This window comes from Sturnira hondurensis, unplaced genomic scaffold (genome assembly GCF_014824575.4).
Source record: "Sturnira hondurensis isolate 20B ecotype Veracruz unplaced genomic scaffold, ASM1482457v3 Scaffold0024805, whole genome shotgun sequence".
Classification (NCBI taxonomy): Eukaryota; Metazoa; Chordata; class Mammalia; order Chiroptera; family Phyllostomidae; genus Sturnira; species Sturnira hondurensis.
In genome coordinates, this window is record NW_028097436.1 from 6,487,849 (window position 1) to 6,559,937 (window position 72,089).

A 72,089-nucleotide genomic window follows, 5' to 3' on the forward strand; every position below is an offset into this window, starting at 1 on the left:
CCATTTCTGTCACATGGGCATCAGATTTTCCATAAGTATGTCAGTCCTATTTCTATCCTGGCTCAAGTGGAAGCCAGATCTCCCAGCTGGACACTTGCCACCGCTGATACATCTTCCTCTGTGTGCAGAGTGTATGTGTGTGTACTTTCTAGATAACATTCTCTTTCAATCCAGTCTGAAGACCTACTGAGAAAAATTATGTTACAGATTGCATCAGTCTTTCACAGAGCACAGGCTACTTTCTATGTTGCTGTAATACTGAACAAGCATAGATTTCCTCCAGAATACAAGGAAACACAAAGCACATCCCTACAAAAATATGCTGCTAAGATGTTCATGGCAACCACATCTCTGGAGAGTCAGACACACCGCCTTCCATTGAAATAGATTTAAATTTACAAGCAGGATACACTGTGAGTTCTGCCATCCATGTGAGTAAAGAGGACATTGTGCTTATAAATGGACTATCTAAGGAGATAGTCCTACAAATGGTTTGCATATTTTTATTGAATTTTATTTTATTATTGTTTCAGCCTCACTACAGAACATTTTGTTTTCATTGTTTTTAGAGAGAGAAAGGAAGAGAGAAAAATCATCGAAGAGAGAAAAAAGAAGGATCATATTGATTTGATTGGTTGCCTCCTGTAGGCCCCCAGATCGTACAGGGTGTGTAGGTGCCCAAACTGGGGTTCTGGGACTGAACCCACAATTTAGGGCAATTGAACTGCAACCTTCTGTTAACAGGACCAAGTGCCAACCAGCTGAGCCACACCAGCCAGGGTTACTTTATTTTAATAGACACTTTTATAGCATATATTTTGTGTAAGGCATTTCTTCCTCTTGTAGTCATGCACTATTCATCCTGAGAACAAATCTAGAAAGAAGTTTTTACTTGTACTCTATTTTACAGATGAAGTATGTATAGTCAATTTTAAACATGGTTACAGCGGTCATGGTTATGCACTTACTACTACAGAAAGTGTAATTGAACAAGGATTCCTAGGTGCTGTGCTGTGATATCCATCACCACGTTTGTACCTCACACAAGCTGCTCTAGGACAGAGACTTAGTTGGTGGTTTATTAAGACGGACCAGTGTTTGGGAGACCCGTGACTCCTAGATGGTAAACTTGCATTCCTTAGAATGTTCCCTCAACAGTAGTATGAGATGCATTCACTCAATCCTACCTAACTCTTCCAAAGCATAAAATGCATGGAATGTTTCATTTTATAATTTTAGCATGTCTTTGAAATTGTGAGAAATTTAAGAGAAACAAATACAGAAAAAGAAAACAAAACCCTTCAAAAATATGAAGGAAGAAATTGCTCTGCATTGTGTATGATCTCACTTATGAGTGTAAGTGCAGAATCCTAATCAATACACCCAGAAATAATTCAATATCATATTTAAGAAAAAAATTTAAATTAGTATCAATAGATTTTTTAAAAATATGGTACCGAAGCATTGCTAATATTTAAAACCCATTCTTAAAAATGGCAGTTAAATTAGAAATGTAACTTTCTTAAAAGGATAAAAGAAAGCTATCTTATACTATAGTAGATTTATTGTCTTCCTTCCAAGTTTGTAACCCATTACTTTGCAAAGATCCATTAGAAATAGCTGTTAAAATTCCCAGATTTATAAGATTTATAAAATTAATGTAAAAACTGAAGGAAAAAAGTTTTTAAAGTTTTAATGTAAAAGTATTATGCACTAGTTTAGCTTTATAATTGAAGAAAACATTTCTGGATAATATTTTAGTGCAAAAAATTCACCCTTGAGTCACCTAAATTTTAAAAGGCCATTCCATCAAGACAGCTAACTTTCTCTGATGAGTTTCTATGAATTCTAAGTGCTTTTCTTTTAAGAAGAAAAACTGAAAATCTTCTGAATTGAAATCAAAATATAGATTTTTAAAAATTTAATTATTCAAGTACAGTTTTCTGTCTTAATAGATTTTTTAAATAAAAAAGATAAAAAGATCATAATTCAATTGATAATTCAACATACAAAAATGTTTTTTTAAAAAAATATTTTATTTATTTATCTTTAGAGGGGAAGGGAAAGAGAGAGGAAGAGAAACATCAATGTGTGGTTGCTTCTTGTGCATGCCCTGCTGGGAACTGGCCCCTGCCGGGAACTGGCCTGCAACCCAGGAATGTGCCCTGACTGGGAATCGAACCGCGATCGTCTGGTTCGCAGGCCCGTGCTCAATCCACTGAGCTACACCAGCCAGGGCAACATACAAAAATGTTATTAAATTTTATTGTGTCATTTTAGTCTATATCAAAGTTTATAATGTAAAAGGTAAAAATAAAAATATTTTGTCATTACATGTTAACTTTTAAAAAGTAAAATTTCAGAAACTTTTAGTAAAATATACCACTAATAATAAGAAATTACACTTAAGGCACAAAGTATTGCATTTGTTGTAAATAAGATTTTAATGCAGTCAAGTTCTTGTGAAAGAGTCAGTTAACTCTAACTTACAGCTGCATTCAAAACCACATATTGCTTTTTGCAAACACATTCTGTTCATTTGTGCCATTATACTAGATTATGGATGGTTTGAGTACAAGAGTCAAGGTTTATTCACTTTTTCATTTCAATAAAAAAGGCACCAGGTATGAAACTGTCATTTCTCTGGTGGAAATTTGGATAATACATATTGTATTCTCCTGACACTTGGATGTCACTGATTATAATATGCAGCTCTAAGGCAGTGAAAACAATGTGGATTGCAGGTGTAAAATCCATCTCTTTTTCAGGGATGGTACATGTGCAATTTTGCACCTTAGAATTCATGAAATATGATACTATCACCTCTATAATCAACCCCTGGATCCTCCATGAAGCTTTAAAATTAAATACCTATGGTTTTGATCCTTTTCCCTCTTCCTTAAGCTTTTTAAAAATTTGATTATTGTTCAAGTATAGTTTTTTTGTCTTTTACTCTCATTCCAGCCCACCCCCCCAGTGCTCCCCACCTCCCTCCCATTTCCACCCACCTTAGTTTTTGTTCATGTGTCCTTTATACTTGTTCCTGTGAATCCTTCCCCTTTTCCCCTGAAATCCCCTCCCCTCTCCCCTCTGGTTACTGTCTGCCTGTTCTGTATTTCAGTGTCTTTGGTTATATTTTGCTTGCTTGTTTGTTTTGTTATTTAGGTTCCTGTTAAAGGTGAGATCATATGGTATTTGTCTTTCAACACCTGGCTTACTTCACTCAGCATAATGCTTTCCAGTTCCATCCATGATGTTGCAAAGAGTAGGAACTCCTTGTTTCTTTTTGCTGCATAGAATTCCATTGTGTATATGTACCATAGTTTTTGTATCCATTCATTTACCGATGGGCACCTAGGTTGCTTCCAGCACTTGGCTATTTTAAATTGTGCTGCTATGAACATTGGGGTACATAGGTTCTTTTGGATTGGTGTTCTAGGGCTCTTAGGATATAATCCCAGCACTCGAATTGCTGGGTCAAAAGGCAGGTCCATTTTTAGTTTTCTGAGAAAATTCCATACTGTTTTCCATAGTGGTTGTACCAGTCTGCAATCCCACCAACAGTGAACTATGGTCCCCTTTTCCTCACAACCTCTCCAACATTTGTTGTTTGTTGCTTTGTTTATGATGGCTATTCTGACTGCTGTGAAGTGGTATTTCATTGTGATTTTAATTTGCATCTCTCTGATAGCTAGCGATATGGAGCATCTTTTCATGTGTCTCTGGACCCTCTGTATGTCCTCCCTGGAGAAGTATCTTTTTAAGTTCTTCACCCACTTTTTAATTGGGTTACTTGTCTTCTTAGAGTGGAGTTGTGTAAGTTCTTTGTATATTTTGGAGATTAAACTCTTGTCTNCCCAACAACAAAAACTCCTTCCTTGTTGGTTTCAAACTGTCCAATCCAGTTTTTCTGGTTTCGGTGGGACCCCTCTGTGGGCTGGGTTGTAGGCCCAGGCGCACACCCGCCCACCAGCCAGGCTACCAGACTGGGGTGCAGGCGCCCGCCCACCTGACAGGCTGCCTTGGTCCCACGGGATCTGGTACTGTCCTGTGGCTGGGTGAGAAGCAAGTCAAGCTGCCTTCACAGAACACCTCAGTCCACTTTCCAGTAAAAACTTCTCCAGAAAGCGTGCCTCTCAGCCCAGCCCAATCCCCAACCTGACTGGTTAGGACAATGCTCCTCTCAAATTTCCTGGGCTGGCAGGCTGGTGGGCTGGCGACCACAGAGATTGCAACTGAACACGGCCCCCTGACCTTGCCACCCTCCCTGCACCCCTAGGCAGACAGGTCTCTGTCACCCAGCCCTGCCTAGATGGTGAGGGAGGGAGCCAGCTCTTCCAGGGACCCCGCAGCCGGCCCAATGCTCCACTGGGTGCTGGGCTCCCTATGAGTCCTCCGTGGCACTGGCCACAGACAGAAGCCTCTACACCCCTAACACAGCAGCAGTGGCGGCTCTGAGGCGTTTTGGGCTGGCCCAGGGCAGCCGGTCCTGCCACTGCCACTTTTGTCTTTACTCACAGTTGCTGGGCTCCCGCTGAGTCCTCTGTGGCAGACGCCCCGACGCTGGCCATAGACAGAAGCCTCTGGGCCCTGGAAGCTGCGGAAGCAGCAGCTCCGAGGTCTTTACGCGCCGGCCAATGACTGCTGGTCCCGCTGCTGCTGCTTTTGACTTTACTCTGGGGTGCCTGGCTCCCGAGGGCAGTCGGCCCTGCCGCTGCCGCTTTTGTCTTTACTCACAGGTGCTGGGGTCCCGATGAGTCCTCTGTGTCAGACGTCCCTGTCGCTGGGCCCAGGGGGAAGCCTCTGGGCCCCAACCTCTGAGGCAGCCAAGGCTCCAAGGTCTTTATGTGCTGGCCAACGGCTGCCGGCTGCCGTCCTGCTGTCGCTGCCCTTGACTTTTCTCAGGGTTGCCGGGCTCCCGATGAGTTCTCCGTGGCAGACGCCCTTGTCGCTGGGCACAGACGGAAGGAAGCCTCTGGGCTCCAACCGCTGCAGCAGCCACGGCTCCGAGGTCTTTATGCGCCGGCTAATGGCTGCCACCGGTCTGGCTGCCTCCATCCTTACTCGCGTCCCTGAGACCCCAAGGACCTCTAGCTGTCTGGTTCATCACTATCTCTGGTCTCTTATTTTCATAAATGCTGGGGAATTGTTGGTTGGGGAATTGATTGCGTTGTTCTTCTGTAAATCTGCCTGGATTTTCCCCCAAGTGTAGGAGAACTGCGGTCGCTCCGTCCTACTCCGCCGCCATTTTCCTATCCACCTCTTATAAAGATTTTATTTTTGATTTGGATATTTATTCAAACTGATACTTTTGAGAAGGACAGGCAACTAGAAATTTCTATATTACCATTTTTCTCACTTTTATTAAGCTAATAATTTCAATATATTTGAAATCATGAACTATTTCCTTTGTAGTTTATTCTTTATTTATTTATTTCTTATTCAGAAATAAATAAAGAGTCCTGGCTGGTGTAGCTCAGTGGCCTGAGCGCGGGCCTGCGAACCACATGATCACGGTTCGATTCCAAGTCAGGGCACATGCCTGGGTTGCAGGCCAGTTCCCCTCAGGGGACTCATAAGAAGCAACCATACATTGATATTTCTCTCCTTCTCTCCTTCCCTTCCCCTCTAAAGATAAATAAATAAAATATTAAAAAAGAAATAAATAAGGAATATTTTACACTTAAAATAGTCATAAAAATATTTTACATTTACTTTTGTAGGAAGAAAGGAGAGGTCTGAAAGAGCAGACAAAAGAATGAAGCTAAAGAAAATAATTACTATATTCAATTCATAAAAATTTGGAAGTGTTTCTTTACTTATAAGAAAAAAAGACTTTACATTTTTCTCAATTTGAGAATAAGTTTATTAAATGTTTCAGACTATTAATTTATGTTTCAGTGTGTGTTTGATTATGTGGTGTTTTAGTTGATAGTTTATCATATGTGAAATATATATGATTTATATGTTTTTTCTTGAGAGCTGAAACACATTGCTGAATTACTAAGAAAAAAACTGAGGTGTGTACTTATGCTTCAAGTTCAAACTATGGTATTTATCAATGCTTTGGCATAAGAAATATAAATCCTAAGTAATTTATTATTATTTGAAACCTATAAACTCTCCTTGAAATAATTTTTAAAGAATTCTGTTAATATAAATATTACAAAGATCTATCTTTTCATGTTGTCTAGGTTTATTCTCTTTGTCGACTAAATACATATATATATTTGTATATATAAATATATATATATATTTATTTATTTTTAGAGAGAGGGGAAGGGAGGGAGAAAGACAGGAAGAGAAACATCAATGTGAGAGAGAAAAGTCTATTGTTTCCTCCTGTATGCATTCCAACTAAGGAGTAAAATCCATAATCCAAGAATGTGCCCTGACCTGGAATTGAACCTATGACTTTTCTGTTTTCAGTAAGACAGCCAACCAACTCAGCACTATGGCCAGGGCCCACTAAATAAGTATTTCTTTCATGTTGTCCTTAACTACTCTAAAGGAACTAAATCTACATAGTGGAAATTCCTTATGAAATGTTTTTGTCAAAATGGCCTTTTATTAAAACCATGGCCCTCATTATAATATGAACACTATGAAGATTTTGAAATAAACATGCAGAAAGGTTCAAATTTTTTTTCTATTTTTATTGCTATGTTTATAAATTCATGTTACCTTTTTCTTTCTTTGTAGCTCTCAAATCTACAGGGTCTTCTAATTATAGCATGATATGAGGAAAAGAAAAATATATATTTATTTAAGCAATAAGACTGATCTTCCTGGGCAAGGACAATGGTGGGGATTGAATTTGGGAGAAGGGGATGGACAGGGCAGGGGAAAGTAATGGGGGGAAAAATGGGGACAACTGCAATTGATCAACAATCATAATTTTTAAAAAGGAAGACTGATTCTCAAACTCTTTTACCAAATTAGTTTTGTTGTTTACATTAAAAAAATATCATGAACTATTGTGGCAGACATTGTTTTGAGAGTACCTTATAGGAACATTTCTAATGAAATTGTTGTGTCTTGTCCTGGCTGGTGCGGCTCAGAGGACTGAGCTGTAGCCTGTAAACCAAAGGGTTGCCATGTTTGATTCCCAGTCAGGGCACATACCTGGGTTGCGGGCCAGGTCCCTTGTGGGGGGCACATGAGAGGCAACCACACATTGATGTTTCTCTCCCTCTCTTTCTCCCTCCCTTCCCCTCTCTCTAAAAATAAATAAATAAATTTTTAAAAAGTCGTTATGTTACACAAACAAGAACTGTTTTGGTTGAATTCTCATATATAGACATCATACAAAACAGTTTAGGTTCAAGGTAGATTAACAGATAATAAATAGAGAAAATCAATACAGAGAGAACTGGAAGTTTTTAAAGCCAGAGGGAAGAACAAAAGAAAGAAAATATTAGAGTTATAGATTATCTAAGTAAAAATGTAGACCAGCAGCCTTGTTTTACTGTGCCGGCAATAGCTGATCCCTGGAGAAGTATCTTTTTAAGTTCTTCACCCACTTTTTAATTGGGTTACTCGTCTTCTTAGAGTGTAGTTGTGTAAGTTCTTTGTATATTTTGGAGATTAAACTCTTGTCTGAGGTATCATTGGCAAATATGGTTTCCCATACAGTTGGTTCTTTTTTTATTTCAATACTGTTTTCTTTAGCCATGCAGAAGCTTTTAATTTTGATGAGATCCCATTTGTTTATTCTTTCCTTCATGTCCCTTGCTAATCAAAGGCATTTTTATATATTAACAATGAAACAGCAGAAGCAGAAATAAAGAAAAAATCCCATTCAATATAGCAAAAACAAAAATAAAATATCTGGGAATAAATCTAACCAAGGAGGTAAAAGACCTGTATACAGAAAACTACACAACACTGAAGAAAGAAATCAAGGAAGACACAAACAAATGGAAATATATACTGTGTTCATGGATTGGAAGAATTAACATCAAATAATCAAATATAATCAAAATGTCCATACTACACAAAGCAATTTACAGATTCTATGCAATACCTATTAAAGTACTATGGCATATTTAACAGACATAGAACAAACACTTCAAAATTTTATATAGAACCATAAATGACCCTGAATAGCAGCTGCAGTTTTGAGAAAGAAGAACAAAGTAGGAGGGATCACAATACCTGATACCAAACTATATTACAAGGCCACTGTAATCAAAACAGCCTGGTAATGGCATAAAAACAGGCACATAGACTAATGGACCAAAACAGAGAGCCCAGAAATAAACCCAAGTCCCTATGGGCAATTAATATTCGGCAAAGGGGTCAGTAACATAAAATGGAGTAAAAATAGCCTCTTCAACAAATGATGTTGGGAGAACTGGACAGCTATGTGCAAAAAAAATGAAACTTGAATACCAACTTACACCATACACCAAAATAAATTCAAGGTGGATAAAAGACTTAAATATAAGCCGTGACACTATTAAAGTCCCAGAGGAGAACATAAGCAGGAAAATCTCAGATATCTCACACAGTGGCATTTTTCCTTAAGCTTTCGAGTGAAGCAAAGCATAATTACTGCCTTGCAGAGGGATGAGTAAAAATATGCACAGAGTGTAGTCTTCTCTGCAGCTTATTTCACCTACAAGTGGATGGTAACTGTCTTGAGTATCTCCTTCTCCCAACTTCCTAACCTCCCATTCTCTGTGGGATAATCAGGAATTATTTGTTTTTACCTTAAATCCACCACTGCATGTTTTCCTGGTATACATTTAAGATTTATTCCTCTTCACTCATCTATTCAACCCATATTGTCCTGACCTTTGGGCCAGCTTCCCACTTGTCTCACTCCTAGTATTTAACTTGCTTGATCCAAACTTCTGTTTGTAGTAAGCACACATTTTACTGTTTACTCATTTATGCAAACAAATGTAACCTTATTTTTCTATAATTTGACTTGTTATTTTAAACTTCATCTCATTCTGTAATGAAAACTTAATCTTGCCACCTTAAAGTAAATTCAGGAAAATTTGTCATTTCTCTTTAATATGGGCTTACAATTCAATTATGTCAAGATTTAAATGTACTTCTGAGGTTTTCTCCTTGCCCTTCCATAGTGAAGTTAATTAAATTATAGATTCTTCCAGGAACACCTGTTGCTGGAAGGTCATTGTGGAGATAGGGACCTCTAGAGTCTTCAGAATACGAAACATCTGATGTCCTATGTATATGTATAGAGTGGTGAGTGGAGTGAAGTTAGAAGTATGTCATTTCATTGCCATTTTGCCTTCTGGTTCCCAGGACAGTATCACAAGCCTTTGAGTGCCACACATCTCCACCTGACTTCTCTACAGCACCAGCTTTTTGTTTCTGCCTCAGTGAGACTGAGTAACAGAAGTACATGACATGCCTGCTCTTGAACTCCAAACTTGGTGGATTCCAGACTGGGAGGTGGAGGCAGTGAGTTTATATCACCGTTCCGCCTCCACTACCACCCACAACATACACGGACTACTTCTAACACATTAGCTCTTCTTTCCAAAGCTCTGTCTTTCTTAACAAATTCTTAGAGTTTTCTAGTTCAGATATTTTAGGGAAGAGCTTCTTTGGCCAGTACATGGGGACTTTCTACCTCATATCTGAAACCTAGGCTTCTGCACCTAGGAAAGAAAGGTGTGGTGTCTTCTCTACCTGGCTCTATTGCAACTATTTCTATGTACAGTGAATGGTAGTCCTGAAACCTACGCTCTCAATGTCAGTGGTTATGGGCTAGCAGAACAAATATTCTGTGATTAATGTCTTAGATTATTCTTCCACACTCAGCTAACATCCTCACATACTTCTTTGACTCTTGCTTTGATTTCCTGAATTAAGCAGAAAAATGGCACTTTCTGGAGGGCCCAGTTAATTCCCTAATTTTCCACGCCTCATCTAGTTCAAGGTCAAGAGATGCAAGTGTCCATTTTATTATGCTGGGAATGATTGTCATTCCTCCAATCTCCTGAGGAAACTCCTGCTACTTAAAGATTCAGGACACTCACATAATAGAATTTTAAAGTGGTCATTGATGTAATGACATAAAGTTGATACCACTTTTCAAACTGTGATAACAAAGGTGGGAATTTTCAAACAATTTAGATAAAACACTAGTTACATGACTCCTTTAAATTCCCATTCTATTTAAGAGTATAGAAGAGTTGAGACTGAGATTAATGAAAAAGGATTTTGAAACAGTGTTTTGATATTTAGATTTGACAAAAGTTTTTTTTTATTAAAAAATAACTTAAGATTCACCAGGGAAGTTATCAGGACCTGTTTGGTTTTTCATTTGGGGGTAGTGGGTAAATAAATGTTAAGAAAGAGCATGAACTTTTTCAACATTTTATGTTTCCCTACCACAAGTAGTGTTTTATAATGAAACATCTGTCCCCTTATCACCCCCCTCCCCTCTGATCACTCATAGGCATGGACAGTGGGGTGGGGATTGACTATGGGAGCAGGGGGTGAGGGGCAGTGGAGAGCAATGAGGAAAAGGGTGGGAAAACTGTAACCGAACAAAAATAATATCAAAAGGAAACATAGAATTGTACACTTGAAACCTGTATAATTTTATTAACCAATGTTATCACCCCAATAAATTCAATAAATTTAAAACTATATATAAATATAAAGGTTGTACCTCAAGATGGACCACTTGGAGAAATTTTTTGCTATATTAATAGTTTTGATTTTTTTTTAGATTTTTATTTATTTATTTATCTTTAGAGGGGAAGGAGAGAGGGAGAGAAACATCAATGTATGGTTGCCTTTTGTGCATCCCCTGCTGGGAGTTGGCCTGCAGGGAACCCGCCTGCAACCCAGGCATGTGCCCTGACTGGGAATCGAACTGCGATCCTCTGGTTCGCAGGCCCGCGCTCAATCCACTGAGCTACGCCACTGAGCTACACCAGCCAGGGCAATAGTTTTGATTTTTGATGAGAAAAGTTAATCTAGTAGAATTGCATTTTATGTAATAAAAAATAAGAGTGAAACATTTGCATTCTGCTGTACTCTTCTTTGTCACTGTCAACTTCAAAGCTCCTCATACTCGCCACTCATTTACTGAAGAATTGGTATATTCCTCATATTCTTACCTACTTCCTCAAGCCCTCCCACATGCATGGGTTACTTGACCATCTACGTACTTAATCCAGATTGTACTCTAGTATTTCATTCCCTTATGTCCAGTGACCCTGCTCACCTTCCTCCCTTCCACACTTTGAACCAATCAGCCAGCCAGAACTGACGCAGTTCTAAAATAATAAATCAATAGTCTTGTCTGACCATAACCTTCTATTCTACTCATTTAATTCAATAAATCAATGTGTACACCTTAGTATGTCTATATATTTAATTTATGGAATCCCCAAATTTCTTCACAGGAACTCACTCTGTTCATCAAAATTTTTTTGTCTTCCCTAAGTTTCAATGTTTTATTTACTTTAATCATTATCTTTCTGTTGCCTTTATCCCCTTTGTCCTCTTTCCATCACTCCTGTCTGGCAAAATTTCAATCTTGGTTGGGACTCATGTCCCCTTTCTCCATGTCTGAATCTGTGCATATGTGCAGTGATTTAGAAGATTACAAAATCATGCAAATTCATGGTCAAAGCATCCCTTGGTATCCTTACCATAATCAGCTTCTTTCCCTTTTTTGAAAGTACCTATTTTAAACATCTCTACTTTCCACAGATTTATGCCTCTCCCACCTCCCTTTAATTCTCAAAGATGAATTTATACTTCTACTGTGTTTTTTTAGTTCATAGGGAAAATGGGTTATTATTCCCTTAATTTCCTTCTCCCAACTCTACAATTTCACCCATCTATAATTGTACCCATCTTTGGCCACTTATTACAATGAAACATCTTTCACCCTGAGTACAGCCACCACTTCTACCCCTTCTTTGGAATGCATGACCTCCTGATTTATCTTAGATTGAACTATTGATCCTATTCTCTTTTCTCCCTTCAAATCTCCTTCCCTATTGATTCCATTGCATGCAATATTTTTCACAGGAGGCAGGAGGAAAGAAAAACTTCCTCCAACAACATATTCTTCTTCATCTTTGCCCTGTATCTTTTTTCTTTCGCAAAGCCAAATCTTTAAGGGAATTGTCTACCATTATTCAATTCCTATTAACTCCAAATCCTACTCTAATTTTGCTTTCACACCTACCACTCCACTGAAATTTCTCTGGGCAAGGCAACTGTGACCTCTTTGTTGCTAGATCAATCTGACATTTTAGAAAATACAAATCATTTCACCTACCTTCTTTTCTTTCAGTATTATTGAAACCTTATAGTAGTATCCCTATTTTATAGCTATAGGTCGCAAACATTGATTTTGAATCAAAGACTTCTGACTCAGGGTTCTATGTTTTGCTACAGTTTAATAAAGAGGGATAAATTATATCCTCATATTTATTATTTCATGAATATTTACAATTTATTTTACTTAAGGTCATATAGTTCCATGGCCTGCATTGATGGCAGAGGCCATAGCATCTGAAGTTATTAATAATTTAAAATGACACAGAAATTTCTTGGGAAAAGGGAAGCTAATGAGAAAAGTTTTACCTTATGAATTTCTGAGCAAAAATATGGACATTCATCATGTTATAGAGAGACTATTCCCCCTATGGAACGTAAACTGAATCAAGCAGAAGTATAAAGAAGAACACTAAAAAAGTAAAAGCTCTCCCATTGTTAGGGATTGGGCTCATTGACATAAAAAGCCAAATACTGAATAATCTCTAATCTATCTCCCATCTTATTTGGAAAAAATTTCCAACTTTCCCCCCTTTTCTTCACAATACTCTTTCTATTAAGGAGCTTATATTTTGGTGATAAAAATATTCAGAAGAATAATTGTATTTCACAATAATATTCAGTTCATTGCTGTGTGTATAGATACACACAAAATGCTCAGTAAGTAGAAGAAAATGAACTCCTGAGAGCGAGCTTTCCAGAAGAAATGGCAACTGAGCTAATACGTACTGGACTGTAGATGCATTTCAGGTGGATAAGGGAGAAAAGGCATCTAAATGGGGAGACCCGCATGTGCATGATGCAAAGACACAGATACCTTGGTATGTTTAGAGAAATACAACCAGTTGTTCAAGCAAAGCAGTAAGACTTACTCAGAGTAAGGCTTTAAAAAAAAGAATTACAGGCATGACAATTCAAAACAGTTTAAATGAATAAAAACAGTAGAGTGGATTTGTTCACACAATGGAAAATCTCCAGTGTCTAGTTTCAAGCACAGATGGATGGGAGGATTTAAAATACACCACCAGCACTCTGTGTTGTGTTTCTCTTCCTCCCTCCCTCTCTCCCTCTCTCTCCCTTCCTTCCTTCCTTCCTTCCTTCCTTCCTTCCTTCCTTCCTTCCTTCCTTCCTTCCTTCCTTCTCTCTCTCTTTCTTCCTCCCCCTCCCCCTTCCCATTCCCTCCTCCCTTCCTCCTCTCTTCTTTTTCTCCTCCCCTCCCTTTCCCTCTTTCTTTCTGATCCTCAGACAAGTTCTTGCCTCACAGAAGCCAAAATAGCCACCAGCAGTATTAAACTGAACCATCTGCATATTCCATCTGCATATTTTATGACTAATCTTCTGTGGGTGAAAGTAAATGTCTTAATAAATATGCCCCTACTACCCCCACCCACTTTATTTTCTACTTTCTGTGCCTGTTTCACTTCCATACATACCAGGTTAAGAAACCCTGCTGTAAATGAATGGGGAAGCTTTGTCAAGAATGTAATAAATTAATGTATGAGAAAAATGAGGTAACTATAGTAATTACAAGGATAATACAGACAAAAAGTTGCCATGAGAATTGTGATGCTAGACATATTATATAGTCTTTAATATGTTTATGTCATAATTTATTCAACCAATTATATATTAATGTAAATGTAATGTTGTTTTTTATTTTTTACCATTGCTATTAAACTCTGTGGCAAATACACTTGCACCACAAGTTTGATGCCATTTTGGGGGGTTATATTTCTACAAGCAAAAGTGCAAAGGGAAAGGATAATGTATATTTAAAAATGTATACATATCCACAATTTCCAGAAAAAAATTTCCAGTTTTTACTTGCATCAGCAATGACTTGTTTCAATTTTTTTATAGCTTAGACTCCCTGAGAGTATGTATCTTTGTAATTGTCAGTATAATACAATTCTATTGTAGGAGAATTTCTTTGTTGTATAGCTTCACAAAACAGGATCTGTCTATTGTCTTCTGTGTCCATTCATGGTTTTGGTTAGTAAGGGTGGCAGACATGGTTGTCTCAGCACATTTGCTACCTTGTGACATAATTTCTAATCTCACAATATATGAGTGTGTCTACCTCCAGCAGTGTGACAGGTGGGACAGAGCATGAACAAATCCTATACTTTTACAAAAACAATAGGTTAGCAGTGCAGATTAGAAAGAAAGGTGCACAGTGAAGATAGCATGTATTATTGGCATTGTATCGCAGTTGGAAGGGACAGGAAAATAAATGAGAGAACCATTTGGATGTGTTAGGAAGCAGAAGGCAGGGAAAGAAAGAAGAAACCTGTATTCTAAGGAACAGATGATGCCTCTATAGCCCCAACTCCCTAATCTTTCAGCTTGCCTTTCCTGCCTGTTCTGCTGTGACAATCTGTGTGGACACACTGAAATGTACTCAGCCTTGAGATTATTAATAATTTTGAAATTGGTACCAGCTGCATACAAAATAATGTAAACCAAATGCTTGAATTGATTATCTTGGCTTCATTTATCCCCAATTAAGACATTTATCCATTAAATTGCACTTTTATTTTCAGTGTCCTTAACTAAACTCTGAGCTGCAAAGAATATTTCCAATTGCACATTTTAAAAGTATCTCTGTGCCTGCTTCATACTTGATGCTTACCGAGAATTTTTATCAAGTTAATTTATGACTAAATTTTAATACATGTGCATGGGTTTTCCTCCTGCCCCCATTCAAAGGAGCTGGAACCCAAAACAATGCCTACCACCTTTATCTGTTCATTCAACAAATGTTTAGTGCAAGGCCCTGGTGATACAAAAATTGGCCAGGAAAATTTTTATGCCTTAATGTATCATACAAAGGGGACCCCCAAATAACCAGAATTATCTTCTGGAGAGCAGATTCCTTGTAATACAGGCTTCCTCTGCTAGCTGCATGTTCTAGGAATCCATCTATATGAGTGCAGCAGCTGGTGGTGTTAAAAGAGGCTGTGATCAGCTTCAGTGAATTTCTTTTGAAGACTCTTTCAACTTGTTTGCCCATTTCATGATGGGTGATTTATGAGCACACCTGCCACGCCACGCTGACTATTCAGCAGTTTGACTAAAAACAGCATGACCCCTGTGCCCCACCTTCCCTAGTCACCTGATCTCCCCTGAGCAACTTTTCTGTTTGTTTGTTTGTTTCCCTGGATGAAAAAAGCCCCCAAAGGAAAATGTTTTGCCAATCTGGGAGAGGTGAAACAAAAAATGGCAGAAGCATTAAAAGACATCAAAATCAATGAGTTCCAAAACTGTTTTGAGCAGTGGAAAAATGTCTCAATAGGTGTGTTGCATCAAATGGAAAGTACTTTGAAGATGACTGAAACTTAAACACGTTAGAATAAATAAACAATCTTTCATCAATCAATTCCAGTTTTTTGGGTCCTCCCTCACACTTCAAATAATGTGGGGAAGCCAAAAGGGAAATGAAAAGGAAATTAATATTTGGATGATTGGCTACCACGTGCAAAGCATAATGCTACCCACTTTACATGAATTGTATTTAACTCACAGAACAACCCATGGTCATTTCCTTATGTACATCTGGGGCAAGTGTAGCTTACGGGTATTTATGACGTTACCCCAGGGTTTTAACACCAGTAATGGGAAGAGCCAGGTTGTAAACACATACATTTTTTTCCTTGTTGGATGTTGCTAGTCTTTTTTACTTCATCTATCTAGGCAGTATTTTCCTGTTTCTTTTCAGTCATGTGAAACTGGAAGATAAGTAGTAAGATTCTCATCAGCATATCTTGCATTCCTAACATTAAAATTGCTAGCAATTTCTTTTTACTTCAAATTTTCATACTGAGAATATTATTTTCTATATTCTCCTCCTTCAACCTTTTATAATCTTCCTCCTTACGAAACCTCTCTCATATTGGTAGTTGGAACAGGGTTTATAGACCCTGGAGAAAGAAAGCCTCATGAAAAATTATATCTTTGGCCCCAGTGGCCATACATTATACTACTGCTACCACTCCCTCATTTTGCCATCGCGAGCATGTCTTACTCTCTACCAGAGCATGAGGGTATGTAAGCCAATGGGGCAGATCATACCTGTTCCCACTGCAGAGCCTCGACGGAGAACAACTCCTAGGCTCAGTTCCAGCTCCAAATCTCTGCTACCTTGCCCTATAAAGTCAAGATAAAACGGTTTTCTTCTTCTGAAGTACATAACTACTCTAATTTATGTGTAAGGACTCCCTACCATTCATGCATGCATGTATCCATTCACTGTGCAAATAATTTTGTGGAATCTCTGCTATCTACCAGACATTATTCTAGTTCTAGAACTACTACTTAAGAATAAAAAAGACAAAGTTTCTGTGCTCATCAGGCTTATATTCCAGCACCTGTCCTAGACTAAACTTTCCAGAAGGTAAACATGCCAGTATTGTTCTAGTTACTTTGCCTGCTGTTGATGACCAGGGCAGTATTCTCACAATGATGTGCGTGAAAATGATCTAATTGATACGAATTTATGAGTTCAGTCTTTGAGTGGTATTGGAAATAGTATCCTATTTTACAGCAGTTTGGAAGGGGATGCTAATGATAAAGAAAATCCAAATAAAGGTGGGTGTTAGAATACGAAGCTAAAGGAATAATGGAACTCTGAGATGGTGATTCTCAAACTTGGCTGCACATTCAAATCACCTGGAGAACTTCGTAAAAATCCTCACTCCCATCCCATACCCCACATCAATTAAAGTAGGGGAGAAACCCAGGTGTCAGTTTTGCTTGTTTTTGATTCAGCAGGGTCTTTCAACCTACAGAAAGCTTGAGAGGAAATGCTCCAAACACATTCTTGTCGATTTTTAGTTTACAAATAAATCAACTGGGGATATTACTAAATACAGATTTTGGTTCAATAGAGCTGGGGTTGCTCCTAGATTCTTCATATCTAACAAGCAATCAGATGCTGTTGCTGCTGCTACTGTTCTGCCTACCACCCACTGGGTAGCAAGGCTCTAAATGACACCTGTCACCTTACCAGGACTGTAAAGGTGTGTAGCCGGCTGCCAGCCTCTTCTGTGCAGTGGCAAGGCATCATTCCATGCAGCAGGTTCTACCTAAAAACCATTCAGGGAAGAAACTCCGATGTTGTACGTTTTTCTGACAAGTGTGAGAGAACTCCCCATTGCAACCCAAATATGAGAGGGACTGCTTGGACATACAGCTGGAGATGCTGGTCTCCTTCAAGTGCTTCAGGAAGTCCTACCATCAGTACTTGGCTCTTGTTTAACCAGCTATTAAACCTCCCAGAAGAGAAGAAAAAAACAGGCATATCATCCGTATGTGAAATTTCAGTTTTTTTAGCATCTCCACACCCTAAATGTGCTTTATAAGTGAATAACCTGAGTACAAATTATTCTACAACCCAGCGGGGGATTAGACAAATGATGGGAAAAACATGTTCTTTTGTGAAAGTGTAGCTTGGAATTGGGCAACATCTAGAAATGCAATATCTTACTTCATGAATGATCATCCCAATTTCTTTCTAAAATGTACTCTAAATGATCACATGCAATCCCCTATCTCTCCACCCCAATTCTTTCTTTATTAATTGTAAGAAACTTTTTACTCTTGGAATATATTTTTGTTTGGATTTTAAATTTATTTGAATCAGTGTCTCCAATTTTCAATTTTTTCTTAGATTATAATTTAGAACAAAATCTGTACAATCATCAGATATGACTGGCATACAGGAGAACAAAGTAGGAAGAATCACAATACCTGATATCAAACTATAGTACAAGGCCACTGTAATCAAAGCAGTCTGCTATTGGCATAAGAATAGGCACATAGATCAATGGAACAGACTAGAGAGCCCATAAATAAACATATGTCTCCATGGCTAATTAATATTTGACAAAGGGTGCAGAAACATAAAACAGAGTAAAAATAGTCTCTTCAATACATGGTGTTGAGAGATCTGGACAGCTACATGAAAAAAAAAAAAGAAATGATAACCAATTTATACCATATACCAGAATAAACTCAAGATGGACAAAAGACTTAAATATAAGCCAGGATACCACAAAAATCCTAGAGGAGAACATAGGCAATAAAATTTCAGATACCCCTCACAGCAATTTTTTTGCCAATATATCTCTTAGGGCAAGGGAAATGAAAGAATAAACAAATGGGACTACATCAAACTAAAATGCTTCTGCTTGGCTAAAGAAAACATCATCAAAAATATGGGCAAACAAATTTGTCAATGATACATTGGACAATGATTTGATCTCCAAAATATATAAAGAACTCATACAACTCAATACCAGGAAGACAAACAATCCAATTAAAAAATGGGCAAAGGCCCTGCCTGGTGTAGCTCAGTCGATTGAGCACAGGCCTGAGAACCAAAGGATCACTGTTCAGTTCCCAGTCAGGGCACATGCCTGGGTTGCAGGCCAGTCCCCAGCAGGGAATGCACGAGATGCAAACCATACACTGATATTTCTCTCCCTCTCTCTATCCCGTCCCCCTCTAAAGATAAATAAATAAAATCTAAAAATGTTTTTAAAAAATGGGCAAAGGTCCTGAACAAACACTTCTCCAAGAAGGACATACAGAGGGCCCATAGGCATACAAAAGGATGCTCAGCATCACTAGCCATTAGACAGATGCAAATTAAAATCACAATGAGATGCTACTTCAGAATGGCCATCATGAACAAATCAACAAACAATTGCTGGTAAGGTTGTGGAGAAAAGGGAAGCCTAGTGTACTGTTGTTGGGAATGCAGACTGGTGCAGCCACTGTGGAAAACAGTATGGAATTTCCTCAAAAAACTAAAAAATGGAACTGCCTTTTGACCCAGCAATTCCACTGCTGGGATTATACTCTAAGAATCCTGAAACACCAGTCCAAAAGAACCTAGGCAACCTAAAGTTCATAGCAGTGCTATTTACAATAGCCAAGTACTGGAAATAGCCTAAGTGCCCTTAGTGAATAAGTGAATCAAAAAAATGTGGCACATTTACACAGTGGAATACTATGTAGCAGAAAAAAAGAACTCCTACCTTTTGGGACAGCATGGATGGAACTGGAGAGTGTTATGCTAAGTGAAATAAGCCAGGTGACAACAGACAAATACCATATGATCTCACCTATAACAGGAACCTAACAAACAAATAAACAAATGAGCGAAATAGAACCAGAGGCATGGGATTAAAGAACAGACTGACAGTGATCAGAGGGGAGGGGAGGGAGAGAAAAGGGGAGAAAGAAGAGGAAGGGCTTAAAGGACATGTATAGATGAACCATGGACATGGACAACAAGGTGGGAATGGACTGAAGGAGATGGTGGGCAGGGCAGGGGAGAGCAATAGGGGAAATTTTAGGATAATTGTAATAAAACTACAGTAAAAAAAGAGAAATGACTGATATATGTGTCAAAAATGTACCCTTTTAAGAAGAAACCTGTATTTTTGCAAAATGAGGAAAACCATTTTAACCTTTCAGTGATAGAAGTTCTGATATGAGTCCAAAAGATTCTACTGCTTTTGCAAAATATCATCATTTTATCAGTACAAAATGTATTCTCTAATATAGTCCTATGCATTATGTATTGGATATGCCAATAGTAAATGCCCAATAAAAAGTCAATGCATACTAAACCAGTGCTTCTAATGAATTTCATCTTCTAATGTGAATTTATTGTATAGAGTGAAGCAGCTTTTGAATAGGAAGTAGAGCTGTTAAGAAAGTGGAATACAAATGTATTTAAAACAAAAAACAAACAAACGAAAAGACTCCTCAAAGTGCTTCTTTTCACAGAGTTAGAGATTATAGGTCACCTCAAATAATTCATCCACTGCAGACTTATTCATTGGAAAGGCAATTTTGTCAGCAATAACAACAAAAGAGATACATTTTAACATGCATCTTTTTTCATTAGAGCAACCTTTTGTATATGCCATTGCAACATATACATCCTCCACAGTACACCTCCACTACAAATATCAGTTATGCAGTTCATCTCATCCCAAATTGGATCTAAGATGAATTCAACAATTCTGCCCTATTCATTAGAGCTCTAGTCAACTGAGGAAGTCTTTTACAGTTTTCCATTTATTTCTGTGACTTAGCAAAAGAAAAATGAACATAGGGTCTAAATGGCAGATACACACTGCCTGGAAAACAGTAGGCTCACAGTACATGGTTTTCTTTTCCATTATAGTTATATTGATTAATTTGTTTTTTTCTTGACTTAGTAAATTATAATTCGATATGTACTCAGTACCCTTCTTTTGCAAAAAATATTCAAGCATCTGTTATACAAGTTATCCAAAATTAAACAATGTTTTCTTAGAATGTGTCAACTAAACTTGGCCTTTAGCTGATGCATTCTGTATTTTTCAAGATACTAGAGTAGTTTTCTAATACTATTTTAATGAAGTACCTCAAAATTAGCACCTTAAAAGAAAACCACTTAGTAATTCCAGGAGAGATCTGGACAGCTACATGTGAAAAAAAAAGAAATGATAACCAACTTACACCATGTACCAGGATAAACTCAAGGTGAATAAAAGACGTAAATATAAGCCAGGCTACCACACAAATCCTAAAGGAGAACATAGGCAATAAAATTTTAGATATCTGGGTTACAGAGTCAAGAGTCTGGGTACAGAGTGGCTCTGCTGGTCATCTGGTGTTTTGCAATGCAGAAATCAAGGTGTGAAGAGAGCCCTATGGATTTCTAGAAGCTCTGTGGATGGGTTCACTTCCATTCTCATTCAGGTTGTTGGTGAATTCAGTTCCATGTGGTAATAGGACTGAAATCCTCATTAGGAGTCTTTCTAGTTCCTTAAGCCTGGATATATCCCTATTTTAAGGTTCATAATGCCAATGACTTTTGCAAGAAAGATCTTGCCATGTAACATAATGAATTCATGGGTTCCTTGCATTAAGGCATGAACATCTTTGGAGGAGCTGCTGTTCCTACCACAGACAGACTCACTTATGAAAGACAAACAGGATGATTGAGTGTGATTAAGGAAGCTTGAAAGGGAAGAAAAATTAGTATCTGAAGATTCCTCCCAGTTCAGTGAGACAGATATTTTGTAAGTTTTGCTTTTCTTTTCTTATATGTACATTCAATATTTAGGTCTTTTGGAAAATCATCTTCACTTGGGCTGATTGACATTCCCCACCAAATACTTCGATTGGTAATGCTGGTATGGTCACAGAACATCAAACAACGTGTCCTGGGTCAAGAATAAAGTACAAAAAGGAATTACTTTTAATCACTTAAGTTCTACTAAATCTCTTTGTTTGAAAAATCTTATAGACCAACTTAGACCCAATTATTCTTCCATAAAATCTGTATATATATTTGCTAAATATATTTGTAAATGTGATGGGAAATGATTCGTCCTGGAGTGTTTTTTGTAGGAAAAAAAAATTTTTCAGGTCTAGATCAAGGTGTCAAATATATGCAGGATAGTTGGCTTTGCTAAATTTGAATGCTTAGATGATTCAGTGTAAGAATGGAGCCCTGGCTGGTGTTGCTCAGTGGATTGAGTGCGGGCCTGCGAACCAGAGGATTGCGGTTCGATTCCCAGTCAGGGCACATGCCTGGGTTGCAGGCCAGTTCCCAGGGTGGGACTCACAAGAGGCAACCACACATTGATATTTCTCTCCTTCTCTCCTTCCCCTCTAAAGATAAATAAATAAATTTAAAAAATAAAAATAAAAAAAAAGAATGGAGATTTACTCTTATAAGCAAGACATGGTGCTAAGCACAAGGGTAAGTTTTCTTCCATTCTTCAAAAGATTATTCTCTAGTTTTGGAAGACTAATGTATACAACATAATCAGTATATTTAGAAAGTAAATAGTTGATGATAATACTGTTTAGTTTTGTTAAAGCTTCAGGATACTGTACCAAAAACTGTAAGAAAGAAAAAAATTCAGAGTTCCTTTAAGGTTGTAAAATTTGTGATTTAGTGTATTCCTAACATTTACCTTCATTGGTTTACCTTCATTTATCTTACTATGTGTGATCCTGGTCACCTTTATTTTCAAATCAATTATGTCCCTTGTATCCATACTTGAACTTGCCTTTTTTATATCTAATAAATATGTGAATTTCCATAAGTAAATATTTATCCCCATATTATAAATCAAGTTTATTCCTTTCATTTTTCTGTAGAGCTCATAAAATTTTTTTTGGTTATTTTCATTTGTTTGCTGATCTCCTAAAGTTTCATTTTTTCTATTTTCTTGCAGTTATATTATTTATCAAATATACAATTTTATATTTTATAACTTTTTATTTTCTTCTTTATTAGGGATAATTAACTTTATTTTTTAATTATATATATTTTTCTCCAAGTGCATGAAGGTAAGATATATAATTCTTAATTCATTTTCATTAGTTTTGATCTACCTCATTTTTAGATGACATTTTTCTTTAATACTTTGGTACATTGTCTTTGTAAGTAGACAAAGTATAACCACTTTGGTTAACTTTCCAGTGAAAGTAGTATTAAAGGATGTGTTCCAAGGAAAGTAACTCTGCTGTTGTAGGACTTATTTTTACATACATGAATGCTATTTTCTCTTCTAATCACTCTCAGATATCAAATCTTTTCTTGATATTCTGTCTTTGTCATTTCAACTCTGGAATGAGGAAGTTGGACTTAAGTTCCATGGCCTGACAATTTAAATCATAGTCCCAGTCCTTATGAGATTTCCTAATGAAAAGGGATGTGTGAAATCACCATGAGAAAAATAGAGAAAAAAATCAAAGGGCCTAAGAAATGGATAATGAGGATAAATATATTATAATGTGTTGAGCAAATAGGCCCTTAAGCTAAAACACTTCCAATTTTATGAATTTTTCTTGTGTAATAAAAATATTGGTTGAATGAATCTGACAGAAGGAGTGAAACAACTGCTAAGACAGCCTCATAACACACCATTTAATTCCAATAGCAATGATAATAGCTAATATTTGAGAACTTTATTTGTATGAAATATTTTGCATCAATTAACTTATTTGATCTTTAAAATTATACCAGGAGACATAGTAAGTTCATTATTTCCATACAGATGACTCTTAGGAGGGTAATTTTTGGAAGATAGAATGAGTGACTGTTCTTGAAACCAGGGCTACGTACAATATTGTTTCTATGTCTACTATGTGTTTACTCAGTCTGGGTTTGATACTTCCACTGGGTACTGATACTATTAAATTCACTTACACAAGATAACCTGAGGCATAAGATATGCTAAGTGCCTTTTTTAAAATCCAAAAATGATTTAATCTCAAGGCTTATGTCCTGTTTGGCTCTAACTACCCGTTTCACCTATTTATATTTCCTGGATCTTGTTCAGAATTGCCTGAAACAGATATTGTATTTTTGGACTATAAGATGCACTTTCCCCCCAATTTGGGAGGAAATGGGGGTGCATCTGATGGTCCAAATGTAGCTTACCTGGCTCGCTGGCGGGGGTGGTGGTGGTGGAGTAGTGTCACGGGAGGCAGGAGCAGGGATGTACCCCCATTTTCTCCCATATTTGGGGGGGGAAGTGCATGTTATAGTCCAAAAAATATGCTACATCATTCTTTCTTGATAGTTAACACAGCATGTGAAATTATATTTATATATTTCACACGACATTTTATTGTCTTTTTTCAGTTTTCAATATGACTCTTCTGCATGTGGAATTTTTAGTGCAACTATAAGCAAAATATCGCAAATGCCTCGGATAAAACATTCTCGATATGGTCAACCTCATGTTGCAATATCTACCACATGCACACACAGTAGTGTTTATTAAATTGAATAGGATTGACAGTCCTAAGTGTAAAATGAACTGGGTAAATTAATGTCTTTACAATTCCATCTGTATCGTAAAATCCAACATTAAAAATGGAGTTATGGTTTCTGTGCTTTTGTTGCTGATGTAATGTTTAGTAAATTAGTTCCCTGTTCTTTTCAAATTTGTAAAATAGGCTCGAAAGGAAATTATGAACATTGTAAATATTCTCATTTACCACCTGTGGATTATTCTATTAGTATAGCAAGTTTCTTTATCAGCAATAAATTACTTACCTACTGTATTCTATACTATAACATGTCTCTTTCATATTCTCTGGTTTAAGGCTCCACCTTTCACTTAAATTGTCATGGCTACCTTCTATCCATTCTCCAGAAACTTCTTCAACACAAATTCCACACATGTCCAAAGAGATTTTTTTAAGATAAAAATTCCCTGACCAAAATCCTCAAAATTTCCATCACCTTTGGGATAAAATTGCAACCTCTAAGTATGACGTATAAGTCCCTTTATTATTTGCAAATACACTTACATCTCCAAGCTTAGTGCCAACAGTATCTTTTATTTTGTTCATCCTGTCAGCCAAGAATAATAATATTTGTGGTTCTCCAATCATGACATGCTCACTTTTACATGTGTGCCTTGCACACTGTTTCCTCTTCTCTGATTCTCCATTTAAATACCACCTCCTCTGAGAGGGCCCCCACTGAGGAATCACCTCCTTTGGGAAGGTTTCTCCAAGAATTCCCACTACTGGCATATGTCCTGCTCACACAACATCCTGGCAATAGGTGTTTATCCCATACAATGTTTTAAGATGGAAGGTTTTCTCATTGGCCTTTTGTACACCATCATCTAAATTCATCAAGGGACCCTGTTGTCTCAGCCACATCCCTGGTGATTAGGGACCCTAAAACAAATATACATACAATGAATCACTAAATTATTTCTTTTTTAGTCTTTAATATTTCTTGACATTAGTGGGTTAAGTCTTAAAGTTCAACCCAATTTTGTTTTATACCCATTAAAGAATGCATTCGAGGTTTAGGAATTTATTAGAGAAAAGCATGCTACTATTTTTAAAGCAATTATATACAATGACTGACATTTAAAAATTATTGTATAATGTATGCATTTATGTATCTAGCCTCTGAAAAAATATACATATTTTTATCAGAAATAGAAATAACTAGAAAAAACATGGTGCGTCTTTTTGCTCGGGAATCACCAGTTTTTTTTAATTGACTGATTTTTTTCTGCGTTAAGTCCACTTACATAACTAAATGAAAGACTGTTAAAGCTCTTTCCATAAATAATCATTGATGACCCACGCTGTAAAGGCATATTGCTAGGGAGGAATTACACAAGTCAGCTAAATAACATTTTGAGCAATTGACTGCTTTCCTGCAGTGAGCAAATCTACCTTACAAGAAAGAAAATGCCTGGGCACCTGTGTCTCTGGCCTCCAAGAGCAAGGCTGCCCAGTGGCGCTGAAGAGCACCATATGCTCAGGCTGTCCTTTCATTCATTGCCTTCCCCATTGTCTGCTAGAGGTCAGGACCCCACGAGTCCTCACCTCACTGGGGAGAGACTGGAACCTGAGTCTCCAGAGGGAAGGCTGTTTACTTTCTCCTTTAACAGTTGTCAACTGAGACGTTTTCTGGGAGCACAAATTAGAATCTTCTAGGGAGATTTTACTGCCATCAGGTCAACTTTATACATCATCCCTAATATTTCTTCAATGATGTCATGTCATAGCGAGATCACCCCTGTCATAAAACACTTTTATGCAGAGTTCCCAAAACACAAAAAAAATATGGGTTTTTAAAAAATACACTGGCATGATAAAAATGTTTCCAAAGAAGCATTTTCTTTTCCTTTTAAGCCACCAATGTTAGGAGCATAAATGCCAAGAAAACTCTTTTTAAAAAAATAGGATCGTGGAATCTACCCTAAAGAGTCAAATGCTGTAAACTGCTTCTTCTGTAGCTAAAATTGCTCTGTTGGTTTTACATTTCCCAATCCAAATTAATGAACAACTTTTTCTGTGGTAGGAGAATGGACTTGGCAGTACAGAGATCAGAGCAATCTCTTCTTAGTTAAATTGGGCAACGAGGACTCCTGGCTCTCAAACTGTTAAATGGATATTAGGGGTTTTAATGAATGGAACGTTTATTTTTGTGCCAGCTCAACAAACAACACTGACATAATTAGCATACATTTTGGCAACTGTTCTAGCACAAGGTGTTAGTAAAAAGAGGTTATTATCTTTGAATTTAATTTACTTTAATTCCCTTGTTATGAATTTTTTTAAATGTGAATGAAACGTTTTTGTAAAGGAAATCCTGGCACAGTAAGTTATTAAAAAATATGTCTTTTTATTAATGTTACAGGTGTTTCTCATGCCATAGATGAAGTCCATACTCCCAAACACGTGAGCCTTCTCCAAATTTAGAAATGAATAAAATATTTTGTTATTTTTATCGATGGTTACGTTATAGCACTTATGGAGAATTTTTTATTAATGGTGCTACTTGTTTCATGTGTAGTTCCTTCCTTTAAAAAATGAGAAATAAGATACATAAAAACATACATACATACACAGTCTGGTAAAGAATGGCTCCCTCCATGGCCTTACATCAATTAGAAATGAAAAGTTTTAAGGATTAAATGATCTTAATTTCTTAGCTCGGGTGCTTCTCCTACAAAATAAATTTTCAGTAAAAAATACATTTCCTTTTTGTAACAAATACTATTGTTGCATATGCTTACATTTTATTCATATTGTCGAATTGATGAAAACAAGAAAAATAAGGTTGATACAAATCCTAAAGGTCTTAGGTGTTTGCATTGAAAAAGAATTTTGTAGTATATTCTTATCTTAAAATTTATTGGAAGCTGTTGTAAAACAGCTAACAGAATTGCTATAATTATTTAGTATGTGATTGTTTATAATTGATATTAAATCAATAAATTATTATTCATGTGTACATGCATGAGTATAAATTATTGTGTGAACTTCTAGCAAACATATAGGCATACTCTCATATATATGTGTCTGTAATCACACACATATTTAATCATTTACCCAATATTTGAGTAATGAATTAGTTTAATATAAACTTTAGCATAACAGAATATTTACAGTTCACCCACATTTACCTTTAGAAGCAAACAGATGCCAATAACAGGCACTTCAGTGAAAGAACAAGCCAGGTTAAAATAGAAAATGGTAAAAATGAGAAAGAAGTTATGAAAATATATACTTTTAATTTGCAGACATATAAACACTTTTGGTACAGTACAGACACAAGATGCCAAAAGAAGTAGAATCATCCAATTTAAGCTAATACATTACTTGCTTACAGAGATAATTTTGCTTTAGCTCTCATAGACAATAAAATTTCCAGCTTATACAATGAAGTGAAAGTGATCAATCACTGATGAACCAGTTTGCATCACTGCAATAGATTCAGCAAAAGCTGAATTATCAAAGAAATCTGCTGCTGGGCATACAAATACTCTTGGACTTAATCCAATGCCAAATAAAGGAAGCCAGAAATGGTAGCCAACAAACCTAAACAACAACAAAAAGATAAGTATAATTTTTATATAAAAGGCCTAACTAAAACAACCAGCTTCTAGATTATTTCTGCTTTAATATGGTTTCTAAAAATTTCTTATGTGATGGATGCATTTAAGCACATAAGAAATGGTAATATAACCCAAATATGAAGCACTGCTTACACGTTTCGAAAGGACCAAAATGTCATGGACACCTAGGAAGCAACTAAGAATCAAAACATCTCTTGCTTCTGGCTGTTTTTCTTGGATACAATTTCTAGTTACATTTTCTGTGAAGAAGAATATATATATTTCCCCCTGTAATAATAGCAAGTGCAGTGGTAAGGCAAACAGAAAGCAGCTGGGGAACACAGAAAGTAAAATAGTCTTCAGCAGGTCAAATCTTTACACATGGCAATGTTTTTATCCTTACTAATAAAAAAAGTGCACTTCTTTGTAATGCCTTCTCTTTCAAACTATGAATGATGTCCTTATGAGGTAAACATTCTGTTTACAAATGTCTTTTTTATCATACATTTGAGTGGGGTGAAACTCAATTCACTTTAATTTGCTATCTGTTCAATGTTAAAAACAATATATTTAAAATATACTCTTTCATTAATTTGATGTACAACTGCTATCCTGTACAATACCTCAAAACAGTTCCCTGCAAAGGAGCAGCTGATGCCCTCTTGTGGTTAAAAGACTTTTGAGACAAAAAAATGCAATGTGCCATTTTCTTACCTTACTCCAGGGTTTTATCAATCATCTGCTTGGTGTATGAACCCTGCAAATCGCATCCAAGGTTTTTTATAACAGTTTTATAGCTGTTAGTCCTACTTTTCATTAAAAAATGCTGTACACATTTTATAACCTCTCATTTCGAATTTAAAAACCTGTAAACAGCTATTTACAATATAGTACAAATTATAAATTAGTTGTCCTTCATTGGAACTGCCGTCCACACCATCTTGATTAGGTGGTGAAGACTACCAAAGTCAGTTAAAATATCTCTGTTTTACTCCTCAATCAAGTATCAAATATTAGAAATATCCATTGGTTTCCTCTCTCTCATGTGTAAGTCAATTTTTCCTTTCAGTGGAATTTGTACTTCCAAATTTTCATCTTCCTTGGAATGCTTTTTCCCTCTCCTTAAGCAGATGTATATGCCCATCCCTGTGACCAGTGTGATAGAAGCCAAGCTTATTACAGACAGAGCTACTAAGGTGGGCATACAGGTCACAGATTCGACTTTCCTGTGAGTCGGTTCTATTGAGATCTGCGGTTCTTTCTCCTCTATATTAATTTCTGGTTCTTTTCTTAAAAGACTCTCAATGTAGCTCTCGTTACTGACAGTGTCATTAACAAATAGGTTCACCATGACGGTGGAATAGAGAGGTTCGGGGTAACCGTGGTCACTCACTTTCACCAGCAAACGGTGGAGTCCGTAATCTGTCTGCAGCAGTGCTTCTTCCAAAGTAATGTTGCCAGTTTTAGGGTCAATCCTAAAGGACTCGGGCCTAGGACCTCTTCGTCCGATGATGCTGTAAGCTATGACAGCATTCATGCCTGTGTCTTTGTCAACAGCATAGACCTCTGTCACTGGGGAGCCCGGGAGAGTGGAAGGTAGTACCAACAGATAAGACATATTAGACTGAGGAAACAAAACAAGAGGAGGGTTGTCATTGATATCCAGAAGAAGAATTGTGATTTTTGCAGTAGAGGAGAGGGCAGGCTCACCCCCATCAACAGCTTCAACCCACAAAGTATAGGAGCTTTGCTGCTCTCTGTCCAAAGAGACTTTGGCTCTGAGCATGCCCTTTCCTGTGTCGATGACAAAAATATCACTCTGGTTCAGCACAGAGAGAGCGACCCATCCATTCCGCCCAGCATCGGCATCTGTTACACTAATTACTCCAATTTCACCATATCCTGGAAAGTTTTCTGGCACAAAAAAGCTGAAGTCCTTGTTGATGAACCTAGGGCTGTTGTCATTTTTATCCAACACTGTAAGAGCCACAGTAGCTACTGATTCTCTGGGTGGCTTCCCAGAGTCAACGGCTCTGACCGTGTACCTGTACTTTTCTTTCTCTTCTCGGTCCAGCTGAGTAGAAACTGTCAGAATTCCTGTGACACTGTCTAAAGAAAAATATGATGGAGCATCAGGTCCCAGAAAATATGAAATTTGGCCTCTCTCTCCACTGTCAGCATCTGTAGCATACAGCTTGGTCAAGAAGGCATTGGGTGTGTTGTTTTCTTCAATGGTTAGTTCTATTAAGTGTTGAAGGAAAATGGGGGCATTATCATTGTCATCTAAAAGTTGCACTTTAATAACTTTTCTGACATGAAATCCTTCAGAGTTCCAGGCCACCACAGCTATTTCATAGAACTGCTGTAGCTCATAATCCATAGGTTTTGTGGTTTCTAGCAAGTATTCATTATTGTATGGTTTGTAGGGTGATAACCTAAATGGGCCATCACCATCCAGATAGCAGTTCACCTTATATTTACCTTCAGGGTCTCTTATGGCAAAGAAAGCAACTGGAGTGTTAACAGGTTCCAGTTCTTTCAGGTAAACGATACCATCTCTCTCATTTGCTATATAACGAGGGACAATTTCAGGGGGTCTGAAAGTGACTTTGATAATGGACACCAGGGCAGTGATCACAGCAGGGATGCAGCCTGGTCCATTAGCAAGGATGGTGAGGTGTGTTTGCAGAACGTTCCCCCCAATTGTCCTGGAAAGTTTAATGACTCCAGTGGTTTCCTCCAGATGGAATAAGTCCTTGGATGCCTGGGGGACTTTCTGGCTGTAGGAGTAGGTGATCTGAGCATTGATCCCCAAGTCTCTATCCACAGCCTGGACAGCTGCGACTGGTGTGCCCACTGTAGCATTCCCATACACAGTGACATTGACCTGCGAGTCTGTGAAAAGGGGGCAATTGTCATTAATGTCACTTATGCCAATGGTGAGGGTGGCACTGCCCAGCAGTGGCGGAGACCCACCATCCTCCGCTATAATGATGCTCACATACTGGTCTTGGGTCTCCCGGTCCAACAGCCCCATGACAATTAGGTAGGGAGTGCGTTCCCCATTCTCATTCTCCTCCACGTCCAGGGTGAACATACGATGGTAGTCCAGTAAGCGGTATGTCTGTACCCCGTTAGTGCCTACATCTGGGTCCATGGCGGCATGATCTATGACCAGCCGGGTGTTTACAGGTGCATTTTCTGGGAGCCAAACTGAGATTTGGGAAACAGGGAACTGCGGGGCATTGTCATTGATGTCCTGGATAGCTATTTTCACCTTCACAAACCTGAAGTATTCCTGAGGCAGGACCAGTACATCCAGAAGCAAAAGACAAGAGTCAGAAGAAGGGGAGGAGGAAATGGAAATGCTGCCGCCCCAGGCAGCTCCTCCTTCAAGACACAGGGCCTCTCGGTCGATCTCCTGGGTAGAAGTGTGCAGCTCCCCGGAACGGTTGTCTAGGGTCACGTACTGGCCACTCAGTCCCCGGGAGGCCAGGCTGAAGGAGAGAGGAGGGCTCGGCTCAGCGCCTGAGCGCTCCGGCGGCTGCGACGGCTGATCCTGCCTGCCCGCCGCCCCGGGCACCAGCCGCAGGTCCTCGGCCAGACTGCCGATGAACACCCCCGCGGGCAGTCCCTCGTTCAGGCTGTACAGAAGCTCCGTGGCCTGGTTGTAACTCGCGCGGCAGTTGAAGGGTCCCACGAAGAGGAAAAACAGAAACAGATGCTGAAAGTTGGGGGGGGGGGAGGGGAGAAACCTCATTACATACTGGCGGCAGCACAGAGGTTGGAGTCAGAAACCAGAGCCCCGGGTTATGGCCGCTCTCATTACCATTCCCAGAGGAAAACCTCCTCCAGTCAGAGCGAGGTGAAGAGGAAACTTACTGCAAAGAGACCCACGGAGCAATGTTGCCTCCAAAACTTATTTTTTTTCTGTTCACTTTTTACCCCCCTCCCTCCACGCCCCTCACCATCCTCATCCAGTTAACATTCAGCATCCCTAACCGTAGCGCACCCCTGGAAGCACCACTGGAGTGGAGAGGACTCGGACTCGGGACTGCGCAACGCGACAGGGGAACACCCGGCGGGTAGAGAAAGGGAAGGGGGTGGGGGCAGAGAGGGCTGAGAGGTGGGCAATTTATCAATTTCTTTCCCATTGAAATGCTTCCACCACTAAGATCCCGGGGACGCGAAATATAGTACACCCCTTACTATGAAGCCAATAGCAACAAGAACAATGTTGGTAATAATAATATGAACACACAATCACGCTTTCTGCTGATCAATTCCCCCCCGCCCCCCCCCCACGTAAATAAACGCAGTAGGTCAGAAGAAGCGGTTTTCATTTTAGCATGGATCTAAATTCAGAAAGATCTGGATCTCCTTATGAAGCCCTCACTAATCCCCCTCCCCCAGAGGAAAAGAAGTAAACGCGGAAAATGAATATCCAAAAACAATGTGTCAGTTGCAGTGGATAGTCACAGCCAGATGCCGGCGGCGGGAAACGATGTCTGAACCCCAGTATCTACAGCATATTGAGCCTGCACCCCCATCCCCTCCACTTCATCTGCCTACATTTCTGCTTCAGAAACTTCCTCTCACCACCCAAGGGCTTGCCTATTCCTTGCTAAAATGAAAATACCTTAGCCCAAACTCCTTTCCCCCCCTCTCAATCTTCCCGCGAAGTTTGGCTTGAGGTTAAAGGTTTGAAAACCCTCAAGAATTGTGAACTGCCCACAGCACTGCAACTTGCCGCGGGGCTCTGCTCGCCCACCCTTACCGGCAGGTTCCTGTGGCTGGTGCTGCTGCTGGGACGACTTAGCCGCCCCATATCCAGGCGCGGGTGCCGGGTCGCTGGGCGCCAGCTCACTGCCAGGGTCCGCGAGCTGCGTGCATGCCCTCGGCGGCGCATTCCCAGCGAGGCTGCAGTCCGCGCGCTCCTGATGGGAGGGCGGCAGAAGACACTCCCTCTCTGTTCATGCAAATCGCTGGGGAACTTCAGCCAATAGTCATCAGCTGTCAATTAGCACGGGAGCTAAGCGGGGCAGAAGGGTACGGCCATGGTTTCCTGCCAACTTGGGTAAGTCCAGGTCTCACAGGAGCAGCCAGAATGAGGGACTTGACTCTGAAGACTGCGACGAGGCGTCACCTGGTCCGGCACCAGAGTGCCTGCGGAGAGCCCACCTCCTCGCCGCACCAGTCAGAACCTCAGTCCACAGTTTGCGAGCGGGGGAGGGAGAATTAGAATAAATAAGCCTGCAAGTATATCTGAATTTATAGAAAGAGGGATTCGGCGCTACAGAGCAGTCGCAGGTGCAATTTCTAAACGGCTGCTTTGCCACCAGTTATCACAAGAAAGATTTGGAGCCAGCAGTGTTTGTACAGAGGGAAGAAAAATCCGCACTTTTCTTTGCGGGGAGTAAGAATTTCAAACTCTTTGGAAAGCGACCTGAACCAGAAAAGCAGATAGATGAATTCGGTGATGATTCAACACGCTCTACTTTAGAATCTTTGCTGTTGGTGGTGGCAGAGCTTCTGCTAGTTTCCTCATTTTAGGCACAAGTGTCTTCTCTGGGTGTCTGCCTTGTGGTCTTACTTCAGAGGCAGCTGCGGCTTCTGGCCAAGGGAAGGAATCAAGGGGAAAAGTGGACACAATTGTGGGGGAACACAGTGTACTGCCTTGCAGGCAATTTTAACAAATTCCTCTAAGGGCTGCATTTAGAGAGGGGTTGTTCACTGAAGCCTGGGTTTAAAAAACTGGTTACTTTTCAAGTTATTATGGTTTTCTCCTTATAATGCTCAATGGAAAAGTGCTCTTTTAGAAAGGAATCCTGAGGGGAGGGATGTGGTGCAAAATACTTGGATAACCTCTCTGGCTTTGACACTAATGTGACCTGTTTCCTCATTTATAAAATTGGGGCTGGAGGGAGTTCAGTGCATGAAGTCAATGAGACACTTTTTGATCTGCAGGGCGTCATATTAGTAATGAAAAGGACCACTGGCCTTTCCCTGAGTAGACATCCCTCTTCATCACTAGGTTTCCAGATATCCTCTGCTCTACCCTGAACATAAAACCCTCCAGGCTGAATGCCTAGTGACTGAGCCTGGAATAGAAAAAGCCTTCCTCTCCTAGAAAGATCTGACATTCCTGTGCTTTCCATAGGAACTACTTTTCATTTTCTTTTTAATGCAACAGTATGCTAACTAGAATATAAATTACTGGGCAGAGCTAATTGTGTTTTTTTGTTTCTTCCTATTTTCTCTCATGCACTAATCCTAAAGACATAGAGTCCTTAATATTGACACTGCACATCAAAAGACCTGGTGTGTGTAACAGCTTCACATTGACCAAGTGGAAGTATACGTGGAGTTCACAAACAAAACTCCCTATAAGACAATCTGGCAAATAATCTAATTGGCATATAAAATGGGCTTCCTTAAACTCTTTAGAGTGAAATTAGAGTGCTGATGGAGAAAGCACACACACAAGGACATGCTCACAAGTGTGAGGCCATGATACAACTGGTAAAGAAAGCGCAGTCAGGAAATGCGATTTGCCTTCCCTTGCTTCTTCAGCTGCAAGTTCTGGATGGTAAATATTTACTCTGGGGTTTGTAGTTGAAACATACAGGACTCCAAAAATCAGTATCAAATTGCTTCTGCTTCATCAAGACATAAATTCACCTGTGTTGAATTTATGTCTTCACACAATACCCACAGCTTCTGGAATTTTGGGGCACACGGCCAAGATTAGGCAATCCATCAGTGTATGTGCAGGCCCCACAATCTGAATTAATTCTACAGTTACACAGGTAACAACAGCAGTAGGCTGTATGTCCCCTCATAGCTCACACCTGCTCCAACAAGTTAGGATCACTTGCTTTTTTGGAGGGGGAAATATAGGAATCTCTTTCTTTAGTTTTTCCTTTGTTTATGAGGACACTATACAGGAAATTTTATTTATGAAGATAATCTAACTGAAGTGACATCACTCCTTTGTAATTATTTTCTCCATTGCCTTTAATTTTCCCTGAAATCTTAGGTCATTTGCTTTGCAGTGGATGCTTTGAGCATGGATGCAATTTATTCAAGCGTCCCCATGCCCATTCCCAGCAAAATTTTGGTCTTCTGGCCACATCCTTCAGCTGCTCTCCATAGAAAAAGTTACTCTTCCTTTTCCCCTTTGCTAAATTGGCAAGAAATTAAATCTACATATTCAATAATAAGTTTATATAGTGTTTCTAAAAAGCACAATCAGGAACTCTAATGTACATTGAAACTGGGGAATTAAACACGTTCTGGAAATAATGTTTGAAATGACAATAAAAACCACCCTTGCTTTAAGTTACTGTGGTGATTGCAAAGTTTCCGGATGAAAGTTTGTCATCAAGACTGGGAGACCTTGGCAGAATTTTGGGTAATACCTTGCAGTCACATGCTACACTATTAACTGAGCTTCTTGTTACTGTCTTTTCTCTTTGAAGAGGTGTACCCTGTAATTGCTCCTTCTCACCTGTCCCCCCCACAAAAGACCAGAGGCCCTTCTTCTTTATCCTGTACCGCTTCCCTTGAATCTGTAAAAACATTCCCAATTCCTGTTCCATGTGATATCAGCCCTGTGACCTACCATCTGGTATCACATATTTCTTTCTAAAGATGGCTTAGAGAGCTTCAATGCTACAAATATTCCCTTGAAAACAATATTTACAAACTTATCAGATGTCTCAGTTTCTCTGGGCCTGATTCCCAGGTGTTTTATAAAAATTGATCCAGAAGAATAGTTAGATTATGTGCCTCCCAAGTCTATTTTTTTTTATATACAAGGAAAACAGCTTGATGCAAAAGGTGATACCCTGAGCCCAGCCGGGGGAATTGGATTCTGTTCTAGTGATGGTTGCTAAGTTACTGTGTGACTTTAGATAAGTCATCACACCTTTTTGTCAATTTCCTATAACTGCCTTCCCCATACCCCATAGACATATGAATCGGATGACCTAATATTTGTCATTAACAGACACCCAATGTTAGTAAGCAGTTAATTTGATCATTATGTATCATATTATATCACTGAAGGATAATATTTTTTATGTACTGCAAGCCTTTTGTCTGGATAGTTTCTCTCTTTATAAAGCCGTGAGGATTCTTATAAATGTCTGTGAGGATACAGTCTGCAAACTTTATACATTTAGGAAAATACCCTAAAAACTTTAAAAAATTTTGATATTTTCTGGGTAGCTTTTATTTGTACTTTTCAATTAATTCTAATACTGGTATTTAAAGTATTTTAATAACACTGTGGTATCTACAAAGTATACACAGATATTTATACCTATTTTGAATTACAGTTTTATAAGTGTTCTAATCAATTCAAGATTGCATATAAATATAAATTTAGAATATAACTTCTTTTAGGACTATGTCATTTTTTGCTTGCAAATATAATATGTAATTAGGAGTTCCTTTAGCTTACTCAGAATGTGTGCATACATATATATGCATATATGTACATATTTATTTACAAGGGGAGACTCAAGAAACCCAGAATTTATTTATAAAAATTTAGTATTTATTCTTACATGTTTAAATTTCAGTTACCTTCAAATACTCTCCATTTGATGTAGTACGCCTATTGAAACACTTTCCCCACTGATCAAATGTTTTTGAACTCATCAATTTTGATGCCTTTAAGTGCTTCTGCCATTTTTTTGTTTCACCTCTTCCACATCAGGAAAACATTTCCCATTGAAGACTTTTTTCATCTGGCAGACAAAAAAAGTGGTTCAGGGCAAGATCAGGTGAATAGGAAGGGTGGGACACAGGCCTCATGCTGTTTTTGGTCAGAACTGTTGAACACTCAGCATGCTGTGAGCAGGCCCATGCAGTGTGAGCAGGCCCACGCTGAGTGAGCGGGCATGCCTATGAATCACCCATCAAGAAATGGGCAAACACGTTGAAAGGCTTTAGAAAAACTTCACTGAAGCCAAAAACAGCCTCTCAAAAAAAAAAAAAAATGCCAGCTACTTCCCTGATATAGATGAGATCTTGAAACACTTGCCTGCCGGGGGAAGCCTACACTACAAGGCTCCTGCCCTCCAGAAGATAATTCCATTTTGGGGGTCCCCCTTGGTATGTACACATGTAAATATAAACAGCACAAAAATATGGTGTGTCATATAAATATAATATGCAATAATTATAAATACACAAACATATTGGTATAACAATTTTTAAAAGAATATATTTTTTGACAGGGACCAGAGGGGAGAGGGGAGAGAATCACAGGGGAAAAGGAGAAGGACTCACATGAACAAGTATAAAGGACACATGGACAATAACTGAGGTGGGGGGTGGAGATGGGAGGGAGGTGGGGAGCACTGGGGGGGGGCAGGGCTGGGAATATAAGACAGAAAACTGTACTTGAACAAGAATTAAAAAATATATTTTTAAAATACAGAATTTATAAAATTTATATTAATAAATATAAAAATATTCTTTTCTGAGACAATAGTTAAGAGAAGGGATAATCTTATTTGTAAAACGAATGCAATATTTGAGGAATGATAATATCAACAATTAATTGTCAATTATGTTTTGAGCATGCTACTGGATGCTTTACATGTTTAATGGCTTAAAACTCATGACAGTGTTATAATACAGATACTATTCATTAATTTTATAACCACAAATTGCATGTTTGTTGGTGTCTACAGCAACAGGACTACGATCTGCGGCCTCTGAGGCAGGTGAACTGTCCAGTCTGGCCCACCCTTCCCACTTCAGTGGGTGGATCAAGGACCTATATATGTTTAACTGTACTTCAAACTAACAAACATTTATTACTCACCTACAGTAAAAAAATGTAGGAATAGATTTGCTGCATGATGCCTTTTTGGAGTGAAAACTTCTTTAGTTAATTACTGTTTCTTAAACAGATACATACACATAGACGCAAACTTATGTGTTATCTATCTTGGCTCTCCCAACTTGTAGACTTAAAAATATATGATATATGTATAGTTGTATATATACATGAAAATTTTGTAAACTTTTAAGTAATTTTATGGACCACTTAGTTAGCTGTCATTTTCCATATTAGTTGAGAACAAGAGAGATTACCCATAGCTAATTCAAATTCTCAAAATAAGGATTCCAAGATGGCTGCTCAAATCTAAGGGTCACAGAAGGCAGTCCTGAGAGGAAATTCAAAGTATTGCAGGCATACATTAAGAAGCAAGAATAATCTCAAAGAAACAAATTAATCCTACACCTAAAAGAACTAGAAAAAAAAAACAACAAACAAAGCCCAGGGTAAGTAGGAAGAATGAAATAATAAAGATTAGAGTGAAAATAAACCACATAGAGAAAAAATTACAAAAGGTGGATGAAACCAAGAACTGATTATTTGCAAAGACAAACAGGCTGACAAACCTTCAATCAGTCTCATGAAGAAAAAATGAGAGAGGACCCAAATAAATAAAATCAGAAATGAAAGAGGAGAAGTAACAACTGACATCATAGAAATACAGAGGATTGTAAGAAAACACTATGAACAACTATATACCAACAAATTGGATACATTGGGTGAAAGAGATAAATCCCTAGAAATATAAAATATTTCAAAGCTGAATCTGGAAAATTCAGGAAACCTCAATAGATGGATTACAACACTGAAATTGAAGCAATAATCAAACATCCTGGAGGAGATGGCTTCACAGGCAGACTTTGCCAAACATTCAAATAAGAACTAACACATATCCTCCTTAAGCTATTCCAAAAATTTTAAGAGGAAAAAGACGTTCAAGCTTTTTATACAAGGCCAGCATTATCCTACTTCCAAAACCGGATAAGCACATTATAAAGAAGGAAAACTTTTGGCCAATATACCTGATGAAGATTCATGCTAAAATACTCAAGAAAACATTAGCAAGCCAGATCCAGCAATGCGTTAAAGAGATCATAGACCATGATCAAGTAGGATTTATTCTGGGCCTGCCAGGTTGGTATAATATTCACAAATCAATAAATGTGATACACCACATGAATAAAATGAAGGATAAAAGTCACATGATCATTCTAATAGATATCAAGAAAGCATTTAAAAATCTAGCACCCATTTATGATTTAGAAAAAGGTTCAGGAAATTGGAACTAGAGGGCTAATACCTCAATATAAAAAAAAGCCATATATGACACGCCACAGCCAACATATTGAAAGAGCAAACCTAACCTAAAAGAATTTCCCTTAAGATTGAGAACGATACAAGGGTGTCTGCTTTCACCACCCTTATTCAACACTTTACTGGAAGTTCTATCCACAGCAATCAAAGAAGGAGAATAAATAAAAGGTGCTCAACTGGAATGGAAGAAGTAAACTGTCATTATTCGCAGATGACATGATATTGTACATAGAAAATTCTAAAAACTACACCCAAAATTACTAGATATAATAAATGAATTCCACAAAGCAGCCAGAAACAAATTAATATTCAGATATCCATTGTATCAGAAAGAGAAATTAAGAAAACAATCTCCTGGCTGATGTAGCTCAGAGGATTGAGCCCGGGCTTGAGAACCACACGATCACGACTCTGGTTCGATTCCCAATTAGGACACATGCCTGGGTTGCAGTGCAGGCCAGTTCCCAGCAGAGGACTCATGAGAGGCAAACATACATTGATATTTCTCTCCTTCTCTCCTCTCCTTCCCCTCTAAAGATTAAAAAAAAAAAAACAAAAAAAACCCTGCAGTCCTCAAGGGGCATAAGAGGATTAAAAGAAAAAAGAAAGAAAGAAAACAATCTCAATTACTATTGTAACAACAAAAAAATAAGGTATCAAGGAGGTAAAAATAAGGTAACCAAGAAGGTAAAAGTACTCAGGAAATTTTAAGATATTGAAGAAAGATACTGAGGAAAATACAAATAAGTGGAAGCATGTACCCTGTTCATAGATTGGAAAAATTAATATCATTAAAATGTCTGTACTACCCCAAACCATATATAGATTCAGTGCAATTTCTATTAAAATACCAATGCCATATTTTACAGGTGTAGGACAAATAATCCGAAGATTTATATGGAACAAAAAAGACCTCGAGGAGCTTCAGAAATCTTGAGAAAAAGGAATAAAGTAGGAAATATCACAATATCTGATATCAAACTATATTACAAGGTCATAGGAAACAAAACAGCCCTTTACTGGCATAAGGACAGGCATATATATCAATGGAACAGAACAGAACACAACAGGCCAAGAAATGAATCTATGGCTTTATGGTCAATTAATATTTGACAAAAGAGACAAGAGCATACAATGAAATAAAGATGGTCCCTTCAATAAATGGTGTTGGGGAAATTGGAGAAGTACATGCAACAACAACAAGAAAGAAACTAGACCAGAACTTACACCATACAAAAGAATAAACTCAAAATAGATAAAAGATTAAATGTAAGTTATGAAATATTTAAAAAGCTTCAAAGAAATCATAGTCAGTAAAATCTTAGACATCTCTTGTTGCAATATTTTTGCCAACATATTTCCTAGGGTGAGGGAAAGAAAGGAAGAAATAAACAAATGGGACTACATCAAACTAAAAAGCTTTTTCAGAGCCAAAGAAACCATCAACAAAATGAAAAAGGAACCAACTGAGTAGGAAAAATATTTGCCAGTGATACATCTTAGAAGCAAGGGGTTAATTGCCAAAATATATAAACCACTTATACAAGTGTACACCAAGAAGACAAACAATCCAATTAAAATATGGGCAAAGGACCTGAATAGACAGTTCTCCAAAGAGGACATACACATGGCCAATAAATATATGGAAAGATGCTCAATGCCACTAATCATCAGAGAAATGCAAATTAAAACCACAATGAGATATCACTTCACACCTGTCAGAATGACTATCATCAATTAATCAACAAACAAACAACTTGTGCTGGCAAGGATGTGGAGAAAAGGGAACCCTAGTGCACTGTTGGTGGGAAAACAGACTGGTGTAGCCACTGTAGAAAACAGTATGGAGTTTCCTCCAAAAATTAGAAGTGAAACTGCCTTTTGATCCCTCTTCTGGAAACATATGTTAGGAGACCCAAAACACTAATTCAAAAGAATTCATGCACCCTTATGTTCATTGTAGCATTATTTACAACAGCCAAGATCTGGAAACAGCTGAAGTGCCCATCAGCAGTTGAAAAGATAAAAAAAGCATGGTACATTTATAAAACAGAATATATTGCTCGGCAAAAAAAAGGAAATCTTACCTTTTGTGACAGCATGGATGGACCTGGCAATTATTATGCCAAGTGAAATAAGCCAGTCAGAAAGACAAATGCCGTGTGATCTCACTTATATGTGGTTTTAATGAACAAAATAAACTGACGAACAAAATAGAAAGAGAGGCATGGATACATTGAAGAGACTGTCAGCTGTCAGAGTGGAGGGGTGTTGAGTGACTGGATGAAAAAAGGTGAAGGGATTAACAAAATCATATATACATAACACCTAGATGCAGACAACAGTGTGGTGACAGAGGGAGAGGGGTGTAGGGAGCAGGTGGGGGTTCGACAAAGGAAGGAAAGGGGGGACAGAGGAGACTTTGCCCACATGTATGATGCAGGGTGCTGATGATGTTTTGTTGAGTTGAACACTTGAAACCTGTAGGGTTTGGGGAACCAGTGTCACTGCAATAAATTCAATAATAAAAAAATAAATTCTCTATTTCTTAAAATAGGAGTAGATTTTGGCCTCAGGATTGTTTCTGGTATTAGAGGATAACTTGGTAAAACACCATTTATTTTTTTAACCATCTTTCATCCATAAAAGCCTTGATCTTAAATTAAGCATTGTTGTAAATAGTGGTTACTCTGTTTTATGTCACATTACTACGTTCTCAAATTTACAAGAAACAGTACTCTTTTTAAGGAAGAGTGCTTATTTGGGTAAATTGTTGTTCAAGTATATCAGGCAAACTTTTGAATAATTAGCTTATTTGCATCCTTTTCATATATTTTCTCTTTTTAAAAAGAGGCTTTTTTCCCTATGCAACTCAAAAATTAATTATGACACTAATAGAAAATCAGCATATTGGTTCTTTTAAGTATTTAAGCATTTTAGAACTGGTTCTGCTAAAAAAAGCTGGATAATAGTTTAGTAAATGAATATAGATTTACGCTACTTGTATGAAAAGGATGCAAATAAGCTAATTTATTATAATACAATCTTGTATTCTAAAACATGTACCACTGTATTGTGCAACCTAATGTGACTTTCGCAAACATTAGTCTATCTCAACTAATACTTTATTTTGTTTAAGAAAACTTTGTGTAAATAGATTTTACGTATCTTTTCTTTTTCCATATATTCCAAGGGGAAGGAATAGGACAAGGCTGACAGGTCCTTTTATTTCAGACCTCAATTAGCCTCAGTTTAACAAGGCTACGTATAGCCAGGTGAAATCATCAGAAAATCCCAGGCTTAATTTTAACTCAGTAATTTGACTCTCTTTTCTTGTCCTCAATATAAATTTTAGAAATTATTTTCGACTGATTTAAACTTCACATTCTTCCTTCTCACTTCTGGTAGAGGTGATAATGAGCAGTGAAATCATCAAAAGAGAGGTAGTAGGACTGAGGGGGAAAAGAAACGAAGGGCATGGAAAACCCACAAAGTGGATTAGCAGTTGCTGAATAATGAAATTACTGCGTGCAGTATATTTTTGTTACATACGCCTTATTCCCTGGAGTCAGTCCCTGGGAGACTTGAAAGAAGGGAGAGGTATGAGCCCTGTGACAATAAAGCTATCACAAACCTTATGCATTAGCATAAAAATTAGGCCAGGGCAAAACAAATCCATACAAGGAGAGAAATTTAAAACTGCATTTTAGGGCACTGATCCTGCGTGCCTTGTATCCTTCAGACACTGTTCTTCACTATCAGTAATAGAAGTGTACATTTTGAAAGCTTAAGGAAAATTTCTGCTCAGATAATGATTTTACTCAGACAAATTTTTTGCTTGGTTTCATAAAAATCTCTTTTGATCTGATTCTTTGAATTTAAGGTGGGATTGCTGAAAACTACATGAGGGTGCTGAGCTCTGTGTGTGTGTGCTGGAAAAGCACTGAATGGTATTGTAGGGTCAAGGCCATATATGTAACGTTTGCATGGTGGTATAGCTAGGGTCACTAGCTGCTTCCTTCTGGAGGTCTTTTTAGGAGGAGGGTGGAGGTTGCTGACCTCAGTCTTATTTACTGCCCACAGGCCAATTTCTCAGCACCTAACTTTTGTCAGGTGCTGTGACAAGCATTTTTATCACAAATTCCCTGCAAATTAAGGAGAACCCCATTTTAAAGATGAAGAATCCGAGGCTTTCAGAGGGCAAATAGGTTGCCTGAGGTCACACAGCTGGGAAGTGGCCAAGTTAGGATTGAAGAAGAATTTGAGGTAGTTTTATTTCATGTCAGTGAATCTTTGTTCTCTATATTGGGGATATTCGAGTATTCTCTGAGGTAGGCACATGTGTTAATAGTGACTATAGGCACATTCAAAACTGAAGCAAATCTGAAGGCAACAGAATTCTTTCAAGAAATGCCACACTTGTGGATAACTTAAATAACTGTGGACTTAAAATGTAAATATTGTATTTATGAAATAACAAATACATTTTATTTGGATTATCAATAAAAGGATATGGATTTTATAAATGAATTTTTGTTAAATCTTTGGAATTATATGACAATAAAACTATTTGATGACAGTAATGTTTCTTTATTTTTTTAATTTTTAATCAGTCCTCAAATATTCTTTAAAATTTTTTTATATATTTATTTTTGGGGAGAGGGAAGGGATGGAAGGAGAAAGAGGGGGAGAGAAACATCAATGTGTGGTTGCTTCCCACAGGCTCCCACTGGGGACCTGGCCTACTACCCAGGCGTGTGCCCTGACTGGGAATCAAACCAGTGACCCTTTGCTTCACAGGACCACACTCAATCCACTGAACTACACCAGCCAGGGCGATGACAGTAATGTGTTTCTTGATATGAAATCATAAATATCTAAAGGCCCACCAATTCTTAATTGGAGATAACATTTAAATTTAGTCAAACTGATACCAACTTTATTTGAAATACAATAATGATTACTATAGTTTTTATGGTTGCATCTCCTTATGAATAAATAAATTCTTCATTAACTGTATTTAAATGAGATATTGCTAATAATTGGCTTTTCATTTGTAAACACTAATTTTATTTTAAAGAATCATACATTCTTTTAGGATTTGAAATAAGTCCAAAAATGTCGATAAGATGAACATTACTAGACTAATATTTGTCATTGCCCAGAATTTAGACTTTGTGCAATTTAACACTCACCTAGACAAAGGAGAAAAGAAAGCTAGCAAGAAAAAAAAAGATTGAGAGATTTATGTAGAAAGCAAATATTCTTTAAATGAAAAAGATGAGAGATTCCTTGAATGTGCCATGAGCATCACATATGTTCTCTATGGAAGCAATTTGCCTTATTATAAATGTGAGTGTATAGTGAGCTATCTTTTTTTAAAAAAAAGCATTAAAACACAGTAACTGCCACTTCCATATCTCAATACCTCTTTAAAAAAATCTCGAACTCTATGAGAGCCTTTCCAGAGCTTGTTAAACTACTCAGTAAGGACTATAAAAGGCATTTTACACACAGCGCAGCATGCTAGTCCTAAAGATGAGAAAACTCCCATATCCTTGCCAGCTATGAGTGTGAATACTTCAGCATTTCTGAGGGGCTTCTGGATCAAGACATATTCTAGGTGTCATCTTCACATATCCATATAATATTTAAAAGAAGCTCTCCTAGGCCAGACGTGGATCCTTGGAATTTGCATCGCTGCCAAAGGCTCTGAGATATTTGTTACATCACAGCCTGTAGTTAATCTCCTTAATACCATAATCAAAGCAGCAGTGACCTTCTGTGGCAAAAGGATGTGATTTCACTTACCACTTACCATTTATCAAAAATCTTAGAAATCTTGCGTCAATTTTATATTTTGGCAAGTGAACAACATATTCCTCAGAAGATATCTGACTGAAAATGGTAGAAACAGTATGGAAGGTTCTATACTCTTATTGGTTGTTGCTGTTGGGTGTTATAAACACTTTCCCTGACTTCCGTGACCCTCTACTTATCTGTGTTTTGTACCATATATCTCTAACCTATTTCATCTCTCTGGGTTTTCTTCTTCCTGTTCTCACTTTAAAAAAAGATTTTGTTTATTTAGTTTTAGAAAGAGGGGAAGGGAGAAAGAGAGAGAGAAACATCACTGTGCTGTTGCCTCTTGTGCATCTCGCGCTGGGGACCTGGCCTGCAACCCAGGCATGTGCCCTGACTGGAATCAAAGCTGGTACCCTTTGGTTCGTAGGCCCATACTCAATCTACTGAGCTACACCAGCCAGGGTCTGTTCTTACTTTTTAACTATAGGTTCCTCCAAAGGCCTCTTTTGTTTTCTTCTACCTGAGTAATTCCCAGGTAATTACTCACTGAGAGCATTTCATTTTGATTCTAGTTATCCATTTCTATATATAGGCCTCCTAATTCCACTTGTAAAGTCCATAATTCTACACATTCAAAATTTTTCCTGTCACTAGGAGAAGTCACCTGAAGTTAAAATGCCTGTTTCCCAGGTGATGCTTAAAAGTCCTCCCCCTAAGGACACTTGCTACTCCTTATTCAAAATGACCTGTTCAAGGCCAATTAATCTAACATATGACAATGCTCTGGAGTAAAACAGCGATGTCCACACTTGTAACATATTGAGTACTGAAGGTTGTTCACAAATACTGTGAAAACCCATCACTACTATTTCTGTCTTTGGAGGAAGACCGAACTGAGGTATATAGTTTTGCTTTTCCCATATGAATACAAAGGAGACTGTTCCTGGAATATAGCTGATAATAGAAGTTTGAAGAACTTGCAAAGTGGTACAGAGCACTGTTGCTTGAGAAAAGTCAGCAGCCTGCCTCCCACGAGGCCCCAGAAAGTTGAATTAGAGTGGTAAGAAAATAACAGCTACTAGTTTTTGAGCATTCACTGGAATAAGGTGTATTATGTATACATGCCTACTCACATATACAGGGGTGGGTAAAAGTAGATTTACAGTTGTGAGTATGCAAAACAGTTTATTCTTGTATTATTATAATCAATCATAATCTGCAGATCTTTTTCCATCTGAACCACTGTCAACATGTTTTTGCCTACTCCTGTACACAGAGACACACATACATGTAAATTTGTTTATGTGTGTGCATATGTGTGTGTTATATATATAAATGTTAGGATGGTGCTGGCTGGTGTGGCTCAGTAGATTGAGTGCCAGCCTATGAATCAAAGGGTCACCGGTTCTATTCCCAGCCAGGGCACATGACTATGTTGCAGGCCAGGTTCCCAGTAGGGGGCACACAAGAGGCAACCACACATTGATGTTTTTCTCTCTCTCTTTCTTCCTCCCTTCTCCTCTCTCTAAAAATAAATAAATTAAATTAAAAAATAGCACATATTCTTTATATTGCAATAAATTATTGTTATTGCTTTATTCACTTGATAGCTATACACCTAGCGAATTAGATAGATAGATAGATAGCCATATATAGCAAACTAAAACAATTGCTGGGACGGTTTCTCAGTTTCTCAGGCTGTCCTTGCTGTTGAGACTTGGACAGTTTTGAGGAGAACCAGCTGGTGTTCACAGGTGTCATCTATTGGGGTTTGTTTCACAATAGACTAGAGCTGTGGGAATGGGGAAGAGCCATATATCATATCATATCATATCATATCATATCAGTGCATGTGCTCTCCATGTGACCTGTCCCTGAGAAGCTGGCTGGGATCCCCTGGTTGAGGTGTGCTGGTCAGATCTCGCCCATCCATCCTGTGCCCCTACAGAATGGGAGAACATATTCACCAATATATCTGATAAGGGGTTGAAATAAAAAATTTATAAAGTCCTGACTTCCGCCAAGATGGAGGCATAGGTGGAAACACTGTGCCTTCTCCCACAACCAAGTTTGAATACAACAAAGGTTTGGAGAACTAGGACACACCCAAAGACCAGAAAACGGAATTATACGGAAGTCTGACAACTACGTTCAATGGGGACGGTAAGAGAGGCGGAGCCAGCAGCAGAGCTGGGTCAGGCAGGACAGATCACCTGACTTAGGCGCCCAGGCAGCCCGGAACCAGTTGGGGTGTGGGGCAGAATGACCACGGTCACACATTTGCGCACAGTGAGATGGACAACACAGGCCCCAGGGGGCGAACCCAGTGGTGGAGGGCTGACGGCTGTGGCACAATCGCATGCAGTGGAACGAAACGCGTGGGCCTGGTGATGGTGGTGGCTGCAGCGCCCGGGCCACGGTGGCAGGTGGCAGATGGGAAGCCATTGTCCCTCTTTGACCCTGCCCCCACATACAACGTCACAACCCAGCAACTTAGTTGCCCTGTTCTAGTGAACACTTTAGGGCTCTGATCCTGCTATGGAACAGGCACCGACAACCCAAAAGATGGCACAAGAGTAAGTCAAAGTCCCAGAGCCAATAACTCTAAGCGACCGAGAAATTGCCAGCCTCTCAGAAGCACAATTCAGGACACTATTTATCAGGATGCTCACAGAACTGGTAGATTATAGTCACAAATTAGAGGAACAAAGTCACAAATTAGAGGAACATATGAAGGCTAAACTAATTGAAATGAAGGGAGATGCACAGGAAACTAATAGTGATGGAAAGGAAACGGGGACTCAAATCAATGGAATGGACCAGAAGGAAGAACAAAACATCCCACCAGAAAGGAATGAAGAAATGAGAATTCAAAAAAATGAGGAGAGGCTTAGGAACCTCCAGGACATCTTTAAACGTTCCAACATCCGAATTATAGGGGTACCAGAAGGGGGAAAGAAACAGCCACGAGTGGAAAACGTATTTGAACAAATAATAAAGGAGAACTTCCCCAGTCTGGCAAAGGAAATAGACTTCCAGGAAATCCAGGAAGCTCAGAGAGTGCCAAAGAAGTTGGACCCAAGAAGGAACACACCAAGGCACATCATAATTACATTAGCCAAGACCAAAATGAAGGAGAGAATCCTAGAAGCATCAAGGGATAAGGGGACAGTCACCTACAAAGGAGTACCCATCAGACTGTCAGCGGATTTCTCAAAAGAGACCTTACAGGCAAGAAGGGGCTGGAAAGAAGTATTCCAAGTCATGAAATCCAAAGACCTACAGCCAAGATTGCTTTATCCAGCAAAACTTTCATTTAGAATGGAAGGACAGATAAAGTGCTTCTCAGATAAGGTCAAGTTCAAGGAGTTCATCATCACCAAGCCCTTATTATATGAAATGCTAAAGGGACTTATATAAGAAAAAGAAGATGAAAAATATTAACAGTGAAAGGACAGCAAACATAGTTATTAACAACCACACCTAAAACAAAAGCAAACCAAGAGGACAGCTAGATCAGGAGTGGAACCATAAAAATGAAGAACACATGGAGGGTTAGAAACAGGGGGGTGGGAGGGGGAGAAGGGGGGAGAAGGCACAGAAAATAGCATAGATGGTAGGTAGAAAATAGATAGGGGGAGGGTGAGAATAGTGAGGGAAATATAGAATCTAAAGAACCTGAGACACGTGGTTATAAACTAAAGGGGGGAGAATGGTGTGGGAGGGAGTGTGCAGGTGGAGGGGAATGAAGGGGGGGAATAGAACAACTGTAATGGTATAATCAATAAAATATTTAAAAAAGGGGAAAAATTTATAAAGTCCTTATAAAACTCAACACCAAAAAAACAAACAACCCAATTAAAAAATAGGCAAAGGACTTGAATAGACACTTTTCCAAAGAAGACATACAGATGGCCAGTAGACATAATAAAAGATGCTCAATGTCACTAGTCATCAGAGAAATGCAAATAAAAAGCACAATGAGATACCATTTCACACCTGTCAGAATGGCTATCATCAGTATATCAAAAATCAGTAAGTTCTGGTGAGGATACAGAGAAAGGGCAACAGTTTTGCACTGTTGGTGGAATGCAGACTGGTGCAGCTACTGTGGAAAGCAGTATGAGATACCTCAAAAAATTAAAAGTGGATCTGCCTTTTGACCCAGCTATCTCAATTCTGGGAATGTAGCTGAAAGAACCCAAAACACTAATTTGAAAGAACATAAAGAACCCCTATGTTCATTGCAGTGTTATTTACAATCTCCAAGCTATGGAAGCAGCCCAAGTATCCATCAATAGACAAGTGGATAAAACAACCATGGGACATTTACACAATGGACTTCTACCTGACCATAAAAAAAGAAGAAAATTTTACCCTTTGCAACAGTATAGATAGACCTGGAACATTATGCTAAGTGAAATAAGGCAGTCAGAGAAAAACAAATACCATATGATTTTGCTCATATGTGGAATTTAATGAACAAACTGAACTAATAAGCAAAACAAAGACAGACTCAGATGGACAGCAGATGACAGCTAGTGGGGGCATGGGAGGTTAGGGGGTGGAGAAATTGAGCAATAAAGAAAGAGGATTCATGGACATGGACAACAGTGTGGTGAATTCTGAGGGGAGGGATTATAAGGAAACTAAATGATAATGAAAAATATATACTAAAGATTATATATTAAAAATTAAAATGTGAAAATTACAGCTTACAGCTTTATGTACATTAACTAAAATCACACAGCTATAACTTGGAGACTTCTAAGCATTACCTTAATTCAGACACTATATTCCTGAATGTAGTCGGCTATACAGTCATACAAGCTGACAAATATAATTTTGGTAACAAGGGGAGATTAGAGCATTTTAAAATCTCAGACCATACATAACGCATGTTGACCTAGCCTGACTCAACTTCCCCATATTATGCTCTTTCTAAACTATTGTCTCAGGGCATTTATTGTGCCCTCTTTCACTCTTCAAATAACATATTTTATTTTATTTTTATTTATTTTTAAAAATATTTTTATTTAATTATTGTTCAAGTACAGTTTTCTGTTCCCCACTCCCATCCCAGCCCACCCCCTCGTGCTCCCCATCTCCCTCCCGTTTTCACCCCCCTTAGTTGTTCTCCATGTGTCCTTTATACTAGTTTCTGTGAATCCTTCCCCTGAAATTCTCTCCCCTCTCCCTTCTGGCCAGCCTGTTCTGAATTTCAGTGTCTTTGGTCATATTTTGCTTGCTTGTTTGTTTTGTTGTTTAGGTTCCTATAAAAGGTGAGATCATATGGTGTTTGTCTTTCACTGCCTGGCTTATTTCACTCAGCATAATGCTTTTCAGTTCCATCCATGCTATGGCAAAGGGTAGGAGCTCCTTCTTCCTTTCTGCTGCATAGAATTCCATTGTGTAGATGTACCATAGCTTTTTGATCCAGTCATTTACTGATGGGCACCTAGGTTGCTTCCAACTCTTGGCTATTGTAAATTGTGCTGCTATGAACATTGGGGTGCATAGGTTCTTTTGGATTTGTGTTCTAGGGCTCTTAGGATATAATCCTAACAGTGGGATTGCTGGGTCAAAAGGCAGGTCCATTTTTAGTTTTCTGAGAAAATTCCATACTGTTTTCCATAGTTGTTGTACCAGTCTGCAATCCCACCAACAGTGAACTATGGTCCCCTTTTCCTCACAACCTCTCCAACATTTGTTGTTTGTTGCTTTGTTTATGATGGCCATTCTGACTGGAGTAAAATGGTATCTCATTGTGGTTTTAATTTGCATCTCTCTGATAGCAAGCAATATTGAACATCTTTTTATGTGTCTCTGGATCCTCTGTATGTCCTCCTTGGAGAAATGTCTGTTCAAGTCCTTTGCCCATTTTTTAATTGGGTTGCTTGTCTTCTTAGAGTGTAGTTGTGTAAGTTCTTTGTATATTTTGGAGATTAAACCTTTATCTGAGGTATCATTGGCAAATATGTTTTCCCAAACAGTTGGTTCTCTTTAGATAATGAAATATAAGGCCACCTTAAATTAACTGTATTTACAAGACTGACGCAGAAAAATCAATGAGCAATAGAAATATAACTGTTACAAAGACTTTCAGACTCCTGTGGTATGGTTAGTGCTTTGTTTTCTGAAGACAGATCTCAAAAACAAATAAAGGTTTTTTTTTCTTTTTTATGGCTGAGTAGCATTTCATTGTGCAAATGTCTTATAGTTGTTTTATGCACTCATCTGCTGATGGACACTTGGGCTGCTTTCATGTCTTGGCTGTTATAAATAATGCTGCAATAGTGGTGCTTATGTTCTTTCAAATTAGTGTTTTGGTTTCCTTTGGATATAAAATTTTACCATTTGTGACAGCATGGGTGGACTGGAGGACATTATGCTAAGTGAAATAAGCCAGTCAGAGAAAAACAAACACCATATAATTTAACTCATATGTGGAATCTAATGAACAAATGGAACTAACAGGCAAAATAGAGACAGGCTCATAGATAGAAAGCAGGATGACAGCTAAGGGGTAGGGGGAGGTTAAGAAGTGAGGGGATTTGAGTAAAAAGGAAAGAGGACTCATGGACACAGACAACAGTGTGGTGATTGCAGTGAGAGGAGTTATAAGGGGACTAAATGGTAACAGAAAAAATACAATAAAAAACCATAATAAAAAAAACTTAGTTCATTAAAGGTATATTTTTAAATCCTCAAAAAAAAAACCAAAATAAAATAAAACAGAAACAAAAGAAGAATCAAATTGTAAAATGAATCAAGCGTTTATTCATAGTTGGCTGAGCCTGGGACTATCCAATCAATGGAAATGGAACACTCACTGCCATTTGGCTTTCATTCTCTTGCCACTTGCTCAGGACTTTGATGTGCACTTTGGAAGGTTCCTTTCTTTGGTTGTTGTTTCCAAAGTGACCAGTCTCTCTGCTGATGAACCCACAATTTCTTTGAAAACAGAGATACTTTTCTCAGGGCATGGGGAAGTTTGGGAAGCCCGAGGTCCAGTCACTGTTCTCTTTCACTGAAGAGCGCTTTCCTGCTTTTGCTCCGTATTAAATCCGGAAAGAGGTGTTTTTTATTATTTTTGTTTTTTATTGCCAATGTTTGGAAGTGCATTTCTCTCTAGCCTGTGGATATACACAAAGAAACAGCATGTGCCAGTGAGCCTAGGCTTCATGGTCTGAGATATCTGTTTTCAATCCCCCGTTCTGTTAGTTGGTAGCATGGCCCACATTAAATAATTGAATCTTCACAACATTTATATACTGTTGTGGTCCTGAGACATGAAGAGCCTCAACAAATGCTAGTTGTAAAATACATTCATTCCTTTCTCTCCTTTCCTTCTCTTTCCCATTTCATTTTTACTTGAATTAGAACATGGTTCTTTTTTATTTCCAGCACACAAATGAAATTATTGCTGTTTCTGTGCCTTTGCCAAAATATTTTTCTTCAATTAGAAATTCCTACATTGTATTTCACTTTTTCAAAAAGACGCTTCACACTCCAGCCTATGTGAGTTTCTTCATTCCTTTTATTTGGGTGCCTTAATCTATCTCAGTTTTGATTTCTTTGAATCCTATTGAATTTAGAGGTTTTTCAAATAATTTCATTTATAATTTATAGCAAGTTTTGATCCTTTGGCATGTCTTCACATATTTTTTGTCATTTGGGGAAGAATACAATTTACTCATATAGGTTTGTCATGTGGATATAAACATTTTACTTATTTCAGTCTTTCACATAAAAGTACACTCAGTGAAGTTTCCTTTATCAAATCTTTGTAAAAAATTATGATTATTTAGTATAAGTTATTAAGTGTTGAATGTGTGTTTAAAATGAGAGAGAAAAATTTGAAGTTTCCTGGGATGTTTTAATAAACATATCTCAAGAATTCTTCAGTAATTTGCAACAGCACTTGCTATGTGTGAAAGTGCTTATTTTCTACATTGACATTATTCCTAAATAAGGAATAATATTCCTAAATAAGGTATATTTTTATCTATTTCCAGTATTATAGGCCCTAATAGAATTTTTATTATTTTTATTGAATAGTAACTTTGGAAAATGGAAAATTTCTTTTATTTTTTAAAATTTTCGGTGCAAATTGATAGTTTTTCTAATTGCTTTATAAAGCTCGTTATAGAATAAAGGATGGAGTGATGTGTGTTTCTTTCACACATTTGGTAAATTTCTTAATTATTTGCTGTATCTTTTAAAATATATTTTATTGATTATGTCATTGAAGTTGTCCTATTTCCCCCCATTTATTCCCCACCATCCTGCCCATCCCCTCTCACCTTCATTCCCTTCCCACCCTAGTTCATGTCCATGGGTCATACATATAAGTTCCTTGGTTTCTACATTACCTATACTATTCTTAACCTCCCCTGTCCATTTTCTACCTATAATTTACGCTACTTATTCCCTGTACCTTTTCCCCTATTCCCTGCCTCCTCTTCCCTGATGATAACCCTCCAGGCAATCTCCATTTTAATTCTGTCCCTGTTCTTGTTGTTTTCTTAGTTCATTTTTGTTTTTGTGTGTTTTCAAAAAGGTTTGATGGTTGATAGTTGTGAGTTTGTTGTTATTTTACTGTCCATACTTCTGATCTCCTTTTTCTTAGATAAAATCCCTTTAACATTTCATATAAAAAGGTTTGGTGATGATGAACTCCTTTAGTTTGACCTTATCTGGGAAGCACTTTATCTGCCCTTCCACTCTAAATGATAGCTTTGCTGGATAGAGCAATCTTGGATGTAGGTCCTTGCCTTTCATGACTTGGAATACCTCTTTTTAGTCTCTTCTTGCCTGTAAGCTTTCTTTTGAGAAATCAGCTGATGGTCTTATGGGAACTCCTTTGTAGTTAACTGTCTCCTTTTCTTTTGCTGCTTTTAAGATTCTTCCCTTATCTTTAATCTTGGGTAATGCAATTATGACGTGCCTAGTGTTTGCTTCCTTGGGTCCAAATTCTTTGTGACTGTCTGAGTTTCCTGGAAGTCTATTTCCTTTCCCAGATTGGGGGAGTTCTCCTTCATTGTTTTTTTCAAATGAGTTTTCAATTTCTTGCTCTTCCTCTTCTCCTTCTGGCACCCCTATGATTCAGATGTTGGAACTTTGAAAGTTGCCCTAAAGTTCCCTAAGCCTGTCACATTTTTGAATTCTTGTTTCTTCATTCTGTTTTTGGGTGAATGTTTATTTCTTCCTTCTGGTCCAAACTGTTGATCTGAGTCCTGGTTTCTTTCCTATCACCACTGGTTTGCTGTACATTTTCCTTTTCATATTTTACTTTTACTTTACTTTTTCCTCTATTTTGTGATGATGCTCAACCATTTCTGTGAGCATCCTGATTACCAGTGTTTTGAAATGTGGATCTGATAGGTTGGCTACCTCTTCATCGCTTAATTATATTTTTGTGGACTTTTCATCTGTTCTTTCATTTGGGCCATCTTTTTTTTGTCTTGGTGCACCTGTTATGTAGTAATAGGGTAACAGGTGGAGGCTTAATTATTGTATATGGCAGAGCTGTGTTGTGGCACTGTATGTGGGGGAGGGGTCCAAGAGGGAACAATGTTGCTTGCTCTAGTCTGTGCCCATTTTCAGTCATTTTCTCCTCTACCCACAGGCAAATTTGGCCCTTCTGGTGCTGATTTTTAGGTGAGTAAGATTTGTGTATGTTCTAGGATCCTGTGGGTCTCTTCAGCAAACTCTTCTGTGAGGCTAGATATTTCTCCTGCCACCACAACCACCACAGGTTTTTTCAGTTAGAGGTTTTGAGGCTTTCTTTGCCCACACTAGAACCCTGGATTGCAAGGACTGTCTTGCTCCCCAGTTCTTCCTCCTGGTTTATCTGCATACAAATGTGGGACCACCAGCTCCAAAAGCCACTGCCATACCTGGTCCACCAGCTGCTGCCTTGGTCACCCTGGTCCTTCAGGCTTCGCCTTAATTAATCTCTTGATGTGAGTCCTCTACACCTTGCTTCCCATCTCTGCCCCTCCTACTGGTCTAGATGAATGTTTCTTCTTTAACTCCGGTTGTCAGATTTCCATACAGTTCAATTTTCTGTCAGTTCTGGGGGTTTTTTTTGGGTTTTGAATTTGTTGTTGTCCTTTTGGTTGTGTGAGGAGGAGGCACAGTGTATCTACGTATGCCTCCATCTTGGCTGGAAGTCCTCTATCTACTATACCTTGACTTGCATTTTCCCAAATACATAACAGAGACTGTAATGGTTAACACAGATTGGGCTGATAGTCTATATCCAAATTACAATTTTTACACGGCTGGAAGTACTAATCTCTTAGATTTTGACTTTTAATTAAATATTCTGCAATGCCTTTATGGCATAGATGACACATTTCTAGATAGAGAAGACTCTGCTTGTTTATTTTTGCCTGTTTATTTTATTTATAAAATACTGTTCATATGGTATTCACCATATGCTATTTATTTATTCCTAATGGATATAATGTTTTAATATAAATTTTCTTTGACTGTAATATGTGTTATATAGTACCCTAATGTAAGCATAAACAATTTAAGTAATATTATTTGCCACAGTTAAAGTGCATTATGGCTAATTTCATTTATTAAAGAACTATGAAATTATTTTTCTTCAAATTAAATATACTGGAGATATCACATTGTCATTTTTGTCTCTGCTGGATGGACCTCCTAACTTCCAGAGACTGTAGGTTCTGTGAGATCTGTTAACCCATTCATTTCTTTCATTGGTCAATAAATTCTTCCCTAGAGTTTAGCAAAATGAGAATAATGTGAAAATATTTTGCTTCTCCAGGGAAAAGTTTTTTTTTCCTCTGTGCTCTTTGAGAAACTGTGCTTTTCATTTTTGGCTTTAGTTTAAAACAAGAGAGAGAATGAGTGATTAACTGATTGGAAATGAAGACCTTAGAGCCGCTTTTTCTGGAGATCACATGCCTTTGGGTGAGGAGTGACTCTCTTATTCCTCCTGTGGTCTATGGCATGTTTTTTCTTATCTGCAAAGTACAGGAAATAATACCTCTGATGTTATATGAGTTAAATAAGAAGTGTATCTATAAAAGGCTTACATTTCTGAAGCAAAAAAAAATAGAGAGAGAAATCTTTTTATTTCACTCGTAGGATTGGAGATGAATTCCAGTGGTTTTTTTCTACCAAAGCTCAGCAGATAAAGCTGTATTCAGAACATGAAAGGAATCTTGCAGTAATCTTTTGCACTCCCATGTCTACCACGCTTCACCATTGTCTCCCTCTGTCTTTCCTCATTTCTCCCTGTTACTTAGCTAATATTTCCTTCTATGTAATAGAAAATAGGTGTTGTTTCTAAAGAGCAAACATACCATTAAGTCAGCAACTGCCATATTCTTGTCAACATACAAATAATTTATATAATAACAATTTATATATTTTAGTAGTACTATTTTATATTAAAGCATTATAGTTATGCTTTATATTAAAGCATAATTTAAGCCTTTGTTTTTTAAATTGAGATCATAGGCTTTGCAGAAATGTGAACTCACTGCTGGTCAAAGCTGGGTTTTATGGCAGGTGGAATAATTCTACAACTTAAAATCTGTTAAATGAGGGAATATATATGTATATATACACTACTAGTAGGAGGAATTAAAAAACAGTATTAATCTCTTGCTGGTGACCATAAAAGTAATGAGGTACTGTTAATATCCCAGTTTCAAATTAATTTTAAGCCTGCAGCAACTTAACTCAACCAAGCTCATTGCTTGCTTATATTACATGTCCATTGTTGATCTCTAAGTGTTCCCATGCAAGGCCCAAGCTGATGGAACTTCCCAGCCTTTGTGACTTTGTTTCATTTCTTAGCTTTCAGGGTCACTGTTGTGGGAAGGAAAAGATGTGAACTCATATCGATCTTGGCCCAGCAGTACACACATCTTTTCCACTTGTAGTTCATTGGCCAGAACTTAACCACATCTCTTGACTCTTGGTAAAAGTAGCTAATTATGGCGCTCCCTTGTGATGAGGAAAAAGAGGGGAATAAAATTTGAACACGTAGAATAATTTCGACAGACAGTAGCTTGTCCAAGGTTTGATAGCTGGTAAAGTGTGGAACTGGGATTTAAATCCAGATAATCTGGCTGCAGAATAGCACACCTAACCACCTCAATATCTGATCAGATAACACCTGATATCCTTTTATGACCTCCATTTCTTGTTTCAATTAAGCTTATTAACAGATTTTGGACTGTTTATTCCAAATACTCATTTTATTGAAAATCCATAAGGAAATGGCTTCTTAAAAAATCACAGCTTTACTCTCATCTAATACACATCCATAAATGAGTACATGTATTGAACATGTTCTCAGTTAATACTATGTAAATATACACGATATCTACAACAAACATAACTGAGATTGTTTCAATGTTTGCTTTACCTGATATTTTTTAAAGAAGCACATCTTAATTGTTTATTCTCTTCAGATATTTAAATGACACTCTATATACACCATTTTACAATCATGAAGAAGGACAAAGCATTCAGGATATTCTGCCCGTATCCTGGGGCTACAGAAATTCTTTTTCTTCAGGCTACAAAGAAAACTTAATATTTTAGTCACTGTACACATGGACACACTCTTTAGTGTCCTAAATAAACAACAGAGGGATTTCAAGTTTTTTATTAAAATGTACATACACTCTAGCCCTGACCAGGTGACTCGGTTGAAGTTTCACACACCATAAAGGTTGCATTTTTTTTAATATTTAAATTTTTATTCACTTATTTTTTATTGATGTTCAAGTGCAATTGTCTCCATTTTCACCCCACTCTGTCCCCCTTCCCCCCATTCCCATCTCTCACCCTTGAACCCACTCCCTTTGGCTTTGTCCATGTGTTCTTCATACATGTTCCTTGATGCTTTTCTCATTATCCCCTGTTATTCCTCTCTCTCTTCCTCTCTGATTACTTTCAAATTGTTCTTTATTTCAGTGTCTCTGGTTGTATTTTGCTTGCTTGTTGGTTTGAGGTTCTGATCAGGGTACATCCCTGGTCAGGGTACATACCTAGTTTGAGGGTTCAGTCCCCAGTCAGAGTGCACGTGGAAGCAATTAATCAGTTTCTTTCTCATATCGATGCTTCTCTCTCTCTCTCTCAAATTAATAAACATATGTAGAGTGAGGATTAAAAAATAATAAAATAAATTTATATATACTCTGTAAAAGCTATACATGAAGATGTTTGGTTTTCCTATCCATGCCTTTACTCTAGTCAAGGAAACCAAAAAGCTAAGACACATACTAGATTTCAAAACATCTTCCTGTTATTGCCTGCTCAATAGCAAATAATACAAGGATCATAAAATCTTGAAGAAGATGCTGAATTTCCTTTGGGAATGAATAGAAGTGCTCTCTGGTGTGTTAAACTCATTTCAGAGAGTGTTTACTGAGGGAAAGAAAGACATTTTGTTCCTAAAAAAATTTCAGGTGTGTGTAAGGTTACAAATTTGTATGGACCTGCTATGAAAAGTATATGCAACATTGAAATATTCCTAATATTTAGGAATATTAAAGGTTTTTTTGTGATTAGAGATAGGTGCTTTTATTTTGATTTGAATTGAAGTTTAACTCATTTTTATCAATTATTTTATTACACTGTCAGAAAACTACTGAAACCCTGGACAATGATGTAATGCCAAATATTAAGAGTTTCATAAATCCCTTAAAGGGTATAGAATAGAATTAATTTATATTAATACAAACTTGGTTGGCTTATACAATTTGTAAAGTTAGAATTATCTACTAGATTTATGTACATTCAGAGTTATAAAATGCCTTAGGGTCCAATTGATGCTATAAACCTCTCCTTTTATATATGGGAAAACTAGGCTTATAGAGGTAAAGGTCATGCCACTAAAAATCTAACCAATGGCAAGGAAGGAGAAGTAATTCTATTTATGGTTATCTTATAATGTTATATAATTATGTTTTATGTTTCATCAAATTACAGTTCTGACAAATTTTCAACTTTGGATGTTATGATCTGCTTATAATTATAGATGAATATTCTTATTACCAAAGCCTTCAATTTTAGAGAATAAGGAACAACAGCATTAAAGCAATGTAAAAATAAACTTACAGCAGCATATAATGAATTAGGTGCTAATTAGTTTGACATTATGATTAATTTAGTTGTAATTTTGGATAGCTCAATTGGCTTCTCACCTTATTCTACACATTACATACTACATATTTTTTCTTACTCCACATATTCTCCAACATAGTTTTAGTCATCTTAAAGAAACCAAATTTCCTTTTTATATGATCTATTAGATTAAGACACATGAACACTTATGTAAAATGGCTATTTATTGCAAATATATATATTTTGTAACAAAGCAATTTTTAATAACCAATCTAGGGTTTTATTTATTAAATATTTGTTCTGCTATCTGCTAATACTATATTTCTTCAAAAAAACTGTCAGTGATTTTCTTTTTTTAAAATTTAGATTTATTTAATTATTGTTCAAGTATAGTTTTCTGTCTTATATTACCACCCCACCCCACCCCCCTTCCCAGTGCTCCCCACCTCCCTCCCATTCCCTCCCCACCACCTTAGTTATTGTCCATGTGTCCTTTATATTTGTTCCTGTGAATCTTTCCCTTTTCCCCTATGATTCTCTCCCCTCTCCCCTCTGGTCCCTGTCAGCATGTTCTCTATTTCAGTGTCTTTGGTTATATTTTGCTTACTTGTTTGTTTTGCTGTTTAGGTTCCTGTTAAAGGTGAGATCATATGGTATATGTCTTTCACCACCTGGCTTATTTCACTCAGCATAATGCTTTCCAGTTCCATCCATGCTGTTGCAAAGGGTAGGAGCTCCTTTCTTTCTGCTGCATAGAATTTTCCAAAGCAATGTACTGCAGTAGTAAGTCTATTTTATCAATCAACAATATACAACAATAGCTAAAATAGGTCTAAATTATTAATATATTGAACATTACCTTTACCTGCTCACAGATTTCTAGTTTCTTTATTTGAGTCTGCTATAAAGTGTTCTCAGTTTAGTCTGTTAAGCATTCTGTAGGGTGGCGGAGAAGCCTGAACTAGTAGGAACAAGATACAGAGACAGACTTTAATTCTGATTCTCCTTAACCATTTCTATCATTTTAACCATATCATTTGGCTTTATTACACATTGTAATTTATTTTAAAATGTGTTGAATTAAATTATCTCTAAATTTCATTACTTATCTTAGGAATTCTGAGTTTAATAACACTTTTTATGATTCAAATATAGAGTGAAAAATAGAATAACTTTGTTGTATCAAACTGACCAAACCAGGCATGTGTGACCATGTAAATCAGTAGGAAAACTCATATACTAATAGTATGATGGTGATAGATTAATCTATCCTCTTGCTTTGGAAAACAGTTTAGTACTGTTTAAAGATATCTACATATGTAAAAGACCTTCACATTTTTTAAAAGAAGGGAATTGTGAATATATAATTCATTTTAGCAGTTATATCTGAGAGCAAGGCTGGGATGGCACAGAGAAAGAACAAAGAGGGATTCAAGAATGGTGATTTTTGATCTAGTTCTTAAGTTGGTTGGTGGGTTAATTCATTGTATTTATTCAGAATTTATTTATATGTGACATATTCTTTTGTTTCATGGTATAAAGCATTATACTGTGTAAGAACTAACAAGTAATTATAGCATATATGTACTTTCATAGACCATCTCAATGTTTTGCCAGTTGTTTTTTGGAAACCATAATATAAGAAATTTTATATAAAAACATTGATTTTTTCCCCCAAAGAAAATATATTATGTTAGATCTAGGCAGGCCTAGGAGGAATGTAAATCACCAGGTGAGAAAATGGCACTGTGGGAAGCTGCCTGCAGACCCTACCCAGGAAGATTAGGGTCTGGGGTTCGGCCTATTTGGCATAACAGGATGCAGCTTTCAGCCAGCAACCAGTTCTAGCCAATCAGACTCTAATAGCCCAACTGCAGGTTTTTGCATTTAAAAACCCTCGTCTAAGAACAACCTAGTGAGTTCCAACCTCCCTTCGTTGGCTCTGCTTTCCCCCATGAGTTTTAAACTCCCTTAGTTGGCTCCACTTTCCCTCTTATTCCCCACTAATAAACCCTACTCTCCTTAGCTCACTGCATCCATCCAGTTTCTTGAGCGACTCTGACCTAACATATTATAACTGAGGAATAAATTAATATTCAATTACTTGATATCAAATTACTTCAACATCGAGTTGTATACAAATTGGATAATATTAAGACTACTTTCCTGGAAGTAGAGGGACATCAAAATGATTATAATATCAGGTCAGGTGAGAAGCATTAGCAAAGTGTTCATGCAAGCACATAAAAACAAAATCTATTAAGTCCTGGGGAATTTATGAAGGAAAACACAAAATAGCATTTAGAAGTTAAATATTATATAAAAGAAAATTACTAAACAGAAAAATACGTAGAGTGAATAGCAAGTTCAAAGATGCCCAGGATGGTGAAGCCAAACACTTTGGGGAAAACAAGATGCCCGAGAGTATCTAACCCTCAGCACATGGGCTGGATGCAGTCCAGGATGACTACAAATGTGGCTGAACACAAAGTCATAAATTTACTTAAAACATTTTTTTCCTCATCAGTTTTTATTAATGTTTGTGTATTTAATGTGTGGCCCAGAAACATCAAAAGTTTAGATATCCCTGATAGAGTGAGGGAGACGGTTTAATAGCAGAGAAGAAAACTAAAACATGGGAAGTGTCTTCCATAGTAATAATTGTTAATGACCTGAGACAATTTCTGCATGACTATACCTTTTATCTTTGATAACTTTGAGCATGTTTTTATAGGGGAAAAGGGATGAGTAATCTATTGAATTTGTGGGGAATCATATTCCTTACTTGGGAAAGAATTACAAGAGTACTTAGCGGTACAGGAAAATATAGAAAGAGGTGAGAAAAAAGTCAGCTTAGATATGGCAAGTGAAATCATGGACTTGGTAAAATCATCCAAGGATAAAGGTAGAGGACTGATACAGAGTCAAAGGCAGAAATGTACATTATAATATTAAAGAAACAGTCATAAAAGGGTGAGAAAGAGAAGAGAGGTAGGATTTTAGAGAGAGAAGATGAAGGCAGTAACAATTTCAGTGAGGAGTAAAGGGTACCTTTAATAGAGTGCTTCGGTGTTGGATGCTGTGCTGAGCTCTCTACATACTTTATCTCATGTCATCCTCCCCACAGTTGTATGAAGTAATATGTTCCTAATTTTCCAAATGAGCTCACTAAAGAAGAGAATAGTTAAATTTGCTTAATGCCACACATATCTGCTAAGTTTTGGAGATGATGTTAAACTCTGGTCTGACAGAAGCTCACATTTTTAAATGTCCCTCTGTCCCATAATAGAGCAAAAGTTGGTAATGCCCAAAGTTAGAAATAAGCCAGGCAGTGAAAGACAAATACCATATGATATCACCTTTAACAGGAATCTAAACAACAAAACAAACAAGCAAGCAAAATATGACCAATGACACTCAAATACGGAACAGGCTGACAGGGTCCAGAGAGGAGAGGGGAGAGAATCATAGGGGAAAAGGGGAAGGACTCACATGAACAAGTATAAAGGACACATGGACAATAACTAAGGTGGGGAGTGGAAATGGGAGGGAGGTAGGGAGCACTGGGGTGGGGGGGCAGGGCTGGGAATATAAGACAGAAAACTGTACTTGAACAATAATTAAATAAAATAAAAATTAAAAAAGTAATCAAATGAAAATTAAATAAAAATCAAAATTAGAAAGGTGCCACAGATTTAGCAGTTAGTAAAAAAAAATAAAGTCTGGTGTAGTAGAATAAGGAATCTTGAGAAATTTATGACAATACATATTTTAATGTAACTCGAAACAAAGAAGGTTAAAAAGAAATTTATAAGGCAAATATAAATAGCAATGATCTATATTGTTAGCCAAATACGAACAATATGGACAAGTTACTTAATATTTCAATATCAGTTCTCTCTGAAGTGTAAGTATTCCTCAAACTATTTTGGATGAATAAATTAAGTAATATACATAAAATCTACTATCACTATGAGCAGTGTATAATAGAAATCCAAATAAGAGTAATATTTGCTATCACTTAATAGATGGTTTTGCCCAGTTCAACTTTTGAGGACTGAGAAGAATAGAGACCAGACAGCAAATTCTGAGTAGCAGATGAGAAATGTGACAGTAGAAATAGTGCATGTAAAATACTTTCCAAACATTTGGCAGGGAAAAGAATTGCACTGGGGATGTAGTTGAATGGGGTTAGGAGGATTAAAGGAGGAAAGATGTTTATGGAATGCAGAGATAAACTAAAGATGGAAATGTTGATGGAGAAGGACCTGAAAGGAGCCCTGATAAGATAAAATTGAATCATGTCCGTGAAAAAGATTGAAGTTGAGTGGTTCCCCTGATAATTTATTTTTCCCTTCCTCTTAACCCCTTTGAATAACAGATATTGGGTCATCTTTCAATGTAAATACCACACAAATTTTCAGACTATCTGAGCCAGGGCCCACTCCTTCTGCCATTAATAGCAGAGTGACTTTGGACAAATCACTTGGTATATGCTACAGACTGAATGTTTGTGTCTCCCTCAAATTCATATGTTGATGGTATTTAGAGGTGTGGCCTTTGGGAGGTGATTAGGGTCACACTAAAGTGGAGTCTTTATAGAGAGAGAAGGAGACATGGGGTCTCTCTATCGTGGAATGCACACACCAAGGCTACGTGCTGACATAACCAAAGGAGAGAGCCCTCACCAAGAACCTGACCATATTGGCACCTTCATCTCAGATGTCCAGCCCGCATACCAGGGGAGATACATGTTTGTTGTTTAAGCCATGTAGTCCATGGTATGTCATCATAGTAGTTTGGAACAGCTGAAACTATGTGCTAGGACTTACTCGGTTAATCAATTTGTATAATGAGGCAGTTGGACTAGAAAATCCCTGAAGCCATTGGCTGTTATTCTGACCTTAGTTCTGACAGTGTTTAAAAGAGATCCTTCTAGAATTTGGTATTTGCCATCTTTCTCTTTGTTCTTACCCCAACACTAATCCCCAGACTTCGGGAAATAAAAAAAAAAATCACAGAACGAAGCCTGAGGGTTCTGTGAAAGCAGTTAAGGTGGGGAACGTTCAATACTTTGCCTAGGTAAGCCCAGATGTTTATGGGTTAATTATGTGTATATCAGAATCAGAGTTTTTGTTCTCTTCTTTCTTCCCTTCTTCTCTGTCTCCCTCCTTCTTTGTTTCTTTGATTTCTTTCTTTCCACTTATTTTCCTCCTTCCACTACTTCCTGCCCTCTTTCTTTCCTTCCTGCTTTTTCTGACTTTCCACCTTTCTTTGAAACCAGCAAGAAATGTCATTTCCTTTTCACTCTCTTGTTCTTTCTATTATTTATTGCTTAAATAGGAACTTGACTCAGATACAAGTATTATATATTTTTTACACAGTGAACAGTGAATATGTAAAATATAAATAATTTTGAGTCAATGTTTAATACATGGTAAAAATAAAGTTAATAAAATTTATCTAACAAAGTTATTTTATTGTATATCCAAAGGACACTGTAAATCAAATGTTTTCAGACATGTTTAGATGTGGGGAAAAGTTTTAATAATATACATTTTTAAAAATTGAACTCACAATTAATTTTATTTTCTATCCCATTAGCTCTTTCTCTAGTCATTTCTTAGGAAAAACATCTTAACATAATAATGATTTCTGTGCTGTGCTGGGGAAAAGTAAGGCCTATGATACAGTGCTAGTATGATACAGCTGAAATGCTTAATACCATAAACCTTTCATACCATTTCTTATCACATTAACACAGGACAGCATCCTTTCTACTGGCCAGCTTAGTTTCCCTATTGCCTGCAACTATGAGAGATACATGAATATTTAAAAGTGTAAAACTAAGCTCTTATTGACTGTATGCTATGGCTCAAGAGCTAAGTTTAGTTTTTTCTTTTTTTCCCTCCAGAACTTGTTTCTATTTAGAAAGATTCTATCACCCGCAGTGGAGCACAGCCCCTAAGAGAAAGAGGCAGGCCTTCTCAGGTGATTCTGAGAGGCAAGGATTCTCTGATACTTGTCTGTATCATCCAGTTGACCGCACAGAGCCAACAGTAGCAAAAGCAGAGCTATGTATATCCAGAGAGTTCTCTTTTTCTTCATTGCCAAGCTCTTGTTGACTTTCTTGCAGTTGCAGATATAGCAATTTAGCAGTTTACTGTTGATCCCCCTAAAGCTGATAGTTTTGCATAAATACTTTGCATAGGCACTAAGCCATTTCATGCATTTGCCTGTGTGATTCTGTTTTATACTGTATTATACCTGATTCACTTTCACCAAAAGAAAAAATACAAAAATACAAAATACATTAAAAATACATTAGCAGTGAGTGAATCTAGATTTCATTGTGAATTCTAATTTGTTTTTCTTTTTGCAAAGTGCACAGGTCAGACATTCACTTAATATATATGTAAACATACTGCTAATTACTAAATAGTAAAGATACACTTTTCTAGGAAAATGCATTTTCTTTCTGAGTAATCTTTTTTGTTTTAATAAAATTTAGGTAAAATTATTATGTGTTAGGTGTATGTAGATTCAGCATAGCTGTGGTCATTCAGTGAATTCACATTCATTCAGTGACCGCAGGCTTTGGACACTGTCTTCAGCACAGAGCACAACAAAATAAATGTTGAAACTTTATTAATTTATTTCTTCTCATTCTGGATATATGGAAACGTATATGTTATTCTTGCTTGAAAAAATAATTAAAGCTTTTATATAATGTTTTCTCTATAATTGTCACAGCTTGGGTCTCTTGTCTTCATGTATGTGGGAATTAAGACACGTAATGCTATACGAACCAGATATGAGCTAAATAGTAACATCTAAAAGCTCCTGGATTTGGGCTTATAGAGGAAGATGTGAAAAAAAGAAAATGGTAAAGAGACAAAATTCAGTTACATATAAGGGAAAAAATGAGAGCCAGATTGATTTTCAACTCAAAAATTTATCTCCAGCAAAGCTATGAAGTCAATGTAAAGACAAAAGCATTGATAAGCATGAAAAGATTAATAGTATTTATCTCTCATACATGTTTTATTACTAAGACACTGAAGAATGAGCTGGTAAATCAGTTGAGGTAAAATGCTTAGAAACAACAAACAATATTTCTGACTGAACAGAGTAGCAACAAGAATTCTCAGGATGAGCTATCAATATGCAGATGAGAGCATGTTGGAGGTAGAAGATTCCAGGAGAAGCTCAGGGAAACGAACAAAGATAATAAGTTAATAAATAAATTATAATTTAGAAAATAACCTTACTATACCAGATTAATGATTATCAACCATGATTGCCTATCACAGTAATATAGTCTGCAGACCTTTAAAATGATATCAATAGTTGGGCACCACTAAAAAGTTTTGATTTAATGAGTTTGAATTGGTTTAGCGGTGGATGTGGTAGGTTTTGTGAGGGAGGGCATATTTCAAAGGAGAGCATATTCAGCAGAGCGTTGAATTCATCATATTCTTCATTTCATGGCCAGTACCGTCACTGGTCTTTGCAGTGACTCATTCTTTATTTCCTTTTATCCCTATACAAAACTTTGTTTCTTCTTCCATCATAGGACATGATTTCAATGTGTTTTTTTATTGTATGTATGTATGTACCTATCTATCTATCCTGAGGTCTATCCAGAAAGTATAGAGACATTTATTGAAGAAGACACAAGATACAAGAAACATTGTACATAGAACAAGGACACCTCAGTTCACTTTAACATAGGCACCTTGGGACCTCACGTACCTCTCCAGTTGCCATCATCTGCCTCATCATATTTTCCTAAATCTCATCTATGGTCTGAAATCTCTTTCCTTTCAAAAATGATTTTAGTTTTGGAAGAAGCCAGAAGTCACAGTCACGTGCTGCCACAAATGGGCTATAGTGGGGCTGAGTCACCTGGGTGAACTGATGTTTCACCAAAAAACTGCATAAGACATGATGCATGAGCAGGCATCTTGTGGTGATGAAGCTGCCAAATCACCAGTTGCCCATAGCTGTAGCCTTCCAATCATTCAAATAGTTTCCATGGAGGAGTGTTCTAGCTTAATGCAAAATTTGATGCAGATTCATTGCTCTACTTAATCATGTCTACTACCCCCACTGACTGACTAGTATAGTGAAGTCATCATTGTTCACATATGTGCATTTCAGTCCACTGCCCTTGGCTGCCAGGTTACATTGACATGTATGTGTATTATGTACTTAACTGTCTATGTATGTATATGCATCTATTTGTATAACTATATAGGATGTGCACTGCTTTGAACACATGTATGTAGTTCCTCTGTATCCATGATTTTACTTTTTTTCTGAATGGTAGGATGAAATCTCACATCTGCTCAGAACGTGAATCCACTATATCCAAGCTTCATATACTATCCACCCATTAGTCACTTAGTATCCATCTTGATTATCAAATCGACTGTTGTGGTATTGCAGTATTCTGTTTAAGTGCCCTTATTTTACTTAATAAAGTACTCAAAGCACAAGAGTAATGATGCGGGCAATTTACATGCACTACAGAGAGGGCATAAAGTGCTTCCTTTGAGTGAAAATGTGAGTACAGTACAATAAGATATTTTGTTCTCAAAGAACAAAATGGGGTCAAAGAGGCAATATTCACATAACTTTAATTACAGTATATTGTTATAGTTGTTCTATTTTATTATTAGTTATTGTTTTTAATCTCTTACTGTGCTTAATTTACAAATTAAACTTAATATATGTATGTATAGGAAAAAACACAGTACGTATAGGGTTTGGTACTATCTGTAGTTTCAGACATCCACTGGGGGTCTTGGAACATACTCCTGTAGGTAAGAGAGGACTACAGTATTTAATTAATATAAATACCAATGAGTAATATATCTCACTTTGCTTCTTTTTTTTCCATGGAGTATTGTGTTATATGGACACTGCATGTTGGTCTAACCTCTATTCCATTGTTTCTATGGGATGAACAATTTACATAAAGTAACCATGGATCATTATTTTTCATGATTCTAGGGCAGTTCTGCCCATGGTACGTGGTTTTACTTACGTCTTTGATTTGGATGTAAGGTCTTTTAAGAACAGAGGCAGCTGGGTTGGCTTGGCCTCTTAGTACTTACAGTCTTTGTCTGGGCTTTATCACGTCATGTTGTCTCACAGCTCCCAGAAAACAAAAGCAGTAACTGAAATGACTCTTAAAACCTAGTCTAGGAAGCAGAACAATATCAGTTCTTTCACATCCCGTTGGTCAAAACAAGTGGAAGTCCAGCTCAAATTCAAGAGGCAGGGAATTGGACTCCACATTTTAATTTGATTGGTAATAGCTATGTCATGTTGCAAAGAGCATAGACAAAGAGGCATGCTTCATTGGAACCATCATTGTATATCAGACATATAAGTAAAACAAAATAAAATGGTAAGTGAAGGAAAATATGAAAATTTAAAGAATAATCATAGACTACTCACCGTATTAAACATTTACAAGATCATCATAATAATGTAAATACTATTTATCAATATGAGTAAAGAGTGTTATAACTCTGAGAAGGCTAAATGCTCATCTAGCATCACAAAATATCAACAGATAATTTATAAAATGAATAAATTAAGAAAAAGTAGCAGAGTAGATTCTTATTAAAAATTGGAGTAAGTACTGAAAACATAACTTGAAAAACTGAAAATTATTGCTTGTCAGGAGTGGTTTGTGGATCAGAAAATTCAGGAATTCCTGCTGTATATAATGGGCTTTTTGTCAACTTTGTAAAGTATGCATACAGTTATTATTATTACATTTTAAAGAAAATCAAAATCAAATAAAACAAATACATAAAAAATAATTTCATTATGTTTCACTTAAAATACTGCTTGATTAGCTTCACTAGAACAAATTCTTCTGACGTTTAACTTGCACATATAACTTGCACACAGAATAAGATGAAACTTCTCTACAAAACTATGATTTGAAATAAGCCAGACTCCAGGAGGAAGTTTTTCTAATTACAAGGCTGAAGAGCCACAGACTATTCTTTTAAAAAATTACACTGTGTGCTCTTTCATCCCAAATAAATCCTCTTCATGAATATCTGCTCTCTGGCTCAGGAATTCGAGGGCTCTCAGAAATGCCACCTGAAAGCTGGGCCTCTGTGCCTCCGATGTGATGGCTACGCGCCACACCAGAACAGCCAGAGGAAGAGCCCTTGGGGCAAGGATTTTCCGGAATCCATGGCCAGACTGCAAGGGCAACATTTTATCAGGAAATCTTTGTGACTGTGGCTGAAGTGTGGGCGGGGGAAGTGATGGTCATCAGTGAAGCATTGCTTTTTGTGAAAGAGTTTCGATGATCAAAGTGCTTTAGATATGGCCAAGCCAGGAAAGAAAACCTAGTAGCAGTGCGAAAGGGTTTGCATTTGTGTGTTGCGTTTTGCATCTAGTTTGTGTAGAACTGTATATTACGATTATGTTTCCATTGAACCTGTTCTCTTTTGAATATCAGGGAACCTAGCATATAGGGAAAGAATATCCTATTTTAATTCAGAAAAACAGTAGTAAAAGAAAATCTGTGTTGATGTAAGTATTTGAGATAGAAGCTAAGCATATGAACAAGCTTATAAGCTGTATAATGAAAGGGTAATTTGAATAAAAAATTATTTTTGTATTGAGTAAAGTCAAATAATATATTCAATTTTACATACCATTTTTTATTACATTTATAGCAAATACACAAAGAAAAAATAATATAAAATATGCTGTATATATATTATGTTAAGAATGACTGTATCTGGTCTGTAGGATTCTGAATTTTTTTAACCTCTATTTTAATTTTTCATTGTGAACATAAACTACCTTTATGATAGGAAATGTGTGTATTAATTAAAAAAATACTTAACAGGACAGTGAGTATTCTTTTCTAGGATGGTGGCTTGACCTCATTAGATCATATAAAATAGTTTAAAAAAACTTAAACCTCTTAGGTACCAAATGCCTAAATACAGTATAACTCATAATAAAAATGCATACCTAAAATGTGTTATAATCTATTTGCTATAGTTGTCTTCCATGATTTTCTTCTTGTTAAAGGCACACTGTATTTTCCTGCTTATTGATGTTGGTCTTGATGTTGGTTTTGATTAATTTTGGCCAATGAAATAGTAACAGATATAAAGAAAGCAGAAGCTTTGTGCTAAACTGTGTTTGCATAGTTGGTTGGGCTTGTTTTCACATCTGAGCCATTGCCATGAAGGGAATTTACCAAGGCCGTTTCACAGGTCCAGGGAGGATGGGAAAGACATGTGCAACAGAGTTGCTCCCAGATGAGCCCCACTTCAATGAGTCAATCACCCAGGCCCATGATCAAAAATACACTGTTGTTATTTTCAGCCACTGAGTTTGGAGATGCATTGTAAATACTGATATAGAAATGGGTACTGACAAGTCAGGTATTGCAACTGCTCACACACACATATCTATATAGTAGTATATATACTATTAGCTGTAAAAGTAAGAAGTTGTAGGTGAGAAACCTGTCATAAGATATAAGGAAATCATTATAGGATGCTTAAACATTATGTGTGATGTAGCATAAGAGTGACCGACTATCACAGTATGCCTGGAATTGAGAGGTTTCTTAGAAGGTGGGACTTGAGGTGTGGGGAACTCCTGGGCAAATCAGGATGAGCTGATCACTGAAAGAAATGTTTGATAGGGTTGTTGCCTCTAAATAGTTGCATGAAATATAGTAAATGTACCTTAAGAGCTTGTCCAGATGGTAGCCAGGCAGATAAGGAAATCCTGAACCTGACACTTTCAGGTGCATATAATACTATTCTTCAACACAAAGAGCTCAGGAAAAATCATCCAGTTCATAGGCAGAATTGTTGGCTTGGAAAGAAAAACAATTGTTGTTATGTCTAGCCTCTCCCATCAGAAAAATTTCAGATACAGGGTGTGGACAGTCAGGTCTAGCTTAGAATAAAAGATGGAATCAAGGATATGGTCCAACACCCATTTTAAAATTCTCTGAAAGTGATGAGATAGTCCCTAGTGGACACATTCAGCCAGGCAGAAGGTCTTCTAGAAAACATAGGAGCTAGATATGCCAAAACCACAAATAATTCAGTGGGCAGAGAAAGACATTTGCCCCCCCAAATTACAACATCAAATACCTAGAATGCCCACAGAAGAGATGTCTTGGTAAAATATGCCGCAAGTATAAACTAAAAGGTACTAATACTGTCTTAAATAGTAAAAAACAAAAGCAAACCAAAAATACTTCAAGGCCCTCAACTTTCTACAGCCAAGAAGCAGCCTGGGAAAGGAAAAAAGCCAGTCTATGTGTAAAAGGATTGAGTTTTTCAGTTCCTTCTTCAGACATGATGGAGGAGGGTGGGACAAATGCAGTGCAGCCCTGGACCCACTGAGCTCTAGCCAGGAGCAGAGCTATCCTTTTCTATTCACAGATCCATTAGAACAAATATTTGTTGTTCTAAGCCACTTAGAATTGGAATAGTCTGTTACAATTCTCAATAGTTGGCTGACACAAAGACTTTTGCATATGCTCAGAAAATGGTATGGGGCCCCACCATTACTTTGAAGGAAATTTAAGGTTGGTAAAAGTAACAGATGCCTGCCTCTGGGCACTGCCAATCTTCCTCTTCTAATTGCAAAATGAGTACTTAATACATATTCATTGAGTTGGTATACAGCCTAGGGCTGCCAGAATTTTGGAATGCCTGGTAGTTATGTGCCATATCTTAGTGTTATTGGAGAATCTGGGGCATGTGGTTTATTCCATGTATGGTCTATACCAGTGGTTTCAACCACTTTCATCTCATGGCATACAAACTATTTACTAAAATTCTGCACCACACCCAAAATACATTTTTTGCCAATCTGACAAAGAATTAAGTATAATTTTGCTTCATTTACACAATAGATGGCTATTGTGTTACCTGTTTTCAATTTTTTAAATTGGATTATCTAAGAGAAAATAGGTCAGTGCCCCTGACTGAATAGTCAGATATTGCACATTTTAAAAACATATTTGCCAGTGATACCTCAGGCAAAGGTTTAATCTCCAAAATATACAAATAACTCACTCGATTCCACTCAAAGAAGATGCGCAATCCGATTAAAAAATGGGCAAAGGATTTGAACAGACATTTATCCAAGGTGGACATACAGAGGATCCAGAGACACATGAAAAGATGCTCGATATCACTAGCTATCAGAGAGATGCAAATTAAAACCACAATGAGATACCACTTTACACCAGTCAGAATGGCTATCATAAACAAAGAAAC

General features: G+C 37.4%; 1 protein-coding gene across 1 annotated transcript; it reads right to left on the reverse strand.

The window, feature by feature from the left end:
- Positions 1-26,499: 26,499 nt before the first annotated feature.
- PCDH20 (protocadherin 20) lies at positions 26,500-32,678 on the reverse strand. The gene is made up of 2 exons (XM_037038672.1): positions 32,464-32,678; positions 26,500-31,410 (listed from the first exon to the last, which is right to left on the reverse strand). The coding sequence occupies exons 1-2, from the start codon at positions 32,593-32,595 to the stop codon at positions 28,693-28,695; spliced, it is 2,850 nt and encodes a 949-aa protein (XP_036894567.1). The 5' UTR covers positions 32,596-32,678; the 3' UTR covers positions 26,500-28,692.
- Positions 32,679-72,089: the final 39,411 nt, after the last annotated feature.

What these genes read in the sequence shown, in the direction of transcription:
- PCDH20 (XM_037038672.1), bottom strand. Translation starts at nt 32,595, where the DNA reads ATGCGCCGCCGAGGGCATGCACGCAGCTCGCGGACCCTGGCAGTGAGC. An exon ending in CCAGCCACAGGAACCTGCCG is followed by an intron (nt 31,411 to 32,463) that starts GTAAGGGTGGGC and finishes CCCAACTTTCAG; the next exon opens with CATCTGTTTCTGTTTTTCCT.